The sequence below is a fragment of the Hemicordylus capensis genome, chromosome 2 (genome assembly GCF_027244095.1).
Source record: "Hemicordylus capensis ecotype Gifberg chromosome 2, rHemCap1.1.pri, whole genome shotgun sequence".
Taxonomy (NCBI): Eukaryota; Metazoa; Chordata; class Lepidosauria; order Squamata; family Cordylidae; genus Hemicordylus; species Hemicordylus capensis.
The window spans coordinates 333,138,911-333,210,999 of NC_069658.1; the positions used below are offsets into that span (position 1 = coordinate 333,138,911).

At 45.3% G+C, this 72,089-nt stretch overlaps 1 protein-coding gene across 15 annotated transcripts; it reads left to right on the plus strand.

Moving 5' to 3' along the window:
* The first annotated feature begins 26,735 nt into the window (after nt 1–26,735).
* LOC128344113 (ovomucoid-like) lies at nt 26,736–53,152 on the plus strand. 15 transcript variants are annotated; one of them, XM_053293623.1, is made up of 8 exons: nt 26,736–26,796; nt 29,821–29,950; nt 39,846–40,013; nt 40,666–40,694; nt 41,840–41,921; nt 47,464–47,511; nt 47,923–48,032; nt 52,901–53,152. In XM_053293623.1, the coding sequence occupies exons 4-8, from the start codon at nt 40,666–40,668 to the stop codon at nt 52,947–52,949; spliced, it is 318 nt and encodes a 105-aa protein (XP_053149598.1). In that variant the 5' UTR covers nt 26,736–26,796; nt 29,821–29,950; nt 39,846–40,013; the 3' UTR covers nt 52,950–53,152. The 15 variants fall into 15 exon arrangements, with proteins under 15 accessions (XP_053149598.1, XP_053149602.1, XP_053149606.1 ...); XM_053293627.1 differs by lacking the exons at nt 26,736–26,796; nt 29,821–29,950; nt 41,840–41,921 and adding an exon at nt 34,471–34,549; XM_053293631.1 differs by lacking the exons at nt 26,736–26,796; nt 29,821–29,950; nt 41,840–41,921; nt 47,464–47,511 and adding an exon at nt 34,471–34,549.
* Nucleotides 53,153–72,089: the final 18,937 nt, after the last annotated feature.

Genomic DNA, 72,089 nt, shown 5'->3' on the forward strand with positions numbered 1-72,089 from the left:
GGTAGACTGAGTGAGTACCCATTTTAGACTGAGACTGAGTACCCATTTTATTTATTTACTAATTTAACATATTTTTATACCATGCAAAACTCACGCCTCTGGCAGCTTACAACAAAATAAAAACAGAAAATAAAACACACACACACACGTCTCTGGAATTGTGTGTTCTTGGGGTGTGTTTTTTCCTGTTTGGAGGGAGGTTTCGAGTTTCAATTGAATTAAAAGTTGTGTGTTGTTTAGTTTAGAAGAAGTTTTAAATAGGAGTTCTGTCTGTGGGAGGGATCCCCATTAGCTAGTACTAGTAGGTGGTTAGAAGGGTAGCATAGCCTCATGGTTCGAAAAAACAATTACCCCCGCATTCCAAAGACTTTTTTTTATTAAAAAAAAGAATTTAAAAAAAAAACAGAAGCCTGTATTCCAGCCCTCTGTGCCCAAAGTAAATATTACTATTACTGTTCTCTGCCCAGCAGCCTACAGGCTCTGAATGGGCACACACTCCAGCCTCCTCATTGCACCCATTTACTCTGCCACCCCACCCCCAACTTTGCTTTAAACATGCCCAAGCCTTCAGCCATCACCCTAAGCCAGTAGCCCAGCAGCATCAGCCTATTGTGTCTGTTCCCTCTCTAGTGCCCAGCCCAGCAGCCTACAGGCTCTGAGTAGGCACAGACTCTAGCCTCCTCCCTTACCACCCACCCACCCCCAACTTTGCTTTAAAAAAGCAAAGCTTTCAGCAAGCCATCACCCCAGGTCAGTAGTCCAGCAGCAGCAGCCTATTGTGTCTGTTCCCTCTCTAGTCCCCAGCCTAGCAGCCTACAGGCTCTGAGCGGGAACAGACTCTAGCCTCCTCCCTTACCACCCACCCCCACCCCCAACTGCAGGATGCACACTCTGCTGAAGTCAGCCCAGCCCCTGTTCTTGGCCCTTCTCCCAACTGATTGTCCCCTTCCCTGAGACATTGTCCCCATTTCTGCCCCTTGACCCTCAATTCTTTCAAAAAAGTTTCTTTTTAGTCAGGGTTTTAAAAATGAGCCCCAAATGAGATGGGAGGGCGGTGGAAGAGTGCCAGGTGGGGGGGTCTCTTGCTGATTGGGGGGGCTGCAACAGGGGCTTATTCACTGAGTCACCCCCACCCCTGCTTTGGTGCACAGGCTGGACTTCTCTAGTCTGCCTGCACCCACTGCAAGGCACTTGTTAGGAGAGGCAAGGACCCTAAGCACTTCAGTATGTTGGGTCTGCTCTTGGACCTGCATTGGTGGCACCTGAGGGTCCAAACCTCGCTGGCAGGGGTGCTAGGCCAAGTGCCTCATCTAGCACTACAGCAAGCAGTCAGTGTCTCCTGCTCCTAGACAGGGAAAGCTGACTGAGCGGTGAGTGCAGCCTCTGGGGAAGCGGCCTCATCACCCCAAACCATATCTTATTACCCGGGCCATTGGGGAGATGATGGCTTTGGACGATCAGCCTTTTAATATAGGGGAGTATGTTGACTTCCTCTGTCTGCTCCGGCTGCTTGCCCCAGAGTAGAAAATCCCCTCATGCACCACCTTCAATAGGAGGGTGGTGCCCTCCCTGTACTGTGCATACAGGGAGGCTGTGTTGGCCTGGTGGACCTGTATCCATCTCCTCCCATGCTGGCAAGCCTTGTTGGGCAGTGTTGCATGTGGAGGCGATGGACACAGACCACAGGTGGGATGAGTTGTCAGTGATCATAGACCGACAAGTCAGCTGAAGTCAGCTCAGCCCCTGTTCTTGGCTCTTCTCCCAACTGAGTGTCCACTTCCCTGGGACACTCAGCCCCTTTCTGCCCCTTGCCCCCCAAATCTTTGAAAAACTTTTTTTAAAGTCATGGTTTTAAAAAGAAGCCCCAACAGAGAGGGCTGGGAGGAAGGGATGAGTGCCAGATGGGGGAGGGTTTTTCTTGATGGTCATGCTGGGGGGCAGTGACAGGGGCCTATTCCCTGAGTCACCCCCACCCCTGCTTTGGTGCACAAGCTGGACTTCTCTAGTCTGCTTGGCCATACGCCAGGGCCTGTGGCCAGGCAGAAGTTGGAGGGAGACCCTCCCCTGCCAGGGAAGTAGTTCTTCCCATGGCACATGTGGAGGCAGTCCAGGTGGAGCCGCCTGCCAGTTCAGCCAGATCCACCATGCTGCTCTCACCACCAGTCCTTGTGTGTGTGGGTGGGTGTGTGGCCCCAATGCTGCATCTGAAGAGGCCTAGGAGGCAGCCCCTGTGTTTCCTGTCCCTTGGAATTCCCAGGCCAGCTCTGAGGGCAGTGGTGGCAGTGTGCCCCAAAAGGAACAAGCAGAGGTGCCAAACGCAAGTGGCCCTGTGTCGCAGTAGAGCCCAGCAGTGTGGTGTGGGATCACTTTGAGCTTTGCCCTGGTGATCCCAGCCATGCTGCCTGCACCCACTGCAAGACACTTGTTAGCAGAGGCAAAGACCCTAAGCACTTCAGTAAGTCGGGTCTGCTGTTGGACCTGTGTTGGCAGCACCCGGGGGTCCAAACCTCTTCTGGCAGTGGTTCTAGGCCAAGTGCCTCATCTAGAACTAGCAGCAAGCAGTCAGTGGCTCCTGCTACTAGGAAGGAAAAGCTGACTTAGCAGTGGGTGCAGCCTCTGGAGAAGCTGTCTAATCGCCCCAAACCATATCTTATTACCCAGGCATTGGGGAGATGATGGCTTTGAACAATCAGACTTTTACTGTCATGCAAAATGCCGGCTTCCGCCATCTGCCAGCATTAGCAAAGCAGCCAGCCAGGTTCAGTTTTGTGCACATTGCATGCGTTGCACACACTTTGAACCTGGTGGTGCAGGATGTGCTTAGACTTAAGGAGGAAAAGCAGAGGTTAGGTTTAGTTCCCACCCCAGAACCTGCTGCTTCTGTGGATACTCTTGTAGACTTGTGCCTCAAGATTTCTGGCCACTTCCACCAGAGTGAAAAGACAAGGTGCCTGCTCAAGGTGAGGCAGATTGAGCTGGGCCTGCCTGAACACCTGATCCCTCAGGATGTTCCTACCGGTGGAACTCCACTTTTCTTTTGCTCCAGTGCCTGCAGGAGCAAGAGGGAGCCATCCACAGCCTGGCAAAGCATAGTGGCTTGGATGTGTGCGACCTGTCCACTGTGGACTGGAAGCTCATTTCCAAGCTGGTGTTAGTACTCGAACCATTCTATTCTGCCATGAACTGCTTGTATACTCAGGCAGCTATTCTGAGCCAGGCTTTGCCCACTGGTCATCTTCTCCAGAAGACCATGGGTGATCCCCAGGCCAGTCTGACCACTGGGGACCAAATTGCCCTGGCAGGTCAGCTGAGGCTCACAACACCCTTGGGTGCATCTGCATGGTACGTCCTGGCATGCACCTGCGACCCAAAGATGAAGGGTAGAGCTGTCACCCCTGACTGGCTGTCCAGGTGGATGGACCTCCTGGTTGAGCACATCAAGCATGCAGAGGAGAAGAGGCTAGGTGCAGACAACGACCAGGTGGAGGGGGCTGGTGGACAGCCAGCCCCCTCCATTCCACCTCCAGTGGCACTGCTAGGGGTGCACATTCCACCCCCAGAGGCACTGCCATCACCACTTCTTATTTTTATTATTTTATTTTTTATTTAACATATTTTTATACTGCCCAAAACTCAAGTTCTCTGGGCAGTTTACAAGACCATAAAAACAGCCAATAAAAAGATTAAAACATTTCAACAATTATAATTTTAAAAGTTAAAACTATTAAAACACAATTAAAATAGTATCTAATTAAAAGCCTGGGTGAACAAATGCATCTTGTCTGCCCTTTTAAATATTGTCAGAGATGTGGAGGCTCATTTCAGCAGGAAGTGTGTTCCAAAGCCTCAGGGCAGTAATGGAGAAGGCCCGTGCCTGAGTAGCCACCAGACGAGCCAGTGGCAACTGCAGATGAACCACTCCAGATGATCTCAATGGGCGGTGTGGTTCATAGCAAAGAAGATGTTCTCTTAAATACCCAGGGCCAAGCTGTTTAGGGCTTCATAAGTTATAACCAAAATCTTGTACTGTGCCCGGAAACTTTTCAGCAGTCAGTGTAGATCTTTTAAGATGGGAGTAACATGGTCTCTCCGAGATGACCCAGAGACCAACCTGGCTGCCGCATTCTGGACTAAGTGCAGTTTCTGGACTATGTACTGTACAAAGGCAGCCCCACATAAAGCGCATTGCAGTAGTCAAGTCTAGAGGTGACCAGCAGATGTACTACTGTTCTGAGGTCATTTATCTCAAGAAATTGACATAGCTGGCATATCAGCCGAAGCTGATAAAAGACAACTCTGGCCACTGCCTCAACCTGGGACACCAGGGAGAGTTTTGTGTCCAGAAGCACCCCCAGACTGCATACCTGTTCGTTCTGGAGAAGTGTGACACCATCCAGAACAGACAGATCAAAATCATCTCCCGAGTTCCGACCCCACACAATAAGTACCTCCGTCTTACCTGGATTCAGTCTTAGCTTGTTATCTCTCATCTAGCCCATCACTGCCTCCAGGCAGGCATTTAGGGAGGTTATGCCTTCTCCTGAAAATGTTGACGTGGAGAAATAGATTTGGGTGTCATCAGCATACTGATAACACCCTGCACCAAATCTCCTGATGATCTCTCCCAGCGGTTTCATGTAGGAGTTAAACAACATTGGAGACAATATGGAGCCCTGAGGGACACCATACCACAGTTCAGTTTTTGAAGAACAACAGTCCCCGAGAGACGCCAACTGGAATCTGCCCGAGAGGTAAGAATGGAACCACTGCAAAGCAGTGCCTCCCACCCCCAACCCCCTTGGATGCTCCAGAAGGATACTATGGTCGATTGTATTGAAAGCTGCTTAGAGGTCCAGAAGGGCCAACATAGTCACGCTTCCTCTGTCCATTCCCAATTGGAGATCATCCATCAGGCCGACCAAGGCAGTCTCCACCCCATAGCCAGCCCAAAAGCCGGTCTGAAACAGGTCTAGATAATCAGTTTCATCCAAGACTGCCTGGAGTTGGGAAGCCACCACCCTTTCAATCCCCTTGCCCAGCCATGGAAGTTTGGAGACAGGCCTATAGTTGCTCAACTCTGAGGAATTCAGGCAGGCTTCTTCAGAAATTGTCTAATAATGGCCTCCTTAAGGCAAGGAAGCATCCTGCCCTCCCTCAGAGAAGCATTTATGATCTCTACCAGAATGTTATTGGATCCAATAGGGTTCCAAGAAGCCTTGGAGGGATTTAGTGTTGGCTCTGCCGGTGATCCTGTTGATGCCCTGGTGGAGAACTGGAACAGCAAGCTCACCAGGGCAGTAGATATGATCGCACCTAAGTGTCCTCTTCGACCAGCTTCAAAATTGGCCCCTTGGTATACAGAAGAACTACGGGAGCTGAAGCAGTGAGGTAGATTACTAGAACACAAGTGGAGGAAGACTCGACTTGAATTCGACAGATTACAACATAGAGCACATTTGAAGATCTATGCTCTGGCAATAAGGGCAACAAATAAGCGATTCTTTTCGGCCTGTATTGCAGGTGAAGTTGTCAAGGGTCCTAAGAGGGCTAGTGAGTGCTCTTCCTACCTTGAATCAGAATTTGGAACCATCTATTACCTGCTGTGACATAGTTAATGATTTATTTGTGGATAAAATCTCTCGTATTGGGGCCGACTTGGATTTAGACCCCACAATGACTGCAGTGTCTGAATCAGAGGTGTCCAGCGACTCCTCTTATGTGGTTAGGCTGGAACAGTTTCAGTTTCTGACTTGTGAGGATGTGGACAAGCTGCTTGGAGTGATGCGGCCTACCACCTGTTCTCTTGACCCTTGCCCAATGTGGCTAATACTATCTGGCAGGGAGGTTGTTGTAGAAGGTCTGGAAGAGATTAGTGCCCGAATTGAAATGCACAAGCCTACATAAAAGTCTATTCTCCCTCCCCCCGCCCCGGTCACCCTATTGTTTCCGGCTGTGATTCTTTATTGGAGCTGTTATTGATATTTGTTGATTCCTTCCTCAGACCTTTTGTCCCTAAAATTTCAACATATATAAAGATAGAAAAGATTTTATTAATAAATTAGAAGGAATTAAAGTTCCTGAAGGATGTATATTGGTCACCATGAATGTGTTGACATTGTATTCCAACATCCCTCTGGATGAAGCCAGAATCACAGTACAAAACTTTCTGGACAAACAGGACAATATGGATCCTCCATCTTTCTTCATCATGGAATTGGCTAACATTGTATTGGAGGAGAGTTTTTTTAGACTTAATGAACAATTTTACCTCCAGCAGAAGGGCGTTGCCATGGGCATCACTTTGGCTCCTAGCCTTGCTTGCCTTTTTATGTCTGAATTAGAGGAGGCCACAATTCTGTCTCATAATACTTTTTTGTGAACATATAATATTTTATAAACACAATATTGATGACATCTTTATGATTTTCAAGGATTATAGCAAACTTACTGAGTTTGATAAATGGGTTAATTCAATTCACCCAACCATCAAGTTCAGTTTGACTTCAGATCTCCGGAGAATTGCGTTTTTGGACACTTATGTTTGCATTGGGTACAATAGGTCCATTTTTTTTCAAACCTTTTTGTAAATCAACTGACAGGAATATGTTGTTTCATTTTGACTCTTGGCATCCAGATCATTTGCGTAGAGGGCTCCCATATGGGCAATTTTTATGTCTAAAAAGAAACTCTACCTATAGGTCTGACTTTGAGAAAGAAGCAGAAGTTCTCACCCAACATCTATTAGATAGAGGATATCCAAACCAGGTGATTAATGCAGCCAGAGAGAAAGCACTTTGCCAAAGAAGGGGACAGCTATTAGAAGAAAAACCAAATAAAAATATGAACCGTATAATATGGTCTTCAGATTTTTCACCCCTTAGCTTTCAGATTAAAAAGATCATTCACCAGGAATGGCGTATTGTCAAAGAAATTCCGGGCTCCACACATCCACCCATCTTCACCTTTAGGAGAACAAAAAACATCAAGGATTATCTTGTCAAAGCAGACATTTGTGACACCTCATTGCCCTCAGAGACTCCAGCGGGTTTCCACTGTTGTGGACGGTGCGCTGCTTGCCCTTTGGATACGGAAAGTAAAGAACTATATATTCCCAAAGAGGGTCAAATGGGAAAAGTACAATTTTTTGCCAACTGTAGCAGTAAAAATATCGTTTATTTAATTACTTGCACATGTGTACTCATGTATGTGGGGAAAAGTAATCGGGCAATTAGAACAAGTATCTTGGAGAACCATTCAAGAATAAAACATATGGTCCTGGAGGCACCTCTCTCTGAGCACTTTAGGAATTTTCAACATTCCTTAGAAGATATTAGGTTCAGTGTTATATAGAAATATAGACCCCCAAAAATGGACATTAGAATATTGAACAGGTTTTGTTATGAATGGAATCTACTTTCATTTACAGACTTAACACGATTATACCTCATGGGATTAATTCTCTATGTGATATGTCAGGTTTTTTGTAGGCATTATTTTTGATGGTGAGTGTTTATTCTGTGGCTTGAGTTATTGGAGGCAATGTTCAAATGTGTTGTGGTATAAAATTACTGTGTTAATGTAATTGCTTTGTCATGATTCTTTAGAGCATGTTAAGCTCATACAGCTGATGTAGTAACACTTAAACACGCTCTCTTTAAGACTTGATTGGAAGCAGCTTCACCTGGCCATGCAGCACTTTCATTGGAGCTAGCCAGCATGGTGTAGTGGCTAGAGTGCTGGACTAGGACCGGGAAGATCTGAGTTCAAATCCCTATTCAGCCATGATACTAGCTGGGTGACTCTGGGCCAGTCACTTCTCTCTCAGCCTGGGCGCCTTGGAGGAGGAGCAGGATATAAAATATATAAAATAAAATTAATAAAATTAAAAATCTTTAGGATTGGGGGTTTGGAGATCAGTATGCTTTATTCCAAAGAACCATAGGAGGGAATGCTGCCTCCATGAAGATTTGTTTGTTTAGAGTTTGTTGGGCTCATTCAGAAGGAATAATCAAGTTTGGATTACTTTGAGACTGAGGGGGTAGATTTTGTGAGGCTTAATATGGTTATTCATCTAAGGGATCTGTTTGGAGGAGCAGTAAATGCATACTTTATTCCCACAGAATACTGGAAAGCTATAGGAGGGAATGCAGCCTCCATGAAGATTTGCATGCATAAAACTCCAGTTTATTGGGCTCATTTAGAAGGAATAATCTGGACATTGGATTCCTCTGAAGAAGGAAGGTTTCCAAAATGGGCTTAGTAAAATCCCAGGTCAGCCTATTAGGATCTTGTCTGCAGCTCCAAGACATATGTTCCAGTATATGAATGGTTTTCAATACAACTTGCAATTGGTTTCTGGAACTGTTACTAGTATGCTACTGTGCATCTGAGGACTAGAATTGCTATAAGTTTTGGTCTAAAGGACTAGTTTTCTGCAATTCAAAGGTTTACTTTTGTTAATCCGTGCACATTGAAAGTATTGTTTTAGTATATGACAGTTTGTTTACAGAATTGGTTATTGTTTCTTGGTTTTTTGTTTTTCTATGATGCTATATACAGCTATTCATCATTTTTGTTGATTAAGTTTTGCAAAAAGCTGTTTACTCAGTCTGTTATATATTATTTTGGCTGTCACATTTTATATGGGTTTCAATACAGCAACTCTATTCAGTAGATAGATGGTATGTGTATTTTGTCAATGGGAACAACCTCAATTCTTTTCTATATACTGATACAGGTTTTCAGGTTGCAGTTCTATCTATGGCATTCTAGCTTCACATTAATTTTCTTTCTTTCTTTACCAGTAGTGTGCACGTTATTTCCGGCTTTGTGGTTTGTTATGCGTGCACCCCATTTGTTTTTCTGCGAGGACTATAAATCAGGCAACCTGTGCCTTGAACAACTGCTGGAAACAACACATCAAATCGGCTTGAGCATCCATCAGAGAGATTTGACCTTGGAGTTTGGGATTCTCACTCTTGTATGCCTTGTGAGCCGGTTAAATCTGCCTCTCTAGCAATAAAACAACAGAATCCTGAGCTACTGGCTATTGCAGCATATATCTCTGGCCAGCATCTTTCGTCGAGTGAGCTTGTGACAGCTTGTTTCCAGACCTTTAATTATTGGAGAACCAGGGAAGATGACAGAAACCCTCCAAAACCAGCTTGACCAGTTAACCACTGCAGCTGCAGCTCCTCAAATGCAGTTAGTGGTGTAACGCCTGGCTGTAAATTGTAAGTGCCCTGTGGCAGTTCCAGTTGAGTTTGATGGATCTCCGGCTAAGTTTTATGCTTTCTTAGCACAATGTGAACTCTTCTTGCAATTAAGAGCAGAGGACGTTCCTTATGATAGATTTAAGTGGTGTATGTGATAATCCTCCTGACTGGGTCTGTCGCCAAATAGGCTACTCCTTTCTTGCTTCAAAGGGTACCTCTTCTTGCAAATTATGCAGCTTTTGTGGCTGAGTTGCAGGCTGCTTACAAAGATCCTTCAAAGGCAGAGACTGCCAACAGGCAGATTCAACGTTTGTGTCAAGGAAAAGACTCTGTTGTCGTGTATGCCAGTTCCTTCCATTTGTTGAGCCAAGACTTAGGTTGGAATGACATGTCTCTTATGGACCAATTCCTGGAGAGCTTGTCAGATCAAGTCCTAGATGAGCTTGCAAGGGTGGAGCGACCCCCGCCTCACTCTCAAAGCCTTGATAGAGCGTAGCACAAGGATTGATGGCCAGCTAGAAAGCTGCCAGCTCTCCTGTCAGACATCAGCAGGAAGAAGTGGGGCTATGCCACTTCCTAGAGCCACTCCTTCAGTGAACCTGGCTGCTTTGGATAGGTCAGGGGAGTAACCCATGAAGCTGGGAGGCACACATTCTCAACTCACTGTGGACGAGAAGAATCATTGCAGGCAAACAGGACTGAAGCTGTATTGTGGTCAGGCAGAACACTATGTAAACACTTGCCCTGTAAAGTGGTCTCGCCCTGCTGTTTCGGGAAATGACTCTGCCCGGCCTTTATTGAGTCTGGGTTGTAGGAGTCAAGTAGGGGCTCATATCAGATCCCACCCTGCCCCACTCTGTTTGCAGGTTTGCACTGCTGGCCAATCTCAGCCAAGGCAGAGGTGAAGTCAACATCCTCAGTTTCTACAATGAAGTTACCTGAGAAGCATCCGGACTTTGCTGATGTATTTGATAAGAAGGAAACCAATTTATTACCCCCACTGCCAGTGGGGAGAATTTACTCCCTATCTGAACCAGAGCTGACTGCTCTGTAAGATTTCCTTGAAAAGAATTTTAGGAAGGGTTTTATTCGACCCTTCTCTTCTCCTGTTGCTGCACCAGTGCTATTAGTAAAGAAAAAGTGTGGGGAACTGAGGATTTGTAATGATTAGCAGGCCCTTAATAAAATCACCATTCGAAATCATTATCCGCTGCCTCTCATTGCAGAGCTCTTGGGGAGACTTCGGAGTGCCACCATTTATACCAAATTGGATTTGAGAGGTGCATACAATTTGGTACAATTTGGTGTGCATCAGAAAGGGGGATGAATGGAAAACTGCATTTCGGACCCAGAATGGGCATTATGAATATAGCATAATGCCCTTGGGTCTGTGTAATGCCCCTGCAGTTTTTCAACACCTAATGAATGATATTTCCTGGGATTATCTGGATTTTTTTGGACGATATCTTAATTTACTCTCCAACACCACAAGCCCATTATGATCATGTTTGGGCTGTTTTACAGAGGCTATGGGAATACTATTTTTATGCAAAATTAGGAAAGTGTGCATTGGATCTTCTGGTGGTGGACTTCTTAGGACATTGGATTTCACACAAGGGAATTGAGATGGATCCAGAAAAAAGAGGCAGTGGTATCCTGGCAACCCCCCCAGAAAAGTGAAAGATGCCAAACACTTTCTGGGATTTGCGAACTGCTATCCCAGATTTATTGTCTTTGGGGCAGATCAGGGGCAGAAAGTGGGATCTGGGCCAGAAGAGTGGGGTGGGGTGGTAGTGCCTAATGGATGGAGGCTACCACCCCAATTGCAGAGTGATTGGGCAGAGGGCTGATTTTGGGGGAATTTCTGAAGTTTACGGGTTTTTAAGGTTTTCGCCCATTACGTAGAATAGGGGGTGTATCGCTTCACGTCGGGGGGAAAGGGGTGGCCTAGAGCGGTGTGGGGTTGGTGGTAGTGCCGGGTAGGGGCAAGGAAGCTGCCTGAATTTTTTCAAAGGATTTGGGCAGAGGGCTGATTTTTGGTTAATTGTTGAAGTTCATGTCTTTATACATGAATAATGAGCCCCTGGTGGCACAGTGGTAAAACTGCCGCCCTGTAACCAGAAGGTTACAAGTTCATTCCTGACCAGGGGCTCAAGGTTGACTCAGCCTTCCATCCTTCCGAGGTCGGTAAAATGAGTACCCAGAATGTTGGGGGCAATATGCTAAATCATTGTAAACCACTTAGAGAGCTCCGGCTATAGAGCAGTATATAAATGTAAGTGCTATTGCTATTGCTATTGCTATTTAAGGTTTAGATTCTATGATAGCAAATTAGAGTGGATTCATGGTGTGTCATTGAAAATCTCATTTGCTATCATAGAATCCACACTCAGAATACCTCAGAAACAACAGAACCCTGTACCCCATGGGTTAGAAACCCATGGGGGTGGTTGGCACCCTATGTGCACTACACCACCACTCGCTCTGGGCCACCCCAGCACCCCCCAAGTGCACTTATGCTGCTGCTGAAAGCTCCATTCTATTATAACTTATGAGGAAAAACCTTAAAGACGCATAAACTTCAGAAAATCACCAAAAGCGTAAACTTCAGAAAATCACCAAAATTAACTAATTTGTTAATCATTAATTCTGTTATACACTAGGGATGTGCAAAACGTTTCGGGCACAGAACGATCTGTGCCCAAAACGACCAATTTCGGGTGATTCAGAGCCGAACCGAATCACCCATGATGAGACCCGATAATTTTCGGACCCAAAACGAATCACCCCTGTTTCGGGTCCGAATTTTTGGGGTGTTTCGGATCTCCTTTTTGTGCCCTAGAAAAGTGCCAGCCTTGTCTTCTTCTTCCCCCTCTGTTTTCAGTTTGACGTCTCTTTGAATTTCCCGCCTTTTCGCCTCCATTGATTTCAATGCAGAAATTGCTTTCCTTTCACTTTAATTGAAAAGGTCCTGGGGACAAAAGAGTGGGGTGGGGTGGTAGTGCCTAATGGGTGGAGGCTACCACCCAAATTTCAGGGGGATTGGGCAAAGGGCTGATTTTTGGGGAATTTCTGAAGTTTTCATGTCTTTGGGGCAGATTGGGGAAGAAAGTGGGATCTGAGCCAAAAGAGAGGGGTGGAGTGGTAGTGGATAATGGGTGGAGGCTGCCACCCCAATTTAGCAATAGCAATAGCAATAGCACTTACATTTATATACCGCTCTATAGCCGGAGCTCTCTAAGCGGTTTACAATGATTTTAGCATATTGCCCCCAACATTCTGGGTACTCAATTTCAGGGGGATTGGGCCAAGGGCTGATTTTTTGGGAATTTCTGACGTTTTCATGACTTTGGGGCAGATTGGGGCAGATTGGGGCAGAAAGTGGGATCTGGGCCAAAAAAGAGGGGTGGGGTGGTTTTGCCTAATGGGTGGAGGCTACCACCCCAATTGCAGATTGATTGGGTAGAGGGCTGATTTCTGGGGAATTTCTGGAGTTTACGCATTTTTAAGGTTTTTCCCCATTAGGTAGAGTGTGGGGTGTATCGCTTCATGTCGGGGGGAAAGGGGTGGCCTAGAGCGGTGTGGGGTTGGTGGTAGTGCTGGGTAGGGGCAAGGGAGCTACCTGAATTTTTTCAAATGATTTGGACAGAAGGCTGATTATTGGGGAATTGTTGAATTTCACGCGTCTTTAAGGTTTAGATTCTATGATAGCAGATGAGAGTTGATTCATCGTGTGTCATTAAATCTCATTTGCTATCATAGAATCCACACTCAGAACACCAGTCAGAAGCAACAAAACTCCAACAAATGAAATCACCAAAAATCAGCCTTCTGCCCAAATCATTTGAAAAAATTCAGGTAGCTCCCTTGCCCCTACCCAGCACTACCATCAACCCCACACCACAACTTGAAGAAAGAAACAGAGGGTTTAATACTGGCTGCACAAGAACAGGCACTAAGAACAAATGCAATAAGAGCAAAAGTCAAAAAATCAACCACAAACAGCAAGTGCCGCCTTTGTAAAGAAGCAGATGAAACCGTGGACCACCTAATCAGCTGTTGTAAGAAGATCGCACAGACTGACTACAAACAAAGGCATGACAAGGTAGCAGGGATGATGCACTGGAACATCTGCAAAAAATACAAGCTACCTGTAGCCAAGCATTGGTGGGACCATAAAATTGAAAACATTGAAGAGAATGAAGATGCAAAAATATTATGGGACTTCCGACTACAAACAGACAAACATCTGCCACACAATACACCAGATATAACTGTAGTCAAGAAGAAAGAAAAACAAGTGAAAATAATCGACATAGCAATACCAGGGGATAGCAGAATAGAAGAAAAAGAAATAGAAAAAATCACCAAATACAAAGATCTACAAATTGAAATTGAAAGGCTGTGGCAGAAAAAGACGAAAATAATCCCAGTGGTAATTGGCGCCCTGGGTGCAGTTCCAAAAGACCTTGAAGAGCACCTCAGCACCATAGGGGCCACAGAAATCACCATCAGCCAATTACAAAAAGCAGCTTTACTGGGAACAGCCTATATTCTGTGACGATATCTATAACAACTGACAATAAAATTCAGCCATCACAGGTCCTTGGGAAGGACTCGATGTCTGGATAAAACAAACCAGTCAATAACACCTGTCTGACTGTGTAAAATAATATATAATAATAATAATGATATATGCTGTGCTAGAAACTATATACTGTATGCTTTACTGTATATTCTATGCTTTAGTTATTGATCCTGTTGCTGACCCTTTGCTCTGAACGATACCCATGAGGAGCTATTCCAGCAACTCAAATTCCAGCTGGTGTTCAGTCCTGCTTTGGGTCACCCTGATTATGATAAACCCTTTACTTTCTTTTGCTATGAGTCTAAGGGATTTACATCTGGGGTGCTCACTCAGCCTTTTGGGTCTGATGATAGGGCAGTAGCTTACTACATCACTGAAATAGATCCTGTAACACGTGGTTATCCACCATGTCTTCGTGCTATTGCTGCTGCTGCTGCTTTGTTTTTCAGAAAAAGCCCAAGCTCTGCTGCTAAGCCATCCTCTAACAGTTGCTGTTCCACATGCAGTTTCATCTCTTCTTAATACAAATAAGACCCTACATTTCTCCCCAGGCAGACAAACTAGATATGAACTTACTCTATTGGCAGCTGATAATGTTCATATTATTCACTGCTCTCCTTTAAGTCCAGCTTCCCTCCTTCCTACCCTGACAGATGGAGAGCCTCATTTCCTCCCCCCTGATTGCTTGACTGTAATTGAGGACCTTACCCCTCACTCTGATCTTACTGAGCAACCCTTGATTAATTTAGATCGAGAGGCTATTCACACGATGGGAGAAAATTGGGCTAGCAGAGGCTAGCCCGATTTTCTCCCATCGTGTGAACCACCGGGCTCGGGTGCGAGCCCACTGGTTCTTCAGCACAGGGGCGTAACTACAATTAGGCAGGGGGAGGCCGTTGTCTCGGGACCCCCCGCCTTGGGATCTACCAGAGGATCTCTCAGAGGATCTCCCCCACCCGATCTTCCTTTTGAAGTCATGTAAAAAAAATTTTCTCCTCCTTGTTCTGGCGCCGCCCGCTATTTACTTCTTGTTTGTCTCTACGAGTCCACCCTTGGGGGGGGCCCTCAGAGGCTCTCCCCCACCCAGCACCTACCCGATCTTCCTTTTGAAGTCATTAAAAAAAATTTCTCAGCAGGGGGGGGGATTTAAGAATCTTGTCTCAGGGCCCACTCCAACCTAGTTACACCCCTGCTTCAGCGGGTCACCCGTTAAAGGGACCCTGCCCTTAAACCAGGTTTAAGGAGCGAGTGCTCCACAAACACGGGTTTTTTACTCATGTGTTGCCACGGCGCAGCTCATGAGTAGACCCCCGACTGGGAAGCTGAAAAGCAGCCTCCCAGCTCGAGGGTTTCTCCAGCAGACCCTGCACACTTGTGCAGGGACTGCTGGAGCTTCTGGGGGCCGCACGGCCCCTGAACTCCCCAGCCCCCGCCGGTTCTGTGACGCAAACCCCCTAGAGGCTCTTTTCACGGATCGTGAGAAGAGCCTCCAAGTGATATATGTATATGGGTCCTGCATTCGTGATCAGACAGGTAAATTATATACTGGTTATGCTGAATTTACTGTTCTTGAGGCTTTTGCTCTACCAGCTCTGTCCAGTGCACAACCGGCTGAGCTAGTGGCACTTACTTGTGCCTGCACTTTGGCCTCTGGAATCAGAGCTACGGTGTATACTGATTCAAGGTATGCATTGGGGTTTGTCACTCTTTTGGGATCCTTTGGAAGGAAAGGGGTTTCCTCACTTCCTCAGGTATGCCTATTTCCTATGTTCTAGTAGTTGCTGCCCTTCTTGAAGTTATATTACTTCCCTCTGATCTTGCTATTGTATATTATCGTGCCCATGTTTTTTCTAAAACTCCTGTCCTTCAGGGTCCTCAAGCCCCAGTTGTGTTGGCTGCTCAACTTCATGAGCTACATTCCTCTTCTGAACTTTCCTTCCTGCAGCAGACTGTTTCTCTCTGGGAACATGCTGGCTGCACACCAGCCCATTTTGTTCACGTGTTTCACCAAGGATCACATGTGAAAAAAGGGAGGATTGTTAGATTCGTTGGTTTGTTCTGATCCTGTGCCATTTGTCAAGCGTACAACACTGCAAAATCTACCAAGGCTAAAGTACTATCAAGGCCTTGGTCGTAAGGTTCTCTCCAGAGCCTGAAGATAGACCTTGCTGATTTTGTCTCCCTCAAAGAATTTAAACACCTGCTGAAGCCTACCCTAGCAGGAAGGCTGATGTTGCCACAGTGGCCAAGAAATTGCTCACTGACTTTCTTCCTAGGTTTGGCCTACCTCTGGGAACACATTTTACCAGCGAAGTCACTCAGATGGTTTGAAAATTCTTCAAGTTTATACCCCTTACCATCCTCAAAGCTCAGCTAATGGGAGCGAAGAAAATTGGACTTGAAGGCCACACTGACTAAGACTGTCAAAGATACTGGCTTGTCCTGGCCAGATGCCCTGCCCTATGTACTCCTAGCTATAAAAAGTATTCCAAATCAAATACATGGATTAACACCTCATAAAATTGTGATAGGAAGTTTACTGAGGGTGAGAGTCGAATCCCGGGTGAAACTAGTACAGGACAGCTTGGTACAGATATTATATAGTATTGTGTAAACCTGACTAAGGTGCCTCAGTCTCTCCACTCACAGGTAAAGAGGCTCATATACTTCCAAGCACTGAGGCTTATCATCCTTTAAAGCCTGGTGAGAGAGCTTTAAGCACAAGAACTGTCTGGCACCAAGGGGGACTGATCCTTTCCAAGTGCTGTGGGTCACTCACACTGCTGTTATTTGGAAGGAAAACTACCTGGACTCACATTTCTCACTTTAATAAGGTGCACTCACCAACACATGAAAATCCAAAGCCAGAATAAACATCAAGATGAAAATGACTCTGATAAAATTGGGACTGTTCAGATTTCTGTTCTTTGTCTTTCCAATGTACAGAGAGAACCTAATTCTTACATTGTCTTATCAAGTAGCCCATGCTGTAAATGAGATTGACTGCTGGGTATTTAATCATATGCATGTCCATGCCAAAAGGTGTGTGTGTGTGGGGGGGGTGTTTATGATCCCTATTCCTTTAAATGCTACTGAACTATCTGCCAATGATTATGCTACCTGGAGAACTGGGCCAAGTACAACCTGGGCAGATATGCAAGATGAAACTCGTTCTTACCTATATGTGCAACCTAACGAGAGAGAGTTTTGTTTCCAGTATAATGGTACAGGTTAACCAGTGTGAAAGAGATACTGTAAGGTCACCTTTATAAAGAATGGGGCTAATATAAATGGCTCTTAAAAACCAAATGTAATTCCTTTTGATTGCTCCATTCAAGGCTATAATGAACAGGTAGCCCTCTACATCAGAACATGTAACACAGGATACATGATGTCTCTGACCATGTGCAGAAGGTTCAATAAGTAGCTCAGGTACCCCTAGATCATACTAAAAATATTTTGGCCCTGGTTGAACTGCTGGCTGCCAGATTTGAGAGCCTGGGAAAGAGAAATTTTAGCAGTTTGTTTTATTATCCCCATTTTTATTGTTCTTTTTATATGTTGAGGTCATGTTATTGAAATGCTATGTGCAAACTCTAAACAAATCAGATGCCATATATGCCCGTCTCAATCTGAACTGCGTGAAATTCGTACCAAGCTGCACAAAAAAGAGGCATACCTGCACAGGGGCGTAACGATAGGGGGGCAGGGGGGGCACATGCCCTGGGTGCCACTCCCTGGGGTCATGTGGGGGGCGGCCAAAAGTGCCCCTGCCGATCCCCGAAAATTTACCGAAAATTTTTTCTTGTTGTTTGAATTGCCGCCGCCGCCACACAGACCAACTTAGCGACCGAGCAGCAGGCTGCAACCAACCGCACCACCAGCCACCTCTAGAGAAGCCCGGCGGGCGGCGGCCACAAGCAGCAGGAAGCGGGGGGAAAGGGAGGGCGCCGGGCGGGGCGGCTCTGCGCAGCTGGATTGGGACCAAGTTGTTCGCCAACGCCTTCGCCTCCCTCTGCCTTCCCTCTCGCGGAGTGACCAGAGAGAAAGGGAGCCATTTTGTTCGTGCTCCAGTTGCTCACGCCAGCAGAAACTGCTCAGAAGGCAGGAAGGTCTTAATTTCCTTTTTTTGCTCCATGTTTCGGCCGTTGTAGCTTCCGGGCAGCAAAGTTATGGGGTGAGTGCAACACAGACTGCGAGAAGGGGGTGGGGAGCGGGGGATCGAAAAAGCAGGACTGTGAGCCAAGCCGTGCTCGTGGCCCTTTAAGAGTGCAGGGCGCACGGGCTGGATGTGGACGTATAAGCACCCTCCCTGTGCCTGAGTGGGATAGGTTGTCTGGCAGGGAGGGCGGGCTGGGAGGAGCCGTCTTCGCATCTGCAAACTCTGGACTGGGAAAGAGAGAAGGGGGTAGAAGAACTGCGGTGGGGAGGAAGAGGAAGCCAAAGCTGAGGGAGCTGTGGCTGGTCTTTCCTAGCAGCACAATCTCTGCTCTTCTTTGCAAGCACTGCTTTTTAAGTTATTGTTCTTTAGCAGGAGCTTCGGCTGCACCAGCCTTCAAATGACAGAGGGAAAGGGGAATGTCCAGGAGATTAACAGGGCAACTCCAAGAAGGGCAGAGAGCTTGGGAAGAAGAGAAACGGCTGAGACTTTGTAGTGCTCTCAACTCTCCCCCGCCAACCCGCTCCCTCACACACACTTACATAGTGTTTGTTGGGAATTCACCTCTTCTGCACATCCAGCACCTTCACCTCCAAAATACTCTTCCAGGGCATAGCGCTGGTCGTCTGCAACCCGAACCCCAGAAGCAAAAAGCGGTGTGTGTGTGTGTATTGGGTTGGAAGCAATTAAATAACCCCTTCCCCGTGGGGGCTGGTGCAGCCAAAGCTCCTGCTAAAGAACGAAAACTTAAAAAGCAGTGCTTGCAAAGAAGAGCAGAGATTGTGCTGCTAGGAAAGACCAGCCACAGCTCCCTCAGCTTCGGCTTCCTCTTCCTCCCCCCCGCAGTTCTTCTACCCCCTTCTCTCTTTCCCCAAGGGGTTATTTAATTGCTTCCAACCCAATACACACACACACATACACCGCTTTTTGCTTCTGGGGTTCGGGTTGCAGACGACCAGCGCTATGCCCCGGAAGAGTATCTCGGAGGTGAAGGTGCTGGATGTGCAGAAGAGGCGAATTCCCAACAAACACTATGTAAGTGTGTGTGAGGGAGCGGGTTGGCGGGGGAGAGTTGAGAGCACTACAAAGTCTCAGCCGTTTCTCTTCTTCCCAAGATCTCTGCCCTTCTTGGAGTTGCCCTATTAATCTCCCGGACATTCCCCTTTCCCTCTGGGGTGGCAGGTGATTGGGGAAGCTGGCTGCAGCAGCTACCTGGCAGTCAGAGAGGTGAACGGAATCTCTCTCCCTTCCCCTTTAGTCATTTCTGTGTGGTTTTCTCCCTCCCCGTTGGATGCACTGTGTATGGATGTTGTAAATGGAATATATTGTGCATATATTGAAACATCCTCCTGATAAACCTGTCAGGAAGTTCTTGCCGCTTGTGCCTTCTTTCTTTTCTTTTACTAGTGTTGACTTTACAAAGGCAGGATTGTATGTGTTGACTGGCTCATCAGGCAGCAGAAGCAATGCTCTGGACAGCCCTGTTGTGTGGGATGGGAAGGGTTACATCTTCCATGAGTTTGTTTTAAAAGTTTGTTGCTGGAGGGGATCTGGAGAGCATATGCCCTTCTGGCAGAGAATCTGCTACATGAATCTTTGCTCTCAGAAAGGAAATTAGTGTGTCTTCTGCCAGACTTGTGTTCCCAGCTATGAACTCCACAGCCTGGTTTTATGGGAAAGGCGGTATGCCTTCCTTTTTATATGCCTGGTGTAGTGTGTGAAAATTGCTCAGATTTCAAAATATCGGAGGCAAGAAGACCTTTGCTTATTCCCTGACTTCTTGCCCACTCTGCTATGCAGGCATTGTAAGTCTGTGGGAACCTGGCTGTGATGTGTCAAAAAAACAGGTTGCTCACCTGTAACTGATGATCTGGTAGAGATCCGTTGATATCCATTAGAATGGGTTCTGCGCCTGCGCGGAAGCCTCTCGGTGTCAAGTTTTACAGCTCCTTCCAGGCGCCTGCGCCCCGCCCCACGTGACCACGTGGCTATTTAAGGCGGGAGGAAGCGCAGGCTGCTCGGTTCCTTGGAGACCGCCGAAGCAGTCATAGATTCATGAAGATTCACTGTAACAACCTATGGTGCACTGCAGAGGGGAGGCTCGGGAGGGTCTAATGGATATCAACGGATCTCTACCAGATCATCAGTTACAGGTGAGCAACCTGTTTATCTGGTACGGGATCCGTTGATATGCATTAGAATGGGTGTTTAGTAAGCTCCAGAAGGAGGAGGGAGCAGTGCCTCATTGCAACACCCTTTTGAGAACACCTCTCCCAAAGTTCGCCTCCGCAGCGGACCGTAGGTCAATGGCATAATGTTTTACAAATGGTTCTTCAGAAGACCATGTAGCTGCCTTGCAGATCTCCGTGAAGGGTACTCCAGATAGAAATGCTGCAGAAGTGCCATATGCTCTGGTGGAATGTGCTTTAATAGTCTTTGGAGCCGGCACGCCTTGAATTGAATAGGTGACGCAGATCGCATCCACTAGCCAGTGCGACAATCGCTGCCTAGACAGCACTTGGCCCTTAGAAGAACCTCTATACGATATCAGTAGCTTCTTAGACTTTCTGAACTGTTTAGTTCTTGACAGATAGTAGAGCAGTGCTCTGCGGACATCTAATGAATGTAGAGCCTTTTCTAATGGTGTTGACGGGGCTCTAAAAAAGGTTGGCAGGACTATGTCCTGATTGACATGGAATTCTGAAACTATTTTGGGCTTAAATCTGATGTCCGGGCGTAGAAGAACTTTATCCCGGTAAAACCAGGTATATGGGACATCCATGCGTAGCGCAGTCAGTTCGCTAACCCTCCGGGCCGTTGTGATAGCTACTAAAAAGGATGTCTTCAAGGAGACATGATGGAGAGTAGCCGTGTTCATTGGTTCAAACGGCGGTTCTGTCAGCGCAGAGAGCACTAAAGATATGCTCCAAGGTTCAATAGGTTTGCGTGTAGGAGGGTAAAGATTAGACAGTCCTTTTAGGAAATTTTTACATGCCGGGTGGGAGAAAAGTGTCTTACCATCCCACTCAGGATGTTTTGCTGTAAGGGCAGCCAAGTGTACTCGTATGGACACATTAGAGAGACCTGATTCCTTAAGGTTCGTTAGATACAGTAGAACTTGTCGTATGGACGCCTGCCGTGGCCGAAATCCATGCGTTTCTGCATAAGTCGAAAAACGCCTCCACTTGCTAGCATAGTTTTTTCTAGTGGATGGTTTCCGGACGTTCAGCAAGATTTTCTTCAAAAGTTTATCCGCCATGCTGTCAGTTGAAGCGTTAGTACTTCTGGGTGTAATACCCGACCGCGTTCCTGAATCAGCAGGTCTGGGCGATTTGGTAGCCTTTTGTAAGTATGAGAGCTCAGTCTGAGTAAATGCGGAAACCATGGCTGGCGTGGCCACCATGGGGCAATCAGGATGCACTTCACAGGGGTATGCAGGAGATTGGCTACGATTCTGCTCAATAGTGGCAATGGTGGGAACATGTAGCATCGTTCCATTGACCAGTCTATCTGGAACGCGTCCCCCAGAGAGTCCGGGTCGTGTCCCGCCCTGGAGCAGAAGCGTCTGCACTTCGCATTTTCTGAAGTGGCAAATAGGTCTATTTCCGGTGGACCCCATTGGCTGAAGATCTGTTGAAGATACTGGTCGTTCAGTTCCCACTCGTGACGTCCCCTGGTGAACGAGCGGCTGAGATCGTCTGCTAACACGTTCTCGGAGCCCTTTATGTGAATTGCAACCGGCGTTATGCTGTTCCTGATGCACCAGTGCCAGATCTGGATGCTCAGAGCACAGAGGGATCTGGAGATTGTCCCCCCTTGCCTGTTGAGGTAGGCTATAGCTGTGGTGTTGTCCAATTGCAACTGGACTACCCTGCCCCGTAACATGGGGAGAAAGGCCTTCATGGTTTGGAATACAGCTAGCAGCTCTAAGAAGTTTATGTGCAGGAGACTCTGGCTCCGCGTCCAAAGGCCCTGTGTAGTAGCGGCATTGCAGTGACCCCCCCATCCGCGGAGAGAGGCATCGGTTGTGACCCATACGGATGGGAGTTGGACGTGGAAAGGAATTCCCCTTTGCAGATTCGATCGCTGGGTCCACCAAGAGAGTGACTTCAGGATAGGCAGTGGAATCGTCAGCAGTTTCTCGGGGCTGTCTCTGAGTAGATTGAAGGAGGACAGGAACCACAGTTGCAATTTCCTCATTTTGAGGCGAGTATAACGGACAGTTGTTTTGCATGACGCCATCAGGCCCAACAGACGTTGTACATGCCAAGCGGTTTGTTGTCGCGTGGACTGGAAAGTCCTGACTAGGGACGTTATGCTTTGAAACCGGTCCTCTGGCAGGAACGCCCTTCCCAATGTGGCATTGAGCTGCGCTCCAATGTAAGAAATGGACTTTGCTGGCGTTAGCTTCGACTTTTTCCAGTTGACCTGTATGCCCAAGTCCCGGAGAAGCTTCAGCATGTATGTTATCTGTGATAGTAACTCCTCTCTGCTCCTCGAGGATAGAAGCCAATCGTCCAGATACGGATACAGCTTCAGACCCCTTGTCCGCAGATGGGCGACTACCACTGCCATACACTTTGTAAAGACACGGGGAGCTGTGCAAAGGCCGAATGGCAGCACCCTGTATTGGAACAGTGATGTCCCCACTGTAAACTGTAGATAATTTTGATACGAAGGTCGGATCCCAATGTGAAAATAGGCATCCTTCAAATCCAACGTTACAAACCACCTTTCCAGATGTAGAAGAGGTAGGACGTCCTGCAACGTCGTCATCCGATACTTTTTCACATGAATGAACTTGTTCAGATGTCGCAAGTCCATGATGGGCCGAATACCTCCGTCCTTCTTTGGAATTTGGAAGTACCGAGAGTAGAATCCCTCCCGGCGGTTTGCCCATCGTACCGGTACTACTGCTTTCTTGAGTAGGAGTTCTTCCAACTCCTCTCGAAGAGCTGGTGAAGCGCGTGTGAACCGAATTCTCCTGAATTTCGGTATTGTTTTGAATTCTATTGCATAACCTGATTGAATGATCTTTAGGACCCAACGATCCGATGTTATGTTGCGCCATGCGTTTGCATGACTTGCCAGCCTGATTGTATTGGCGGCTAGTGGGTCCGGTTGAGGGATGTTGTAGACCAGACTCCATTGCTCGTTGGTGTTCTGGGAGCAGGAGAATAGGGAAGTACCATTTGTGGACGATGGGCTGACTTGAACTTCAAAGACGCTGTTTGTTTCCGTCCGATTGTTTGTTACGTTGGCTGGACGCAAATTTCCCTTTTTGTTGGGTTGGTCTCCTAGAAAACTGATGGTAAGTTTTCCGGAAGTCTCTACGGTCCTGCTGTCTATACGATGAACCCCGTCTATACGAGGTAGGTTGTCTATTCCCATAAGACGTGGATTGTGAAACCGTAGAAGTGAAGGTTTTAGCAGTAAATTTTGACTTCTTCATCTTCTCCATGGTGGCATCAGTTTCCTCGGAGAAGAGACCTTTGCCGTCAAAAGGCAGACCCTCAATTTTGTCCTTCATGTCCTGTTGCAGGTTTGCCGATCTCAGCCAGGCGTGTCGACGTAAAGTAACGGCAGTTGTGATGGAGCGGGATTCAGATTCTGCCAGGTGCTTAGCAGTACTCAGCTGTTGGCAGGTAAGGTCCCCTGCCTTTTGTAACGTTTTCCGGAACCTCAGTTTTATTTCATCCAATGTCATGGAATCCAGATCTTTTTCTAGATCTTCCCAAATACAGTAACTGTACTTAGACATACAGGCTAGATAGTTCGCTACTTTGACCGACAAACAGGAAGTAGAATACAATTTTCTTCCCATCACATCTAACTTCCTGCCTTCTTTATCTGCAGGGGTAGTATGACGTCGAGTAGATTTGGAGGACGTGGCACAGTCGATGACCAACGAATTAGGGACTGGGTGTTTAAAGAGGTAGGTGTTATCTCTTTCCTGAACTCGGTAGAGTCCTTCCAGTCTTTTAGACGTTGGGGTGGAGGTGTGAGGGACTTCCCAAGCGCACTGTGCAGCATTTGAAATTATCGGTAGCAGGGGAAGCGCCACGGGTTCAGCCGACTGTGATCTACGCATGAAATTGTAGACAGGATCGTCTATTGTCTTCAATTGCGAACTAAGATCCAACCCCAGTGCATTCGCCATACGTTTAACATGGCAGTGGTAGGCCTTTAATTCCTCCGTTGGCGACACATGGGATGGAGTAGCCACATCAGGAGATGGGTCCGCTTCAATAGTTTCTCCATCGGACTCAAAGTCAGATGATCCATGATGACTTTCACCAGATTCTGCGTCTGAAATAGAATGGCGAGATGGTGATACAGCTTTCCTCGGGTGTGTGGTAGGAGTAGGGTCAGTTTGTGCATCCGCATCAAGGAATTTTTGAACATTTGTTTGGGTTTGCACGGAGGTGGTGTTGACTTTCGTCTGTGTCCCCACGGTAGAAAATGCTCTGTTGAGAGGTAGAGCAGTTGTCATGGAAGACCTCCATGTCCGGTGCTCTTGGAAGTCATAATCTGCTCCAGGAGAAACAGTCCCCGGCAAGGCCAATTCTGTTGAGGGCGATACTTGATGGCTGAATCCACAAGTGTGCCATGGAGTTGGCGAGGCAAGTTGCCCAGCTGTTAGTACCGTGGTCCCAACTTTGAAGGTTGTATTTCCCTGATAGGTAGCGGGAGTGGTAGCAGTAGAGTCCAGCATTTTAATCAGTGGGTCTAATTGTGGAGCATCAACCTCTGCCGTCTCTAACATAGTAAAAGTCATGGGTGCTCGAAACTGTGGAGTCACGGTTGTGACATTCACCGGGGTATTCAGTGCTGAAGTTTGAATTTCTTCTCTCGATATCGACGGCGAGCGAATCGGTGTCGGCGCCGGTTGTAGGTCTCTTGTAGTCGGTATCGAAACACTTGTAGCCTGAGAAGGCGGAGGGAATTCTTCCATCGGCATCGAGATGTTTGGAGTCGATGTCGAAGGACCTTGGGCAATTGGATCTAACGTAACCGGTATGGACGGATGCGTCGACGTCGAGGTAGCAGCAGGTCTCGATGTCGACCGTGGCTCAGTAACTGTCGGCCTGGACGGTGGTGTCGATGTCGAACTAGCAGCCGGTCTCGATGTCGACCGCGGCTCAGCAGTAGTCGGTATGGAAGGCGGTGTCGATGTCGAGCTAGCCGCAGGCTTCGATATCGACAAGGGTTCAGCCGGAGACCTCGATATCGAAGTCGATTCTGTAGGTGGCGAAGGTTGTGGCGTAGATTTTTTCGGCGCCGTACTCGTCAATTCCGAGACGAACACAACCTCTTGCGCTGCAGTCGGCGACGGTGTCGATTCCGACAAAGCTCGGTGCCGTGATTTTTTGGCGGGAGCAGTTGCGGACGCCATCTTTTCTCCCGGCCTTTTCAAGGACTTAGGGGATTTCTTGGGATGAAGCTTCGAAGTTTTAGACTGGGCCAGACCCAGGTCCTTCGAGCTATGCGGCTGAGGAGATTTTGAAGAGGGCCCCGATAGGACATCATCATATAGAGCAGCCCTCAAACGCAACTCGCGATTTCTCCGAGTTTGCTTCGAAAATGATAGGCAGATTTTGCACGCTGTAGTCTTGTGGGCCTCGCCAAGGCACAAGAGACATAAATTGTGACGATCCTGTGAGGGCAATTTAGCTTTGCACTCTGTGCAGCGTTTAAAATTACGTTTTCCTACAGGGGAGTCCATGGTACTCACAAGCCGAAGTCAGAAGCCAGAAATCAGTCCGATCTTTCGCCAAACAGTGGAACAAGAAGGCCAAGGTAAGTTCAGTCCGGGTCAAAACGATAGTAGTAGTAGTAGAATAGTCAAACAGTCCAATATCAAAGCCAGTGAATCAAAACTGAGAATTTTTTCCAAGGATTCAGTCGCGAAGGAGCCGTAGAAACCAAGTGATTTCCACGGCGGTCGCAAAGGAACTGAGCAGCCTGCGCTTCCTCCCGCCTTAAATAGCCACGTGGTCACGTGGGGCGGGGCGCAGGCGCCTGGAAGGAGCTGTAAAACTCGACACCGAGAGGCTTCCGCGCAGGCGCAGAACCCATTCTAATGCATATCAACGGATCCCGTACCAGATCTGCCAGATTCAGTCTGGAGCTTGTGCCCATTGGGGCTGGTGACTGGCAGGCTTGATGCTGCAGCTTATCATTTCAACTAAAGCAGCCTATGCCTGCTGAATGGCAACCACCCCATTTTGTAAAATCTATTTTCCCACTGCTAATATGTTTAGAACTGGACTGCATATTCCATGGAGTTCATTCCTCTGTATGTGTGCTTGTTTGTGAGTCTTATTTCTATTACCCCAACCTTTGGAGAAGTGCATCCTTTTGTGCATTTTGTGTGTGTGCGCGTTTTGGAAAATAACGTAGGGAAAAAGCATGGTTGTTTGTTTTTTTTTTTTTAAGGTGGTCTTGGAAGAGGAATAGGGGGCGAGAGGAGTGATTATCAGATGTTGGGAGGGCGGGGGGGGGGCGCAATTTCAGTGCTTGCCCTGGGCGCCGATTTCCCTAGTTACGCCTCTGTACCTGTAGAAGAGTAAAGTGTAAAGGTGAGGCTTAATGCAGTCACATAAAGCCTCAAAGGGGGGAATGGTGAAGCAAAACTTTAGTTGGGTCTGGTTTGGGCCTAGTCAACTATCTAGGCAAGGTCTGTAAGTTTTGGATCTCAGTACTGCTGTAAAGGTTACCATGGTAACATAATGTATCCATCTACTGCGTGGAGGGAATTGAAGGAGTTGAGACAACATATAGGCTAAAGTGTTAAGAACTAGGGATGTGCCAACCGGCCCGACGTTGAACAGGTTCGACATCGAGCCGGTTCGGTTAGATGGTCCAGGGTTGAACCGAACCACCCCCTGTTTGGTCCGACCCCTGACCGAAGACCCCCCGACTATTTGGGAGGTTCACAAAAGTTGATGCTTTTTAACCTTTACTCCCATTGGGGGAGTTCCTTGGGGCAGCGGGGGGTCCACAAAGGTTCCCTGTCCCTCCACAAGCCTTTGTTATCACCACCAGCAGCTCATTTGGCCTTCAAACTTCAGCGCAATGGCCATTTTGGACACCGTCGCGCCTGCGCAATTGGCTTCTGACAGGCCTAGGTCATGCCAAAAAAACAGTCGAATGGGCCACTGGCAGTGATAACAAAGGCCGGTGGTGGGAGGGGGAACCTCCACTGAACCCCCACTGCTGCCACCGCCCCAAGGAACTCCCCCAAAGAGAGTAAAGGTTATAAAAAATGCACACACACCCCCGGACTCAAACGAACCAGGACAGCCAGTTCCGTGCACATCCCTATTAAAAACTGCTGGCAGATGTTGATTGGTGCATATTCTCAATGTTGCTAGTAATATAGCCTGATGTTTGACCTTTAATGTAATTGGCTAACTGGTTCTGTTATATGCCCCTTAGTAGAGAAACTTGATGATCCTTACTTTGCATAAATGATGCAACTTTGTTGTATTATGATTGATTTAAGGCAATGTGCTGTAAGCCCCTAATGGTGGGCCTATGTTTGCAATGAGATCTGTAAATGTATAAAGCACTTTTGCCCAGTCTACTGGGTGTTCAGGCACCCACTATGTCATAAGAACATAAGAACAGTCTTGCTGGATCAGGCCCAAGGCCCACCTTGTCCAGCATCCTGTTTCGCACAGTGGCCCACCAGATGCCGCTGGAAGCCACAGGCAGGAGTTGAGGGCGTGCCCTCTCTCCTGCCATTACTCACGTGCAACTTGTACTCAGAGGCATCCTGCCTTTGAGGCTGGAGGTGGCCCACAGCCCTCCAACTGGTAGCCATTGATAGACCATGAAGTTATCCAAACCCCTCTTAAAGCCATCCAGGTTGTTCACTTCACCACATCCTATGGCAGAGTTTTCCACAAGTGGATCACGCATTGTGTGAAACAGTACTTCTATTTGTTGGTCCTAGACCTCCTGGTAATCAATTTCATGGAGTTACCCCTGGTTCTAGTGTTGTGTGAGAGGGAAAATAATTTCTCTCTCTCCACTTTCTCCACGCCATGCATGATTTTACAGACCTCTATCATGTCTCCCCTCTGTCATCTTTTTTCTAAACTAAAAAGCCCCAGGTGTTGTAGTCTTGCCTCATAAGAAAGGTGCTCTAGGCCCCTGATCATCTTGGTTGCCCTCTTCTGCACCTTTTCCAGTTCTACAATGTCCTTTTTTAGATGTGGTGACCAGAATGGTACATAGTACTCCAGGTGTGGTCACACCATAGTTTTGTATAAGGGCATTATAATATTAGCAGTTTTATTTTCAATCCCCTTCCTAATGATCCCTAGCATTGAATTGGCCTTTTTCACAGCTGCCGCACATTGAGTTGACACTTTCAATGAGCTGTCCACCACAACCCCAAGATCCCTCTCCTGGTCAGTCACTGACAGCTCAGATCCCATCAGCGTATACTTGAAGTTGGGATTTTTCGTCCCAATGTACATCACTTTACACTTGCCAACATTGAAGCGCATTTGCCACTTTGTTGCCACTCCCCCAGTTTGGACAGATCCTTTTGGAGCTCATCACAATCTCTTTTGGATTTCACTACCCAAAAGAGTTTGGTATCATCTGCAAATTTGGCCACCTCACTGCTTACCCCTGCTTCTAGATCATTTATGAATAAATTAAAAAGCACCGGTCCCAGTACAGATCCCTGGGGGACCCCACTTCTTACTTCCATCCATTGTGAAAACTCTCCATTGATACCTACCCTCTGTTTCCTGTCTTTCAGTCAGCTTGCAATCCACACATGTACTTGTCCCCTTATCCCATGACCGCTATGTTTCCTCAAGAGTCTTTGATGAGGAACTTTGTCAAAAACATTTTGGAAGTCCAGGTAGACTATGTCAACTGGATCACCTTGATCCACACACTTGTTGACACTCTCAAAGAACTCCAAAAGGTTGGTCAGGCAAGATTTACCTTTGCGGAAGCCAATCTCCCAGTGGAGCTTGTTCTTCTATATACTTTACAATTTTATTCTTGAGGATGCTTTCCATCAATTTACCTGGAACAGACGTTAGGCTAACCGGCTTGTAATTTCCCGGATCGCCCCTGGACCCCTTTTTGAAAATCAGTGTTACATTTGCTACTCTCCAGTCCTCTGGTATAGAGCCCGATTTCAGGGATAAGTTATATATTTTAACAAGGAGGTTGGCAATTTCACATTTGAGTTCTTTGAGGACTCTTGGATGGATGCCATCCGGCCCTGGTGATTTGTTAGCTTTCAGTTTTTCCAGACAGTTTAGAACATCATCTCTTGTCACTTCTATCTGACTCAGCTGTCTAGCCCCCATCCCTAAAAAGCCTGGTTCAGGAACAGGTATATACTGAGTATCCTCTGCTGTGAAGACAGATGCAAAGAACTCATTCACCTTCTCTGCAACCTCCATATCCTCCTTAATAATCCCATTCACTCCTTCATTATCTAATGGTCCAACTGCCTCCCTGGCAGGTTTCCTGCTTCTGATGTATTTAAAGAAGTTTTTGTTATTCCCCTTGATACTTTTGGCTAAATGTTTCTCAAACTCTCTTTTTGCCTCCTTTATTGTCACCTTGCATTTCTTTTGCCAGAGTTTCTGTTCCTCTCTGTTCTCTTCATTTGGACAGGTCTTCCAATTTCGGAAGGAAGTCTTCTTCCCTTTTATGGCTTCCTTGACGGTACCCATTAGCCATGCTGGCATCCTCCTGGACTTAGTGGTACCTTTCCTCCTTTTGGGTATACAATTTAACTGGGCTTCTAGTATTGTGGTTTTGAGTAAACTCCATGCACTCTAGAGTGAAGTGACTCTCCTGATTTTCCCTTTCAGCTTTCTTTTCACCATACTTCTGATACATGACACCACATGTCATGATAATAAATCTTGAACCTGATGGATGGTGTGGCCTCCGCTCATTAAATGAACTCCTGGAGATTTCTCCAACAGCACACATGCACAGGTATACTATGTTTCCTCCCTACATTATCTCAAGTCTAGCAGTATATATATTATGCAATTCAAATGCCTTGGTTTGGCTTGTTGTGCCAGTGTTTGGGGCCCCTCATGGATGGGCGGAGGACAGTTTCTCTCTGTGGACTTCTTTGCAATGAAGATTGGGTCAGATTGTGACTTGTAGCATCATCAGCGTTTTTATTCAAACTAGATTGCTTGCATCTACAATAGGTTGTACTGCTGGTGCCACAGGCTCCAATCCCCTGCAGAAATGTCAAAGAAATGCGCCAAAAAATTGTGTGCTGTTGCTGTCATTATCACTCTTGTACTTGTGTAGGTTGGAGGGGGACCAAACCTCGCTGTTCCACTGGCAGAATGTCTTTTTGCATCCTTACTTAACCCGTTTTTATGTCCAGGTGCCTCAGATGTAGTTCGTTTTCTTGGCTAGGTAATTTTGCACTGGACAACAGTATCAGAAGGTTCAAACAAAAGCTTTGCTTTGCTAGCAACAAAGCTCTTGGGTGTGGCCGGGAGTTCTTGCAATTTCTACGTACCTTTTTATATTAAAAAACCAACACATTCCACACTTGCGCATTTCATACAATCCAAGACATCCCCGTTTAACTCCACATGTCCCAAATGCTTACCAGTGTGATTTCTCTCACACACACTTCTCAAGAGATGGGCTTGTGGGCCTCAATTTCTACCCTCCCCACACGGATATTCTTTCAAGTAGTGTAATCAAATGCCTTCAAGGCAAGGTACAGGATGTACTGGACACTGAAAGATGCCATCTATCTTAGCTAGCTTGATACTTTTCAAACTAATCATGTTTTTTTTTTCTTTTTCCCCGCTCAAGCAAATTACAAATATCTTTCAACACTCCCCGCTTCGAGCCCTTCAAACTATATGTTTTAAGGGCTCACCTCCCAGGTATTTGGCATCTAGCTTGCATTTAACATCCTGTATTTCCTGAGTGGGGAGGGAAGCATGACAATGCTAGGAACTAAGTGATTTACCTGTGTGTGTAACATAGCCATCAGATTACAGCAATGCTGAAAACAACAGCATCTACCTAATACAAGGAACACAATAATTATAATACTAACTGCAAGGTTCCTGAGCCAAGTGAGGTTTGGCAACCAGGACCAAAGTAGGTCCCACCAACTCGTCTCATTAGTGGACAACTGCTTGGTAATGTCCTTCAAATTCTGCAATTTTCTACCATGGGGACCATGTTATCTGTGATGTAAAAACAACACAATCCTTGAAAATGTTCACAACCATCGTTGTTCTTTAACAGCAGATTTTTATTTGTTTTTTTGTTTGTTTGTTTGTTAAATTTACAAACTGCCTTTCATTAAAATAACCACAAGGCAGTTCACATAGAAAAAGTTAAAACAAGACTATAAAAATTACACAATTAAAATATGCTAAAATAAAAAAAACAGATCTAATTTTTTAAAATTTTAAATACATACATATAAATATATAATATAATTTATATAATTATTATATAAATATAATCAATGGCCACTCTGTTCTGTAACACACCAGTTCTAACCTGATCCAACTCTTCCAGCAAAAGAGATGTAGCCTCAGAGGTTTCTTTGACAGTCTACTACAAAAGACAGGCTAGTCCATTCACAAGTCGGTGCAAGCAAATGGTGGATCCAGGTATTCCCACAAGGGAGGAAGCTAATGTAATATACTCAGCAGGAGTCAATAACTGGGGCGTATATGTGATAGTATCTTCACATCCGTCAGCCTTCAGATCCCTATGAGCCCTGTGGGGCTGGGTAAGGGTCTGATTCAGGTACTCCCTTGAGGGTAAGGCAGCTAGGGATGTCAAGCGTCCGAGGGCACATAGGCCCCCAAAGCTATTGGCAGGAATATAGGTATAGGCTAGGTTTCCACATTGTAGGAAGAATCCCAGAGGCAAAAACACATCAGTAAGGTAAGAGCAGGCCGTCTGGGTTGAGGAACAATTGAGAGGGAGAGGAAAATATGGGGTTTAATTGGTCCAAAAGAGAACACCTCAGTGTTTGTCCCCTGGCTTAGGTGAATCCCTCCCTCCTGTTGGAGCTCATTTCAGGAGCTTGGCAAACCATACATAGAGGTAGCAAAAGTTTATCCTGCAGAAAGAGTATGTGCTACACAAAATGTGCAGCTGTTTTAGGCAGTGGAGGCCAGTTTAAGAAAGAAATTGTGTCTCAAGAAATATTGGAATTCTTCGAGATCTTCACCTTCAGGATCATTCTCAGTGAGGTTAGTGGTTTCTTGGCTACGATTTCCTTTACCCTCTTCTCCCTCATTTTTGCCACCACCCACTTCCCTATCTCCGAAGTAGGGGAGATACAAACATAGGCCTTCAGGTGGTCCAATTCTACTATGAGTTCTTCCCTTGTACAGGCTCCCTGACTAGGGCGGTGGAGGAACTGGACAGCCCTTCCAAGTTGGACTCAAGTAAGGGTATTTTGGATTTTGGGCACTGGCACTTTACCAGTATCATAGCATAGGGTCTATCTGGAATTGTCTCCCTCACAAGGAAGGCAAGACCCAACCAAAGGCCCAGAAACCCCATTCTGTTCCTCAAATAGGCATGCAGTGGTCCAGTCTTCCAAGTCTCTCAACTTGATGGGTGGCATGACAGGGCTGTGATCCACAACGGCAGGTTTCAGATGAGATTGATGGATCCATGCAGTCTTTTCTGCTACTTCCATGGCCGTATGGGTGACCAGGAGTGTCTGGAAGGGTCCCTCCCACTGTGGCTAGAGTGGTGAGTCCTTACGAAAATTCCAGATCCACACCCACAATCCTGGTTCATAGGGATGCAGGTGACAGTCCAAAGGCACTGTTTGCTGCAATGCTGATGGGCCTGCTTACTGAAAGAAAGAAGATAGGCATGTGAGTCATCATCCCCTCCCCCACATAGGGACAGTGTCCTGGGATCAAGCCCCCTGATAGTACACAGAGGGTGGCCAAGCAGCATTTCATAAGGAGAAAGTCCACAGTTGTTTCTAGGTTTAGTTCTCATGGTAAATAATACAACAAGTAAGACCAGAGGCCACTTCAACTGGGTCTCCTGGCATATTTTCCCCAATAATGTTTTCCTTCCCCTGCTTGCCCTCTCCACTCCCCCTGGAACCCCAAACCCAAAGGTGGAGTACAGGTCAGGGAACAATGTCCTTCATCAGGGCCTGTAACCGCTGTTCTGGCAGGAAAGGCCTCAATCCAATGAGTCAGCTGGTCTTGGATCACAAGGGCAAAGCAATAATCCTGGGCAGGGGCAAAGCAATAAAGTCAAGTTAAGTCAAGTTGCAAACGTTCAAAGGGAAGGAATGCCCATGTTCGCCCCCCTTTGAGAACTTGTGGCTTTGAGGAGGCATTTAAAAGCCTGACAAGTCAGTCATAGTCTTGTCACACGGGGGGGGGGCTCAACATAAACTCCAGGAGTGAACCACTGGGCTTATACAGCATCAACAATAGCCTGAGTTCCGCAATGGCCTTTTGAATGTAACTGCTGACAAAACACTCTGAGCAGGGCTCTCGAAGTGATGGGCAACCATCTGGGACAATCCAGAAATCCTGGTCCTATGTGGCCCCATACAATCTCTTCCAGATAAGTGGTTCACTTGGATGTAGAAAAGTCAGATATGGTTTAGCAAAGGTTGAGATACTGAGTGGCTGTTTAGCTGTCCACTTCGCTGCTGCATCTGCAAAAGAATTTTCCTTGGTAACACATGAGTCATCAGTCTAATGAGCTGGGCAGTGGACCACAGCTATCTCTCTGGGCAGTAAAATGACATCCAGCAGGTTCAGTACTAGTTCTGTATGAGCAATTTTCTGCCCAGAAGAGGTTAACCCTCTGTGTTTCCACAGGGCCCCTGTAGCATGACAGATCCCGAAAGTGTATTTGTCTTACCCGTGGCATACTTACATGCTTCCATCTGGGTGACCAGTTCAGCCACCTATGCTCCCAGTGTGGTGGGGTAGAAACTCCATCCACACGATCTCGTGTAGTGACACTAGTGACTCCGTACCTGACTCCGTCCTCCATGAAGGATGGTCCGTCTGTGAACAACTCCAGTTCAGGACTTTCAGGGGCACATCAGTGAGATCTAGTCCTGGAGTCTCCATTATCTGGACCACGTGTAGACATTTGTGGTGTCCTAGCTCTCTGTCTTCTGGAGCAGACAGCAAAGTAACAGGATTCAATGTTTGGAGTAGCCAAGAGTTCAGCATCATAACTAGTAAGCCACTGATGAGTAAAGGCCTCGGTTTGAAATATCAGTAGAATGGCACAAATCTCATAAGGAACCCATATAAGGAGAGCTGGACAGAGTAGTAGGCACCTGGTCTCTGCCTAACTCCAAAGGTCTGGGCCAAAACCCCTGAGGCCACTCCTCCCTTCTCCTGTACATAGAGGGAGAATGACATTGTAATTAGGTAGGCCCAAGGCAAGAGAGCACCTGAGCCAACTCTTTAGTGAGTAACACTTGATTTGGAATGTCCTTGGTAGCCAGGGTGACACTGGTTTACTGCTCACAGGTTCTGAACAAACCGATAAACAAGAGTTCCATCTGCCTTCTCTTGAGGCTTCCTGGTAGGTAAAGTTAGAGTATTTGTCAGAGATTCACAAGGAACTACAATCCCCTGTGCCAAATAGGCATCAATCAATTTTGAATTGCATCCAAAGATTCCTGGGGGTAATGGGTACTAGGGTGTACAAGTGGGAGGTCCTCCCTTAGTATAAATGACCACAGGAGCGGCAGATTTCAAAAGTCCCAAATCAATGGATGACCATCCCCAGAATGAGTCAGGGATCTCTGGTTGGAAGCTGGAATTCAGAGTTTTCTGTGGAGACAAGCAGGGAGGCCAGCAAATACTGCTGACTGTGAAGTAATGTGGGTTTTAGGCCCTCCGGACTTCAGTGGAGAGTGGCTTCTCAGGAGATCTCGCTCTAAAAAATTCAGTTAACAAAAGAAATATTGCACAGATATAGAACCCACAGTAGTAACAACTCATTTGTCTCTTCAACTTCAAATCCCTTTTCTCCCACCCCCACAATCCACTGACATCCCTTCACATCATAAAGAACTTGAGCAGGCTTAACTGCGAGCAAAGATCTAGAAGCCCCCTGGTCAAGTATGCATACCTTTTCCCTTGTATTTCCACATTTAGTCTAACTCACTGGAAGACAAGCTGCCTGCAGAAAAAATAATCCATCCCTGCACCCCTCCACCTCTCTGCACCCCTCCCCCTCCCATCCTTGGTGTTCGGCAGGGTTATACTCATTCCATCCATTATAAGCCGGAAATTGCCAACAGAAGAGATGGTGGAATGCAAGAATGAAGTTCTGGAATGGCTCTCCTTCTTGTGGTGGGAGGAGAGGTTGGGGGCCCCCTCACGTTGCCAGAATTCACAGTCTTCTCCTGAAATGGTCTTTTTTTTCTTGCAGTGAAACCAAAGGGTTTGGTTTATGCTTTCTGTCTTCTTGGAGATGTCTGCAATGAACTCACCAACACTTTTAAAACCTTCCCTCTAGGCTTTGAACAGTTTTTCCTTGCACCCTTTTCCTTAGCCAATTTTCAGGCTTTATCCTAAGTGCTTTTAGCTCTGTTGCCAACTCTTCCCTGCTTTGTAATAATCCATAAGTATTTCAGACAACATATCCTGCAGGTGACCCTATGAGTCTCTGAGAAAGGAGCCATCCCTATATAGTCCCAAGTCTGGTTTTTGTCAAAGCAAAACAAAACAAAACACACACAGACAAACACACACACTCAAACAAACGACCAGTAAATATGCACATTCTGATCTTAGATCACACAAATCAATCCTCTCTTCTCCCTCAACAGACGCCCTTTTTTATCTCCACATTCCTTCTCATCACTTCCTTTTTCAACTTGCAAGTTTCTTTCTGATTTCATCCACATTCTGTTCTCTCTCTAAACAAAACCAAACTATCCTTCTGCTCTTTTACCTCAAAAAACATTGTAGCATTTCATACTCCTTGCACCAAAATATTTTAAACTTCTCTGTGGCTGGCTCAGCCCCTCCTCTTTCCCCCCTTCTGTTGCTAAAAAAAAGAGAGAGAGAGACTATTGTTCAGGCATTTTTGTTTTGATTTGTTTTGTTTGTTCACCTTTTGCAGAGATCTTCTCTTCTTAGTTTTTAAACTGATCATAATAAAAAATGCCCTGTGCTTGCCAAATTTGTTTTTCCCCCTCGAGTCATAGCCTGACTGAACCGGAGGCTCACCTGCCTCCCACATGCAGGAATTTTCCCACTGGAAATCTACACTGGAATCTGGGTGGTGACAGACACCCATTGGGGCACTACCACCCAACCCACTCTTCTGCCCCTGAAGCCCCCTTTCTACCCTGAATCTGCCCCAAAGTCATGCTAACTTCAACAATTACTAAAAAATCAGCCCTTAGGCCAATTCCTTTGGAATCTGGGTGGTGGCAGGCACCCATTGGGGCACTACCACCCAACCCACTCTTCTGCCCCTGAAGCCCCCTTTCTGCCCCCAGTCTGCCCCAAAGTACATAACAGCACACATCAATAACAACAGCAGAGCTTTGCAAAGAACCGAGTTTCCAAAGCAAGCATGATAGCACACAGATGCAGCAGACTAGGCCCTAGAGGACAGTGCCCTGCCCTCCCTCCCCATGTATTTTCATCCACAAGCAACAGAGACACAGCTACATCTGTGGCACCTAGCCATAAAAGCAGGTTAAGTAAGGAAGGCTGCAAACAACAACATTCTGCTAGTGGAACAGAGAGGTTTACTGCCCCCCCCCCCACCTACCCAAGTAGAAGAGTGATGCTCCTGACAACAATGGAACAAAAATTTTGGTGCATTTTTTGACATTTCTGCAACAGATTGGAGTGTGTGGCACCACACAACCTATTTGATGCAAGCAATCTTGTTCGAATAAAAATGATGATGATGCTAGAATTCACAATATGACCCAATCTTCATGGCAAAGAAGTTCACACACACACACACACACACACACACACACACGCGCGCGCGCGCGATGCCCATCCATGAGGTAAATGGAGGGCTGTGTCCAATGTCTGTGGTCTGGTCTATGAATCTACTCTTTTTCAATCTTCTTCTCAGTCTTCAAGTTTGTGGAGGCTGAGGCAAAAGCCTTGAAAATCTGAGGGGAAGTGGCCACAGAGAATGGTGCTGGTGGCACTGGTGGCTGGCACAGACAGACACAACAGGCACAGGCAGGCAGAAATTCTCTCAAGAGGTGGGAAAAAAACTTCTTCTAGAACAAAAAAGCAATGTAGCAGATAAATCCATTCCCAGGGTGGCATGCAGGGCTCAGGCTCGCAGACTGGGCTCAGGCTGGCAACAAGGCAGGCATAGGCAATGGCATGACATCATGGCAACTTGAGGCATGCAATGTGCAAACAAGTTCATTCTCTCTCTCTCTCTCTCTCTCTCTCTCTCTCTCTCTCTCTCTCTCTCCCTTCAATGAGGCAGAAAGGCAGAATGGTGACTGAGTAACTAACTTGCTATGAATTGAAAACCCCTCCTTGAACTCCCCCCCCCCTTGTCCCTTCATCAACCCTTCCCCTGACCACTGTGGGGTCAGTAAAGAGTGGCAAGAGGCAAAAGAGCCAATGGGGAACAAAGAGGGAATCATCAGCAGGTGGCCACAGTAGTGAATCATGGTGGCCATGAGGGAATCAGCAGCAGCCCATGCATTAGGTCACTGATCGGAAGGCTGGAAAGGCGGGAAATTCAAAGAGATGTCAAACACAAAATGGAGACTTACTCAGAGATTGTCACAAATTGGAGATCTGAAACAACAAAACGTTTTGTAGCCGAAACAGGGACATTTTGTTTTGTATACAAAACTTTAGGGTCTTGAGAAAGGGCGATTCATTTTGGCCACAAAACACCCAAAATGGCCCTTTTTGAGTACAAAACATTTTGTACCCAAAATGTTTTGCACATCCCTATATTTTTGAATTAGCTGTGAGCAAAGCCTCAGTGTGTGCTAACTGCACAGCTGGGTTCAGGGAATGTTCCTAGTAACAGGGTCATAAAGCAGTGATGCTCCCTCTAGAGCTTTCTGGGTGCTTGTGATTTCATTCATATCATACAGCAAATCTCCAATGCAGGAGTAAGACCCCTTTCAAAACTAGAAGGTCCATTTCTTTAACCTCTTGGTCTATTGAAAGGGGGTATCTGCCATGATGTTATCCCAATTGCATGGGTACTATATCTCAGAGACCCCACTTGACACTCCCCAGGATGATCCAGCTGTCTGGCTAATTGGATGGTGAAGGCTGAACTAGTGTTCTGTGGGAAAGCCTATTTGCTAGTATTACTAGGGAGGGTAATGTAAAATCCTCTATCACCCATTGCAGAGGTCTGGAGCAGGTACCCAACAATTGAACATGTCAGGCAAACCTATCTACTTCACTAAAAGTTGTTTTACTTTACCACACCCTTTTGGAGCTAGAATCTTTTCAATCCTCTACACTTTGTCCTCTCCCACTTTAACTTTCTGTAATTCTTCAAGATAGAAGCTGCTGAGAACTGGCTATCCCATGTAGTCTTTTAGCAGATAGATTGGCATATCAGCTTTTCTGATGACTTGATGCACTGTAAACTATTCTGTGGTGTACTGCCAAAAGGAGGAATTGTTTATGATCCCTATTCCTTTCAATGCTACTGAACTATCTGCCTATGGTTATGCTACCTGGGGAAATGGGCCAAGTACAAACTGGGCAGATATGCAAGATGAAACTCGTTCTTACCGATATATGCAACCTAACGAGGGAGAGTTTTGTTTCCAGTGTAATGGTACAGGTTATCCAGTGGGAAAGCTCCTGTAAGGTCACCTTTATAAAGAATGGCGCTAACATAAATGGATCTTACAAACTAAATGTAACTCCTCTTGATTGCTCCATTCAAGGCTATAGTGAACAGGTAGCCCTCTACATCAAGACATGCAACACAGGATACATGATGCCTCTGACCATGTGCAAAGGTCCAATATGTAGCCTAGGTACCCCTAGATCATACTAAGAATATTTTGGCCGTGGTTTGTCTCCTGGCTGCCAGATTTGGGAGCCCGGGAGAGGAAAATTTTAGCCGTTTGTTTTATTATCCCAATTTTCATTGCTCTTTTTATATGTTGGGGCCATGTTATTGAAATACTATGTGCAAACTCTAAACAGATCTGATTCCATATATGCCCATCTCAATCTGAACTGTGTGAAATTGGTGCCAAGCTGTGCAAACAAGAGGCATACCTGCAGAAGAGTAAAGTGTAAAGGTGAGGCTTAATGTAGTAACATAAAGCCTCAAATGGGGGAATGATGAAGAAAAACTTTAGTTGGGCCTAGTCGACTATCTAGGCAAGGCCTACAAATTTTAGATCTCAGTAGTGCTGTAACATAATGTATCCATGGACATTGTGGAGGGTATTGAAGGAGCTGGGACAACATATAGGCTAAAGTGTTAAGAACTGCTGGCAAATAGTGATTGGTGCATACTCTCAGTGGTGCTAGTAATATAGCCTGATTTCTGACCTTTAATGTAATTTATTTTTACATTTATATCACGCTCTTCCTCCCAGGAGCCCAGAGCAGTGTACTACATACTTGAGTTTCTTCTCACAACGGTCCTGTGAAGTAGGTTAGGCTGAGAGAGAAGTGACTGGCCCAGAGTCACCCAGCTAGTATCATGGTTGAATAGGGATTTGAACTCGGGTCTCCCCAGTCCTAGTCCAGCACTCTAACCACTACACCACACTGGCTCAAATTGGCTAACTGGTTATGTTATGTGCCCCGACTGGAGAAACTTTACAATCCTTACTTTGCATAAATTATGTAACATTGTTGTATTATGATTGGTTGCAAAGAACTGCAAAGACATATATATGTTAGACTCATCTCTGCAAGATGAATCTGAGAAACATCTCTTGAGAAAAGTGCAAGCAGAGACTCAGCTGAAACCAAACCCCACAAGACAGTCATGAAGCCAACAGGTCTTCTGCTCTTCAGTCTGCTGATTTTCTTCTTGTACTCAGGTGAGATCATCTTTCATATTCCAAAGGTTCAGTTTCTGGAGAGCTGTGCCCTTTGAGTCTCATATCCCCTAATACACTCCATCCCAGAAAGAGGCACAATAACCCATGGGTACTGTAGATTAGAATCCATAAGCTAAAGGCTGTTTCATATGATATGCTTCCATGTGCCAGGGGTACCAAACAAGAACCACCAGCAACACAAATGGCTTTCCATGTGGAGCTGACTCATATGGGGAGATTCCACATGAGGGCCACTCCAGAGGGGCTGACAAGGTAGGCAAGTGTCCCCTTAGAAGAGTAGTTGCACCCACCTTCCCCTACATCTGTTTCAGAAATCTAACATGTGAGACACTTGCCCCTCTTGGGCCTCCCTCAATTTTTTTTTTCTTGTACCACACTGATTCTGCAACAGAGAACACTCAGGGAGTGCCAGGCACTGATATTCACTGATCTTTCCACAAAATGGGCCTCAAATGATGCCTGAATCATCCAAATCAATTTGGGTTTCAAATGGGGTGATTTGTCGAAGCAGCTCGCCAAGCCAGCTGTGTTCCATGAAGCAATTAAATGGGTCTGTGATTCGATTCAACCTCTAATCGAATTGCAAATATTGATTCGTGTCCTTCATTTTTGTTGTCTGCATTCGTTCTAGATGTTGTCTTTGGAGCAGAGCCGACACAGGTAAGTGCCAGTGATTTCATCTTGTGATATAATTCATTCCCTGTTGCTATCATGAGAAGTTAAATGTCTGGGACAAAATCAATGTTTTTAGGGCAATTTTGGATTTGGAAGCTCTAATTGTGTAAAGTGTGGGTATGTTTTTGTTTTATTAAAATGTCTGAACAGGGCTTGTATGTATGTATTTGTTTATACCACCCTCCCTTCATTCCCACCTCTCCTGGCAGTGAACAACATATCAATTAACAAACAAATTAAAAAGAGTAATTAAACATGCATTTTTAAAAGGGGTGGGGCTAACTAAAAACCAATAAATACTGCTCAAAAGCCAAACCAGATAAAAAAAATGTCCTCCCATGTACTGTAATCAGGGTTAGCCTTGGGGTGAGCAAGCTGGGCGGTTGCCCAGGGCACCGCCCTAAAGGGGCTGCTGTGCTTAGTTTGGTGGGTCACTGTTTGCTGAGTGCACTGCCTCCAATGAGCTAAGGAGAAAAAGGGAAGAAAACAGAAGCTGCAGAGATTCAGTGCAGGCTCCTAGATCTGGATCAGGAGAGCTCTGGCAGCAAAGCAGCAAATTATTGAAAGGACTCTAATTCTCAGGTTCAGGACGAGATGAGCAACTTCCTGCTCACTTAGCCCTGAAGCCCAGCAGTCTGTGCTTGTTCTTGACATAGGCATTAAAAAAAAAAGATGTGAGGACTCCGTTGAAACAGGAACAGCTTCTTTATTGTCTTAGCTTTGCTTGAGGTTTGAAAGGTCTTTAGAACAAAGAGCAAAAACAGAACAAAGACACACTCACAGCTTGTTTAATACTCACACTTTTTATAAGGCCTTTGGCTCCTCCCCTTGGTAGGATCAGATTTCACCACAGTGCTCTACCTTAGACTGCTGAGAGTCAAATCCTTGGCCAGATTCAGACATAATGGAGAACTGGAGTCAATGCAGCAAGAGGTTCCCACTCACCAAACCTAACTCAACCTGACCAAACTCCTATCTGAACCCTCAGATTAAAGTGAGGTTGCTGCTTAGGCCTCCAGTTTGCAACTGCCTCCATTATATCTGAATTCAGTAATGAAGGCAGCCTCCTCTGGGACCAGAGTTGAAGGAAGGAAGCTCCTCCTTATCTGTGTCCTGATTGGCTTCTGCAGCTGTCCATCAATCAAAGGAGGAAGCCTGGAAGCCTTGCAGACTGCAGAGAGGATGTCAACGCTTATGTCTGAATTCGGACAGGTAAGCACGTACAGGAGGGGAGGAACCAAGGGTCTGAATTCAGCCCTTGTCACTATAAAAGTAGCAACTAAGTTACAAGCACAAAAGCCACAACCTAAGCTGATTTGTGTGAAGGCCAATGTCACATGTTGATCTTTGCATGGGTCACTTTTTGCATGTTCTTTGAGTGACAGACCAGCTACCCCTTTCTTAGTTGTAGTACTGAGACTGTAGAATTCCTTTGCACCACTCCCTCTTTATTAGGATTCAGAGAGCCAATCAAAACACTGCTGCTTCAGAGAAAATTTATGATTAGTCATTGCCCTGGATGCTCCTGGTATTTGCTCTGCTCCTGTCATGGTTCTGATGTTATATTGTTTTTGTGATGTTATTCTTATTGCTTCATATAACTGTGGTGGAGAGTATCTTGCGCGGCTGCTGCTGGGGGAGGCTTCTGCTGTTGCTGCTTCCCGACATGTAAAGTATTTTGTTATCAACAACCAACAATGGTGTTTAGATAATAGCAGTAAAGTTGGATATAGTGCCACAACATATTTTTAGAATAATGGGAAGGACAAAACGATTGTGTCAAAGTCCAAATGTTGACTCGACTGACTCTTCAGAATGGGAGAGACACTCCAAGCAATCTCGTTTGGATCAGTTTTTAACTGCTACTGTAAGTCCGTCTCCTATAATTATACCTAATAATAGATTTGAACCATTGAGACTCTCTAGTGATTTTATAAACACGCCAGACAAGGGTGTAGTTCCTGATAACACCCGAGAAACCTCGACTGAACAGTGTGGCTATTTGCCACAGCTCTGTAATTTAATGGCTGATACTTTAAAGCTTACTCTTCAAAGTTTGCATACTATGGAAGATAAACTACAGGAGATAATTCAAATGTTGAAACAAACACAGGCTATGCCGGTCAATGGAACACAGCTGACTAATCATTGCAACTGCTTAAGACCAGAGAAGCTTGAGATAAATCAGAGCCAAGGTCGTTTGGTGAATGGCAGTAAAGTAAATCGTATTCTTCAAAGAAATTCTGTGGTACTCATTACTGAGCATATTCCAGTTAATCAGGCCAAATGGAACTTTAAATCTGCCATCCTCAGGTCACTAAGGATGTTGACAAGGTCTGATATTGCGAACAGAGACCTTGTTAAATACGAATATCTGCCTGATATAAATTACCATCAAATAATTTTACTTACCTTTAAAGATGAGAAAATCCCAAGGACTTTATTTGACATGGGAACATATCTGGCATGTTTTGGAATTAGAGCTAGGAGATACTTAATTAACACTGTTAGGTCACCATTGGTGAGGAGAGGGTCAAGCATGCAACCACCTGAAGTTCATTTGTCGTCATGTGTTGCTGGCAAAGCTCAGAAACTCTCTAAGGAAATTTCAACACAAACTAGTTTTCAAGATCCTGATAAGGGAAGTAATGCTCTGAAAGTAGTGTCTAATTATGAGAGTGGGAAGAATCAAGCCAGGCAGCATGATGAGAAACAGGTAGATATTGATCCGGATGAATGCTTTCAAGTTCGTAACAATCCTCCCAATAATCCTTCCAATGATATTGAACTGGACCTGGAGGGATCACAGGAAACTACAATGAATTTCATAAATATTACAGAAGATCGGGTGAGCCCTCATAAACTCTCTGAAGAACTTTTCTTCCTAATGAGTGCTCTACCAGAGCAATTAACTACTTCTTGAGCCCTCTATGAAATACGAGTCTCTGGAGGAACATCAAAATCAAGGTTCCCTATATAACAACAAACCTCTGCTTGACCACTTGTGGTTAGTTCAGCAAGAGGATGCTCATTCTTTTAAGTCTTTTCTTCTGAAGTATGGGATCTTAATATTTCAAGAGACTTGGTTGACTGATGATTTTTTCCTGCCTGGTTTTACATCAATTTCCCTTAAAGCTGTTAAAACTGCGAGTAGAGGAAGGCCTAGCGGGGGTTTAATAACTTTTGTCTCTACTGCTTTGACTTCTCAACTGTCTCTTATCAGAAAGCTGGACCCATATGCACTTGCTACTCAATTTAATATTGGAACTTTTAATTTGATTGTGATTAATATCTATTTACCGCCAATAACTACAAATGCTTTGATGTCTGAAGTGGGGGCTAAAGTAGAAACATTTATTGCTGATATCAAAATGACATATTATGATTTCTATCTATTGCTGGTGACTTTAACAGATGGATGGGAGAGTCAGATGAGTTAGCCTTCGCAAAATACCATATGTTCCCTCCGTCTGTACCTATTCCTTCTCCAATTAATAAGACAATCAAAGGATGTAATAGCTAATCTTTGGGGCCTAAATTTGCTCCTAACACTTCGTAAACTGGACCTTCATTTACTTAATGGTGCGATGTTACCAGATTATCCGGCAGATTATTCCCATTGGGTAGGATTAAATCCTTCATTGATTGATTATGTCTCAGTTACGAGAAATTTAGTCCCGTGGGTGGGGAGTTTTCATGTGATTCCTCGTCCGGAAAGTGATCACTTCCCTCTATTTATGAATTTAATGATAAGAGTGAATACCTTATCTAAGGGGTGTCTGGAATTGGATATGGCTAAAGGAAATGTTATGCACAGAGCGAAAAGAACGGCACAGCAATCTGCCCGTCTTACTGATTTACTCAGCTCTTCAAAAGCCCAATACTTGCGGGAACTTATTATCTCTGGGTCAACATTGCCTGACAGAAATTGTCTAATAGAGCATTATGATATTCTAGCACTAATACAGCCAATGCTTACTAGTATAACTTCAAACAAGGAGCGAAAAGTACCTTCACGCCCCTGGTTTGATAGAGCCTGTAAGGAGGCAAAATGTATGCTAATGAAGGCATTTGCTAGGTATAACGATGATGCAATTAAGGCTAATGTTCATGAATTATTATTAATGAGAAGGCAATATAAGAGTTTATTAAAGCAAAAGAAAATACTTTGGGAGAAACAGAAAGGGAAGGAGATTATTGAAGCAGCCAATATGAAAAATCAGGCAACTTTTTGGCGATTGATAGCTGTACCACTGAGAAGGGCTCCATCTGCACCTGACAATATAATATCTGCAGAAATTTGGGTGCACCATTTTAATATGTTAAATAGGCAAAATAAAACCCCTGTGAGGTCCATAGAGGACTACACAGTTGATTCGCCAAGGTGGAACCCGGTCTCTTGTTCAGAAGTGGCAGATCTAGTGAGACAATTTAAAAAGGGCAAAGCCCCTGGAATTGATAAAATCACTATTGAAAATATTTTATCTAATATGGATTGGTGGATACCGGTATTAGCCTCCTTATTTACTTACATTGATAGCACTGCAACCATCCCATCTGACTGGGGGGTTGCAATAATAGTACCAATTTATTTAAAAAGGTAGCCGAAGTGATCCTGCCAACTATCAACCAATAAGTCTCTTGAGTGTGGTTAGCAAAACATATGTCAAGCATTTAGCAATCAAATTGGAGGATTGGCTGGTTTCCAAGCTGGCCGCTCTACGATGGAACATGCTTTGACTCTCCACTATCTAGTTGAAAAATATACTGCTAAGCCGGGAGCGGCCCTTTACACTGCATTTATAGATTTGAAATCGGCATTCGACTCCATCTTGAGAGATAGGCTTTGGCAGAAATTAATAGAACTGGCTATTGATAAACATTTACTATTATTGATATATAAGTTATATGAAAAGACCCGGCTGCGGGTGCGTTATACCCAGGATGACCAACTATCAGCAGAGGTATCAGTAAATAGAGGGGTAAGGCAGGGATGTATACTGGCGCCTACTTTATTTAATATCTACATTAATTCAGTAGTGAGCTGCCTTGATTATTCATCCTTACATCCACCTAGCCTGGCACAGAAACATATAGCAATTTTGTTATATGCTGATGACATGATCCTTCTCTCTCTGACCCCCATTGGATTACGTAGAGCTCTGGCGCAATTAACTTTATACTGCAACAGAGAGCTGGTTGAGGTAAACTGCCAGAAGACTAAGGTATTAGTCTTCGCCAAGAGGCCTAAGACCCATACTTGGCATATGAATGGAAACAAAATAGAACAAGTAAAATCCTATAAATAACTGGAAGTTGTTTTCCATGCAGCTGGCACTCGGAATGTACACCAAAAACATATTATCCAGAGTGCTCAAACCTCAGTTAACTTAATTAAGTCATTTCACTTTTCACGTGGAGCTAGGTATATACCAGTTGCATTAAAACTATTTGCTGCCAAAGTACTTCCGCAAATAATGTATGGTGCACAGTTAGGCACATTTACTAATTTTGCCTTGATCAAATCTTTGCAAACTAGATTTATAAGAAGTATACTCCAACTTCCAAGGTGTGTCTCAAATTCTGTCATTAGAAGAGAGGTGGGACTGACCTCAATAGAATCCAGCTACTGGAAAGCCATTATACTTTTCTGGCTAAAGCTTGTGTTTACAAAGGTTGGGTTGGCATATCTTATCCTGGAGGATCCTTTTAAATCTAATTGGAAATTAAGAATCATGGAAAAATTATCAGCATATGGATTCTCCCTAGTGGAGATAACCAGACTAGGATTTGATCGAGCTAAGCGCTTGATTATACAGCGCATACAGGATGTAGAATTGCAAATGGAACAGGCAAATTTACCAAGTGGTATATATCTTGGAAGTCAGAACATTAAGATTAAGCCAGCTCCATATTTAAGTAGTATCTTGATATCAAAGTTCAGGCGAGCTCTTACTCTCGCCCGGCTAAATGCTCTACCTACAGCGGTCTTATTTGGAAGATTCGCAGGCACGTCAAGTGTATCTAGAGTGTGCCCATGTGGATCTGGCCATATCGAAACAACCGCCCATGTCCTGTTGTACTCTGATCACTATATGTAAATTAATAGTCCCGCTCTTGAATAATTTTCCTGGTCATCAAGATGAATTTTATTTAAATTACTTGCTTACCAACCTAAATTCTGATGTTGTATATACAGTGGCTAAATTTTGTTATATAATATGTCAAATGTGGACTAACATGGTGTAATGAATTTTCTATTATTGTTTTTCTATTTTTGTTTTTATCTGTTTTTATTTTATTGTATTGTATTTTACTGGTCTATGACCGAAATAAATAAATTATAATACTTTACTGTTATTTTATTCTGTTTTAGTTGCCTGTTTTATGGTGCTCTTAGCCACCTTGTGGGTCCTGTTAGGACTGGAAAGCAGGATATAAATGTTTTAAATGAGCAAATAAAATAAAAATGATACACCTAAATCAGAAGACATGAATATTTTGGATAAAAGTTAGTTATCTGATTGGATGACTTCAAACTAGCAAGTAGAGATTTGTTTAGTTCCTTTGGAGATGGATAAGGATTTCTATCTAATTAGAATTAATTTTAAAGCATTCAGAAGAAGTCATGCCTGAGAGTATCCCCCTTTTGGGGAGAAGTGTTAAATCTGGATGGGGCAGAGGAACATTTTACCACATAGTTATTATGCATCTGCACCTGACATGTTTTAGCATTCTCCTTCTCATAACATAGGGTGACAGAGAAAAGCGATTTACATCGTGGGCGGATACATACTATAAGGTAAACACATCACTTGAGCAGCAATATCCACTCACTGTATTCCACCCCCACCCTCCCTACCCCCCACTATTTATATCCTTCCTTTCTTGCTGGCAGAAGCCCATGGCAGCTAATGACAAGAACAAGAACAAAAAACAAGGACAAAATAATAAAATTTTAAAAGGAAGGCAGTGATCCCAGAAACACAGAATCCCAGCACCATAACACTCTCAGTCTCAGCCCCTCTAAATACTGTATTTCTGTTGCTGTATTTCTGTTGCTGTATTGCTGTTTCATTATAATTGAAATAATTGCTGTATTTCTGTCTCATTATAATTGAAATAATCTGTTGCTGTATTTCTGTTTCATTATAATTGAAATAATCAGTCTAAAAGCTGAACAGAGGGAAATGTGGTATTGCTCTCTCTGCAGATTGATTGCAGTATCTTTAACAGTAATAACTGTCCCCGTCTGTACCAGCCAGTTTGTGGTTCTGATGGCAAAACATATGACAACCTATGCGTGTTCTGTAACACCATCCTGTGAGTATATGTTTCACTTCTCTTTAGAGACTGAAAAGGTCTAACAGAGCTACTCTGCAGGCTGTCCTCCAGAGAAGTGGCCTATTTAAGAGAAATGCTACAATTGATACATGTTCTGTTTAGGTTCAGAAGATCTACTTTCAAATAACTTTGGGACACAGGTGACCAATGAACTTTGGAAAATGGGGTCATGCTATCTACATAGCCGGCAGGAAATATAGCACTGGTTTCCAGTTTCAATGAATCTCTCATTTCTTTCCATTTTTTCCTTCTAAAGACACAAAAGAGATATACTTCCAAAATTAATTTATTTACATCCACATCCACCATACTTATTTCATTATATCCAACACAGAGCCAGTTCAGACTAACATATGGCAGCTCACGTGTTGGGGGGTGGGGGACATGGCGAGAATGCACCCACCCAGTCACTAAGTATGTCTCAACTAGGGATGTGTGAAACTATTCAGGTACAAAACAATTTGTACCCAAATCTGGCCATTTTGGGCGATTTGTGTACAAAACATATTGCCCGTTTCCACCTTCCGAAAGTTTTGTTGACAAAACAAATTGCCCATGTTTAGGTTCCAAAGGATTTGTTGTTTCGGACCTCCATTTTGTGGCGATCTCATTGTAGTCTCAGTTTTGTGTTTGATGTCTATTTGAATTTCTCGCCTTCAGAGAAGTGAAGGAAAGCATGGGCCTACTCTGCTGACAATTGTCTCCTTGTTCCTGATTGGCTCCCTTGGCTCTTGCCACTCCTGACTGACCCCACATTGGCCAGGGGAAGGGCCGAAGAAGGGGCAAGTGTGGGAGGGAGGGAGTTTAAGGAGGGATTCATTCATTCAGATTTAAAGAGGCAGCAAGCCACCATTCTGCCTTGTTCTGCCTCCTAGAGGAGAGAGAGAGAGAGAGCTTTGCTTGCCACCATGCCATGCCATGCCATTTCCCCTATGCCTATTGCCTTTTGCCTTGCCAGCCTGAGCCCAGCCTGCCCACCCAGCCTGCCTGCCTGCCCCGGCTGGCTTGTGGCTGGTGTGGCTACTGCATGCCAGCCTGGGAATGGATTATCTCTGCTGCATTGCTTTCTTATTTTTTTGTTCCCGAGAAGAATTCTTTTTTCACCCTCTTAAGACTGAGAATCACTGCCTGTCTGTGCCAGCAGCCACTCGCCCTAGCCCCTGTGGCCACTGGCCACCTGGCCAGCCACTCCCTTTCCCCCCAGATTTTCCAGGCTTTTGCCCCAGCCCATCTCAAATCTGAAGACTGTATCTGTTATTATTTGTATCTGTTCCCTACTTATTGCTCCCGATTGTACTATGTGTTCTCTATTGTATCTTTTCCCTAGTCTCTCTCTCTCTCTCTCTCTCTCTCTCTCTCTCTCTCTCTCTCTCTCTCTATATATATATATATATATATATATATATATAAACGCCTTGGTTTGGTTTGTTGTTATGCCTGTGTATTTTGGCGACCTCATCATAGATAGGCAAAGGACACGCTCTCTCTCTCTCTCTCTCTCTCTCTCTCTCTCTCTCTCTCTCTCTCTGGATTTCTTTGCAATGAAGATTGGATCATATTGTGACTTCTAGCATCATCAGCGTTTTTATTCAAACTAGATTGCTTGCATTTACAATAGGTTGTGCTGGTGCCACAGGCTCTGTTTCAGTTGCAAAGAATGCACCAAAAATTGAGTGCCACTGTAATCATCATCACTCTTCTACTTGTGTAGGTGGGAGGGGGGCCAAACCTCGCTGTTCCTCTGGCAGAATGTTGTTTTGCATCCTTACTTAACACGCTTTTATGGCCAGGTGCCACATATGCTGCTGTATCTGTTGCTTGTAGGTGAAATATGCTTGGCGGGGGGGAGGGCACATTTGATGCTTTTGTTGGCCCTAATCTGCTGCCCTAGTCTTCTGCATTTGTGATATCTTGCTTGCTTGCTTGCTTGCTTGCTTGCTTGCTTGCTTGCTTGCTTGCTTGCTTGCTTGTTGCTGGCTGCTGCTGTTACCCTGCATTGGGAGGGGGCAAGTGGGGCAGTGCATTTCGTTGTTGTTTCACACTGTTGTGTGCAGATCAGTTTAATTTCTGGGTGGTGAGATGGTGGGACACAGGGGATGTGGTGAGTGTGTGACACAGTGGGTTTGTGTGACCTTTGGAAACCTTGTTCTTTGCAAAGCTCTGCTATTGATGTGTGCTGCTGCTTCATCCACCATACAGGACAATGGGAACGGACAGTGCTCATTTCTGCCTGTGGGTGACTCCTAGGAGTGCCACAGTGGGTCAGGCTAGCACCCAAATTTGAAAGGAATTGGGCAAAGGGCTGCTATTTAAAGAATTTGTGAAGTTTGAATATCTTTGGGGCAGAAAGGGGGCATCTGGGGCAGAAGAGTGGGGGGTTGTTAGTGCCCCAATGGGTGCCTGCCAACACCCAAATTTCAAAGAAATTGGGCAAAGGGGTGATTTTTTAAAGAATTTCTGAAGTTTGCGTGTCTTTAAGATTTTTCCCCATAGGGGATAATTAAGGTTTCAGCAGCCTCATAACTCCACTTGGGGAGCACCAGGGTGGCCCAGAGCAAGTGGTGGTGTAGTGCACATAGGGTGTCAACCACCCTCATACCCACAAGCCTATGGGGTACTGGGTTTGTTGTTTCTGAGGTAATCTGAGTGTAGATTCTCTGGTAGCAGATGAGAGGGGATTCATTTTCAATGACAAACAAGAATCCAATTTGCCCAGTTTCTTTGAAATCTGGATGGTAGCTTCTTTGCACCCATTGGGCACTTTTACCCACCACAACCCACCCTGGGCCACCCTCGTGCCACCCAACCCCAAGAGTTCTAATTAAGGCTGCTGAAATCCCCATTATTCCCTACGAGAAAAATCTTAGATGTGAAAACTTGAAAAATCATTTAAAAATCAGCCCTTTCCCCAATTCCTTTGAAATCTGGGTGGTAGCTTCCTTGCACCCACTGGACACTACCACCTGGCACACCCCACTCTGGGCCACCCAGTGCCCCAACACAAAGCTATAAGTTTGTTGGAATCCTTGTTATTCCCTATGGGGAAAATCGTAAAGACGCGTAAACTTCAAAAATTCATTTTTAAAAAGCAGCCCTTTGCCCAATTTCATGACATCTGGGTGGTAACGTCCACTACCCCCCCCCCCCACACTTCTTGCCCCAGGACTCTTTTTTTTAAAAATCCAAATCAATTCAGATTCTGGTACAAATTGAATCAGGGGTGATTCAGGAGGTCAGATTCAGACCCCACAAAAATCAGGGGTGTTTTGATTCGGGTACAAATGTAAGAGATTCGAGATGCCCAAAATCCCTTTGTAGTTTAGGAATAGATGGGGATCCCAGAATCCTCACATTAACAAGAACTGTGGGTTCTCTTCAATCATCTCGGCTGTCAAGACTTTCAATATCCAAGAAAACACAAGGAGAATGAAGAGGTAAAAATTAATCAAAAGGCTTTATTTCTCACCAAATTTCAGGTGAATCACACAGCAAAACATTTCTCTCTCTTACAAAAGTAATCAAGCAGTTTAAGCTAACAACTTTAAAAGATTGTCAAAAGCCTCTCCCTTTTTGCGGTCACAGTTCCCCTGGGCCTCACCAAAACCCTTGTGCTTCCTCTTTTCTTCCTTTCCTCCTCCTCCTGTGTGATGTGTCCCAGCTCCCTTCTTTAGTTCTAATCTGGCGTTTTTGTATCTTTCTATAGATCACCGACCCATCAATTTTTCCATATTTCCTTGATAATAATTGGCCAAAAGGGGTCTTGACCAATCAACCTATAATTCAATTTGCTGTACCTTTGACATTTAATGTCATTGGCCAGAAAATATGAAAGACGCAGGTGAAAGTAGAATAGGGGCATAAACATGGGAGAGCAACCCCTCAAGCGGAACTTTGTGGTCATCATACTCTCACTTTTAGACTCTGCTTTTCAGTGAAAATGAGGAAGTTCACCTGAGTTGACAGGCTGTTTCTCTAAAATTGAACAAAAGGGGAGGTGGGGGCTGTCTTGAACAGTGAGCGGAAAATTACTCACTAGTGGGATGAGGTATTGTGTATTCAACCAGGAAAGGGATATCTAATTAATACATAATGTGGGAGATTGGGACTCACCCAAGATAGGAGTATGTGTATTCAACCGGGAAAAGGATATCTAATTTGGACATAACGTGGGAGATTGGGAATTCACCTATATGACCAGCTTTCGCCCATGAGCTCATGTTAAGGCCTGAGCTAATGCCAGACACATGGGCTTATGTCAAGCACCTATATAACATAATATGGCTAACTTACCTAAGCACTTATCTAATACAAAAATGACCACTACTAAGTCTTACATAAATCGAAACAAAAAATAGATTCATGTACACCCCTAGTCTTGACACATGAGAGGGGTGATCATCCAAATCGCCCCTATAAACACAATCCAAACCCCTATTTAAACATGCTTTTGTAGCACATCTACAGAGGCAATTTGGATGACGAATGCCCCTCTCACACGATTAATGGGCATTCTGACAACACATCAGGACACCCTTTAGTGACATCAGGGAGTCACATCCCTGCTGTACTAACCAGCTCATACATAGATAACTACACTGAGTCCCATCTCTGTCATTGGTAAAATCCATATATTATCACATCTACCACAAATTAACAATGAAATTAGGAGAAAGAGGAAATTTAATCAGGTTTCATGGCCATACAGTTAGCAATGTCTGCCAAATGCTACTGAACTCATATTGTAAGTTACTCTATACTCCGAATGTTTATGTCTTCCCAGGGAATTTTTAAGATTTCATTATCTGGATTCTCATACTAAGTTTTTAACTTTGTCTTTTTCTCATCAGCAGAAGCAATGGATCACTAGTGCTGCGTTACCTAGGGGAGTGTTACTAGTGCTGCGTTACCGAGGGGAGTGTTAGAAATCAGCTGAACTTCAACAAGACCAAGGAACATCCACTAAAGAATATCCATGTCTCTTCATGCTTCAGCATACATTGAAAATTGTGTTGCTACAGAGAAATCATTTTTTCCCTTGTGGCTAATGAAAATCCTGCAATATTTGAACATATTTTATCAATAAAGTAAATTATCCATCATGTCGGATTCTTATTTTGGGACAAACATCTCTCCCTCATGCATTAACTTGTTATCTTTTTAAAAGTTTATTCATTCTCCTTCTGTTTGACACTCAGCAAAAACCAAGCATTTGTAGGATTTGTGCAAGAGAAAACTATTGGGAGGTTTATTACTAGTACACATGCATAGCAGAGCTAGAGAACGAGGAAGAGTTCATGTTGAACTCAACAATCATGTTGAACTTTGACACTTGACTCTGCAGGCAGTGGGCTACATGCGAAAACTAGCAAACCAGTGAGTTGCCTAGGCTTGAACCGTTCCCTCGACATACTTGATTTCCAGTTTTCCCAAGGGAAAATTCTTAACTATGCGATTCACCCACCAACAGCCTAAAGTGCTACAGCCCAGCAAGAGCCATGCTGTATTTTGCTGAAGTTGTAGCTTGTTTCTTAGCATCTTTGTTGACTTGGATATTTTTAGAAGGAAGTCACAGTTTTGCAACTGAGCAACACATCTCATTAAATGCGGGTTTTCCCTGATCACATTTTAGGGGAAGACTGGTGGGTGGGAGGAGGGGTTCATCTTAAGAGCACAAGTAGGCACTTAGTCAGGGAACTGGCTTACTTCCATGCAACTTCTTCCCAGGTGTCACTCTGACATTACATTGTACCCTAGCCGGGAGAAAACTGCCTAGGTGAAAGAGGGAGGTAAACTGTAGGGTGGTAAACCATGTGAGAAGAAGGCTTGGCACTCTGAGATTACGTGTCCTTTAGCTCTTAAAATCAGACCAACTAGATTTCCCTTCCATCCACAGAAGCCCTGGCCTGGTTTGGGCTGTGCATGATAACATTGGTCTCAGAGATTATTCTTTTTGCATCACAGTCCTTTGGTGTGCCTTACAGAGTTTTAAATATCAGGGCCTTCCCCACACAGGTTTATTCCATCATGAATGTTCATGGTTATGGGTGACTTCATGGATTATCCAGATGGACTTCTCCACATCCCACTGAAAAAATGTCCTTCTCCATGCCCATTTCTTTTGAGATCTCGTGTATTCTGACTTGAAAACACTAGCAGGACAGCTTGCACAATGAAGAAAGGTGTTGGTAGAGGTTAGATCTCCTGGCTGTATTGCTACTGCCCCCTGGTGACTTCAGTGTATAGAGCAGAAAGCAGTGAGGTTTCTCTGCACCTAGTTTCCCCCTACCCCCTCTCCCTTTTAACTTGTTCTGCAGCTATCTGGCTGCACTCCAAGGACCATTCCCCCCACCCGACTGTACCTCTCTGGATATCTTACATGCTGAACACATAATTGGCCAGATGCACCTTAAATAGGGCCCATATTTCATATGTCACAATCCCCTTGAAAGGAATAACACCCAATTCGCACAAGTTCCTTCTATCCTAAGCCTTCTGGTACTGGTTTGTCCCATGTATGCAGTCCATTGCTTTAGCAACTGGGAGCTACTCCCTGCTGTCTTCTGCTGGGATACTGCCCTGTGACATGCCCAGCCCTGACTCTGCAAGTAAGGGGTGGAACGTCCAGGGGTGAGGTATCACATGCCATGCAGGCATCCCAAGTCCGCCTGACACTGACAATAGACCATAGCACAACTTGCCAGGTCTGAGGAGGAGTGGTTTTGTATAGGTGGTGATGCTTTGGCTGGTGGGCTCGCAAGGGCATGCCCTCTGTTTCTGCACCTGAGTGAACCTTTGCCACTACTTTCTTCTTTTTAAAAAATGAGGCCAGTATTATCGCTAAAACAATCTTCTGCCCCTAATATTATTTCTAAGAAATAAAACATGCTGTCAGGCTCTCAGTATAGCTATCCACCTTCCACTGCCAAAGCAGGCTGAGGAGGCTTCAGAGTTTTCATCCTGGGGGCACTTTAAGGCTTGCAGACAGGGCTTGTTCCATTTACCAGCCCCTCCCTAGTATCAGTCAGAGTCCCAGGACTCCTTCCAAGCCAAGCCCTCCTCCTGGACTGGCCCCTCATCCCTGGTCAGTCCTCCCTTATAGACTTCCTGACAGCTGGGGCATGTCTCGCGAGATCTCACCTTGAAATCTTGTGAGAACTGCTCCTGATCTTGCAAAGCTACACCATCTGTTGATGGTGAGGCAACATCTCCCTGCCGGGACCAACATGAATGTCTCCAGGTGGGCATATTGGTGTCTACTTCTTATCCTGCCCTATATGGACCTCCCTGCAAGACCCAGGAGGCTTACACAGAGGGCTCCTGATTGGAGTGTGCCCGTCCACATATTAGCTGCATTTACCGCAAAGTCCCTGCGGGCTATCAGGGACAGACAGGACTTTGTTTTTCCCTGAATGGAGGTGGCAAATTCTGGCTTAGCCCGAAGTATGTCCAGCTTTTAATTATCCTCCAGTTTCAGAGGCTTTAGATTAGAAGGAGGAATGGGGCTTTTGTTATGCTCCATTTTTTATGTTATGTGTGGGGTGGTCGTGTCAGAAAATCGAGGGTTTTCAAAACGCAATGAAGTGGAATTTGACAGCTGTTTGGGGGTCTGGTCTGCTCTAAGTGATTTGGAATTGCAAGTGTGGGGGGTGCTGTTGCTGATTGGTGATACTCTGTTGAGGGAGGGGCAGGGAGAAATTGCTGGGGGAGGGGAGGGAGAAATTCCTAAGTTAAACACAAGCACAAACCGCAAAATGTGTCTTCCTATGTTTTACATAGGTTTTAGATATGCAGAATGGATGTAACCTGTGCCTTTTTTTGTCTAAGCTGATTCCATTAGGGGTGGGGGGGGGACAGAGGTGATGAAGGCAGTCACTCGCAAAGGCAAGGGTTAAGCATCCTGTTGTTTGATCCAGTTGTTGGGTGACTCATCATGCTGGTCTTCTGCTCTTAGGTGTCAACCTATTTTTAAAAAGCTCTCTTGCCTCTTCCTCTGTGGTTTGATTTCTGAGTGGTTGGATGGGAAACCCGGAACAAATAGGAGGGAACGCACAGCAAAAGATCTGCAAGGAAGTGTGGGGAGGAGCCGACAGCTATGTGAACTGTCAATTTAATCCCCTGAATGAAACATCTTTTGAATCTGCTGCGAAGCAGATTAGCTCTTCAGATACTTTGGTTCCTCAATCCCAAGGTCCAATGATAATTGGTGTATCCACACCACTTCTTGGCATGCATCAGCTGCAGAAACATATTCCACTTCTATGGATGAGAACACAACAGATGCTTGCACTTGCTTACAGCTAGCCCAGCTTATTGCTCCACCTCCATACAATAATAGGGATCTACTTGTGGACTTAAGATCTTTTCGGTCCTCGCCCTAATCTGCATCCCTGTACCCCACAAGCCATTTGCTGTTACATTTGCTGTTATCTCTAATGCACAGTCCAGTTGCCCTTCAGATATCTTCCCAGTCTGTAATCCAGTCATTGTGGTTTGGTGTATTCACTTTTCTGCTCAGGATTCCTGCTGCTGAAGCAATATCTGGCCTCATAACTGTGGCGCTATACAGGAGCTTTCACATTGCATTTCTGTATAGATTCTTGCCTGGTAAAAGCTTGTTGTCTCCAAGGATCTTCACAGGAGCAGTGTAGAGAACCGGAAGGGGTTTGGCAGGAAGAGCAGGCTTGACTGGCTCTCTCCACACACAAGCATTCAGCCCTCCCTGGGCAGCTGGATTGGCTGCCCACACGATTACCGGCTCAGTCATGGAGCAGATTGGGGTGGCGGGGATAGGGCTGCACAGCCCCAGAACTCCCAGAATGCCTCCCGTGAGTGTGTGTGGCATTCTGGGGACACCCCCCCCCCGATGCCAGGAGGCTTGTTGTAGTCTCCCAGTCAGGGTCGGCTCATGAATCACTGCGGCATGGAGCCATGCCGTGGCAACTCACAATCACAGAAATGGGGTTAGCAGATCACTAACCTTGTTATGGAAGGAATTTTAGAGGGCTAGCAGTTGGGAGCTGTGCAAAAGCTGGCTGGGCTCCCTTAGCCCAGTTTTGCCCGGTAGTGAGAATAGCCTCTACATCTTGTTACCAGAAATTTGTATCACTAGTATAAGTACTCACCAGCTGTCAAGCTTCATGTGCTTCTGTTTACAAACAGAAGGAGATGGCTGGGGAATGATGTCATGGCACCCACATGGGGTGCTGACCTCTTGGGATCTGTCAAAATGCGCTTGCATTACCGGAAATGGTCGAAGGAGAGGCTTACGTCACAGGAAATGGGCAGAGGTAGGGTTGCACCCTCACTTCTAGAAGTTTGGCCCCCGCCCTCCACTCATACTCAGAATATGTCTAAGCATGTCCCAAAGGTGAGCATGTGAGCCCTCTATGAACATGCCTAGCCATGCTGGACCAATAGGAACAGGTTTCAGATTCCATAAAGGGACAAGTGCACAGGTGTGATAATGATCGGGCAGCTATTTTGTGGAACTTTATTAGCTGACATGGGGTCAAGCGACCCCTCTACAAACATGACTAGGGGGTTGCGTGTTTAGGAGGGACCATTTTACTGTTGTAAAGAGACGATGGCTGATGCTAGGACTCTGCAGCATACCACGGACCTATCATTGCCACAGACACCCTTAAAGATTATTCCAATCAAACCACTGAGTCTGTCCTACCCTCCTACTGGCCTGAAAACACACCAGATCGCTGACCTTATTGCTGGTGAGGTTCTGGTTCCAGAAACTAACTTTGAAACAGACCCAGTGGATGAAGATGATAAACAAGAATGTGATTGTGGCTGCTGTAACACCAACCCTGCACCCCCCATTGAAACTGAAGATGGAGAGCCTCCAGTTACTGCCTCCCAAGAGGGAAATGTGCGTTCATCAGACTCTGAAACAGACTCCTGTGAAACAAAAGCTGCGTAAGAAGAAAAAATGGTGAAGAAGAGACCTCAGTATTTTTGGTGCAACAACAGCTGTTGTAAACTGCCCAAAGAACTTGTAAACCGCTCAGAGAACTTGTGTTTTGGATGGGATAAAAATATGCTAGATAGATAGATAGATAGATAGACTGTTGTCACGTTTCAGAGGGGAACTTTTCTGAAGATAAGGAGTGTGGCTGCGGTTCATGGTTGTCAAGCAGGTCCTGGAGGTCACATTGTAGGAAACCATGCTGTGTGTCTAGTGAAAATGGGTCATCTTGTGACTGCCTGACACCGATTTCAGGCAGTCCAAGATCCACTTATTGTAGGGCGGTGTTAAATACCTGTGTGAAGTAGAATCATGGCAAGGCACAAGGAAATCCTAAAGAAAATATATTATACCCCTGGGAGAGTGGGGAGTTTTGGGGTTGTGAATCCTCTGTTTCAAGAGGCCAGGCAGCACAGTAAAATGCTGAGTAAAAGGCAAGTTGATGCCCGGCTTTCATAGCAGAATGCTTACACTCTACACGGACCTGCAAGGATTCATTTTTATTTATTTATTTATTTACTTACTTACTTATTTATTTCGTGCATTTTTATACTGCCCCCAACCCAAGGTCTCAGGGCGGTTCACAACAAACAAAAACAAAACATTAAAATCAATTAAATACTAAAAACAGTTTAATAATAAACAATCCAAAGTTAAAAAGTTAAAAAGCTAAAAGGCCTGGGTAGAAAGATGAGTCTTTAGACACTTTTTAAAAGCCGCTAGAGATGGAGAGACTCTTATTCCCACGGGAAGCGCATTCCAAAGTCTCGGGGCAACAACAGAGAAGGCCCGTCCCTGGGTGGCCACCAGACAACATGAAGGTAGCCACAGACGAGCCTCCCCTGATTTATGCAGTGGATAATGGGGATCATGCAGAAGAAGATGCTTTCTTAAGTACTGTGGGCCTAAGCTGTTTAGGGCTTTATAGGTTATAACCAGCACTTCGTAGCCAGTGCAACTCCTGTAATATAGAAGTAATATGGTCTCTTTGAGATGACCCAGAGACCAATCTGGCTGCCGCATTCTGTACTAATTGTAGTTTCCGGACTACATACAAAGGCAGCCCTACACAGTGCGCATTGCATTAATCAAGTCTGAAGGTTACCAGCAAGTGTACTACTGTTTTGAGATCATGAACCTCAACAAACGGACGCAGCTGGTGTATCAACCGAAGTTGATAGAAAGTGCTTCTGGCCACTGCCTCAAGCTGGGGAACCAGGGAAAGGTGTGGATCCAGAAGTACTCCCAGACTTCGTACCTGTTCCTTCTGAGGAAGTGTGATCCCATCTAGAACAGGTAGATCAATATCGCTTCCCGAGTGACGACCCCGCACAATTAGTACCTCCATCTTGTCTGGATTCAGTCTCAGTTTGTCATCCCTCATCCAGCCCGTTACTGCTTCCAAGCAGGCATTCAGGGAGGATATGCCTTCTCCTGATGAAGTTGACATAAAGAAATAGATTTGGGTGTCATCAGCATACTGATAACATCCAGCACCAAATCTCCAGATTATCTCTCCCAACGGTTTCATGTAGATATTAAAAAGCATTAGAGACAGTATGGAGCCCTGAGGGACCCTATATAAAAGCTCAGATTTTGAAGAGCAACAGTCTCCAAGTGACACCATCAGGGATCTGCCAGAAAGGTAGGAGCGGAACCACTGCGAAGCAGTGACTCCCACCCCCAACACTCTCAGGCGTTCCAGAAGGATACTATGGTCGATAGTATCGAAAGCCGCCGAGTGATCCAAAAGGACCAACAGAGTCACACTTCCTCTGTCAATTCCCAATTGGAGATCATCCATCAGGCTGACCAAGGCAGTCTCCACCCCATAGACCATCCGAAAACCAGTTTGAAATGGGTCTAGATAGTCAGTTTCCTTCAAGACCACCTGGAGCTGGGAGGCCACCACCCTCTCAATCACCTTGCCCAACCATGGGAGGTTGTAGACAGGCCTGTAGCTACTAATCTCCAAGGGGTCCAAGGCAGGATTCTTAAGAATAGGTCTAATAATTGCCTCCTTTAAAAAAGGAGGCATCCTGCCCTCCCTCAGCGAGGTATTTATAATTGCCTGCAGGCTCTCCACAACAACCCCCTTGCCAGATAGTATAAGCCACGTTGGGCAAGGATCAAGCAGACAGGTGGTAGGACGCACCATTCCAAGCAGCTTGTCCACATCCTCACTAGTCACAAACTGAAATTGACCCAGTCTGACCACACAAGAGGAGTTGCTGCATCTGACACTGTGGTAACTGTGGGGTTTAAATCTAGATCTACATCTAGATTGACTTGAATACAAGAGACTTTGTCCACAAAAAACTCATTAAAAGCGTCACAGCGGGCAACTGATGGCTCCAAATTTAGATTCAGGGGAGTAGGGGGCCCTACTAGCCCCCTCACAACCCTGAATAGCTCTGCTGGACGAGAGCCTGCGGAAGCAATACTAGCAGAAAAGAAACACTTCTTTGCTGCACATATAGCCAGAGCATAGATCTTTAAGTGTGCTCTCTGTTGCGATCTGTCGGATTTGAGTCGAGTCTTCCTCCACTTGCATTCCAGTCATCTACCTTGCCGCTTCAGCTCCCGCAGATCTTCCGTATACCAAGGGGCCAATTTTGAACCGGGTCGGAGAGGATGCTTAGGAGCAATCATGCCTACTGCCCTGGTGAGCTGATTATTCCAATTTTCCACCAGCGCATCAACCAGATCATTGGCAGGGCCAACATTAAATCCTTCCAAGGCTTCTTGGAATCCTATTGGATCCAATAACCTTTTTGGATGGACCATTCTAATAAGCCCCTCACCCCTGCAGAGGTGGGATGCAACTATGAATCCGACCTTAACCAGATGGTGGTCCGTCCATGACAATGGGGAAATCACAGGAGTCCCCACTCATGGAACACTACCCTGATCAGAATGAAAGATCAGATCAAAAGTATGACCAGCAACATGTGTCGGTCCAGAGAACACTTGGGATAGGCCCATAGTTGTCATGGCCGCTATGAACTCCTGAGCTGCACCAGACAACACGGTCCCAAAGTGGATATTGAAGTCCCACAGCACCACAAGCCTGGGGGACTCCAACACCAAACCCGAGACCAAGTCCACGAGCTCAGTTAGGGACTCTGTTGGGCAGCGGGGTGATTGGTAGACCAACAGAAGTCCCAATCTATCCCTGGTCCCCAAACGTACGTACACACATTCAGTATGATCAGGCACTCTGATAGGGATCCTGGTAAGGGAGATATTATCCTTAAAGAGCACAGCTACTCCACCTCCCCGCCCACACTCCCTTACGTGCTCCTCTACAGAGTACCCTGGAGGGAGAAGCTGGGCCCAAACTGGGCCCCCAGCCTCCCCCAACCAAGTCTCTGTGATACACACCAGGTCAGCCCCTTCGACCCTGATCAAGTCATGGATTACTTCAGATTTGTTTTGGACTGACCTGGCATTACAAAGTAGCAAGGCAAGATTCTGTGGGTTGTTGGGACTGCTCCCCAAGGTCAAAGAGCTGGCAAGGCAGCCGGAAGGGGAAACAGCTATTAAGTTTCCCCTGCAACAGCCTGCTGACCTGCCAACATAACTTCTTCTATTCCCCACCTCCACTGGAATAGCCACACCGAGACCAATGGACATGCCCTCCGATCTCCCCATCTCCAGACAGACTCCAAAACATTCAAAACAAATCTTACCCAAGCCTTATCTCAGCCACCCCCCCCATCCCTAAAAATGCTGAAGCGGGGTGGGGGTAGCCCTCACCCTCGTTGCTCCCTGAGGTGGCTCCCCAAAGGGGTGACCCCATTTGATGTTGGCCCTTTGGTGGTGGCCCGGCCACCACTGGCAGTCTCCTATGTAGCCCGGGGATGGGCAGATGGAAAACCAGGACCCCAGTCCTGCCAACACTCAAGTGCAACAAAGCTGGCAGGCAGAAGTCCCATAGGCAGGCAGCAGCAGATGACAAACAGTAGAGGAGCCAAACTCAGCACCCAGCACAGGCTCTCACCCTGTGCCTCTTGCTGGTGGATGGTCTCCCTCCTCTGCTGGACATGGGGAGCAGGCAGTTTTAAAAGAAACAAGACTGTTGTTTTAGGGGTAGATGCACAATGCAAGGCAGATTTTGTGGACATGCAACAGTATTGTAAATACAACAAAGGATACAAGTATATTTTGACAGTGGCGGATATTCTATCTAAGTATGCATGGGCAGTACCTCTACAAGACAAAACAGGGAGGGAAGTGGCCGCTGCTTTTAAAGTTATTTTCAGAGAAGGCTGAGAGCCTGGCAAGCTCCAGACCAATAGAAGGAGGGAGTTTTTAAATAAACCTGTAGGTGCACTGTTAAAGGAACAAGGGATTCACCACTTTGTCACCAACAATGATGTCAAAGCAGCCCTTGTTGAGAGACTGAACCAAACATTAAAAACCCGTATGTGGAGGTATTTTACTGCTAACAACACCTTCAGGTATATTGCTGTCCTGCCTCAGCTCCTAAAGAGCTATAACCACAGCTTTCACAGAACCATACAGTGCAAGTCAGTAGATGTCACCACCAGCAATGACCTGTCTGTTTGGAAAAGAGTCTAAGGCAGCACTAGCCATAAAAGTCAGTTCTCCTGTGTTAAGGGAAGGAGATTGCGTCAGGATTTCAAAAATTAAAGGAGTTTTTGAGAAAGTTTATGAACACAACTACACCACAGAATTATTTATAGTGGACCAAGTCATCAGAAGAGCTGAAAGGCCGGTCTATCTGCTAAAAGACTACATGGGAGAGCCAGTTCTCAGCAGCTTCTATCTTGAAGAATTGTAGAAAGTTAAAGTGGGAGAGGACAAAGTGTACAGGATTGAAAAGATTCTAGCTACAGAAGGGTGTGGTAAAACACAACAACATTTATTGAAGTGGGTAGGTTGGCCTGACACGTTCAATAGTTGGGTGCCTACTTCAGACCTCTGCAATGGGTGATAGAGGATTTTACATTACCCTTCCTAGTAATGCTAGCAAGAAGGCTTTCCCACAGAACACTAGTTCAGCCTTCACCATCCAGTTAGCCAGACAGCTGGATCTTCCCGGGGCATGGGGGGGTATCTGAGATACAGTACCCATGCACTTGGGACACCATCATGGCAGATACCCCCTTTCAATAAGCCAAGGGGTTAAAGAAATGGACCTTCTACTTACAAAGGGGGGTATTACTCCTGCATTCGAGATTTGCTGCATGATATGTATGAAATCACCAGTACCCAGATCTCTCTAGAGGGAGCATCCCTGCTTTATGACCCTGTTACTAGAAAAAATCAGTTTATGAGTCCTAACAATGCATTCACCTTTTCTGCAGGGGCTGAATTAGCCTACATATTAGGACTCCTTCCTGACACACACCCAAAAGTGTTGTCTTACTCTTCAAACATAGCTGGTGGGTTCAAAACTCTGTTTGTTCATGATACACCCAGCAATGACTTCCCTTTCCTTGCAGACATAACCAGTGGGTTCAACACTCTATTTGTTTATACAGACATTGTAGAGTATCAGATAGTGGGAGATCATCATGTCCTCCTTTTGCAAAGTATTACCATGAAGGGGCAGAACAGTGAGTGTGTTAACATTGTTTATGACAAGCCACACTACATCTCTGTGAGCAAGCACCACATTGACATAATCACTATTCAGATAAAGTCGGACCAGGATAAAAACCAGCCATTGCGTTTTAGCAAGGTGATTGTGTAGCTGAACCTTCGCCCCATGAGAGGCCTACAACTTTAAGGGGGTGGGGAGAAAAATGCTAATTCTGAAAAAATATGATGACCCACCCTTTCCAAGAACTATTGCAGGTCCCAGGCTGGAAGTGCCCTTCCTGGCTACATGGGTGCCTTAGTCAAGATTGCAGCTGGAATTGGTGGTATATTCCAGAGACTTTTCTGGAAAGCTATCCTTCCTTTGAGATCGGGGTTAGAAATCATTAAGCCACACACTAAAACAGCAGCATGGGGCATGGCTAATGATGTGGTGGGGCACGCCAGTTCCCTACCTTAAAGCTTTCAGTACTGATATCTGAAACTTTAATCTGTCTCTTCCAATGACTATCGTCCATCACAGCCAGATTAGATGATGTCAAGGCTTTACTGAATAACTTATGTAAAATGCCAACAAAGACAGAGTCTGTAATTGCGCCTCGGCTGACTGTACCAAAAACTGATATGGCTGATACGGCTCCTCTCCATATCTCTACCAAGCCAAGGGAGGAGTCTTTTCCTCATATTTGCTCTAACAGAGTTTTTTAACCAAATCAAGTTTTGCTTACAATTTTTTTTAACTGCATGAACTCACTCCGTTGTGTTAACAGATATACTGTCAAACTTTCTCTTGCTCAGATTTTTAGTTTTCATTTTAATTCAGTTGATTTACAGTCATATACTAAGCAGACAATAAGAAGATCATATGTACTTAACCTTCTTCTTTCTTTTGAGCAATCCTTAATTCCACCTTGACTTATTCGTATGCATGACCACCTAAGTCAGGCCTAAAACCCACCTTGCCTCACAGAACCTTCCGTACTACAGTGGATATTTACTCTCAGTTAACAAAAGGAAATATTACAAATATATATTACCCACAGCAGTAACAACTCATACGTCTCTTCAACTTCAAATCTCTTTTCTCCCACACCCACAGTCCACTTACATCCCTTCACATCATAAAGAACTTGAGCAGGTTTAACTGCGAGCAAAGATCTAGAAGCCCCATGTCAAAGAGGCATGCATACTTTTTCAATTGTATTTCAACATTTACATAAGGTTCTCCATGGTTAGACTAATTCACTAGAAGACAAGCTGCCTCCAAAAAAAAGTAAAAATCCCTCCTTGCACCACCTCCCCCTCCCATCTTTGGTGTTGGGCAGGGATATACTCCTTCCATCTGTTGTGAGCCAGAAACTGCTCTCAGTGGAGACAGTGGAGTGCAGGAATGAAGTTTTGAGATGGCTCTCCATAATCTGATCTGTCTTGTGGTGGGAGGAGAGTTTGCGGTGAAGGGGGGCACAGACTCTCCTGAAATGGTCTGTTTTATTGCAAACAAAGGGTTTCATTTATGTTTTCTGCTCTCATCTGTCCTGAGCTGGGCTTGTTCCGTCCTTCATCTTCTTTGAGCTCTCTGCCAGAATTCACCTATACTTTAAAAACCTTTATTTATTTATTTATTTATTTATTTAAAAGCTCTCCCAAACATATGTCTCTGGGCGGCTAACAATTAAAACATATATAAAAATTAAAACAATACAATATTTTAAAAACCATAAAATTAAGAAACAGTATTTTTAATTAAAAACCTCAGAAGGCTTGGGTAAAAACAAAAGGTTTTCAAATGTTTTTTTTAAATAGTCAGAGATGGGGGACGATCGTAACTCAACAGGGAGCGCATTCCACAATCTTGGGGCAGCAGCTGAGAAGGCCAGTCTCTGTGTGACCACCAAACGAGTTGGCGGTAACTGGAGACGGACCTCCTCAGATGACCTCAATGGGCGGTGGGGTTTGTAGCGAAGAAGACGCCCTCTTAAATACCCAGGAAATACCCTTTTCCTGCAATTTGGGCTGTTTCTTCCAGGGCCATAAACAGGGTATCCCTTTTGCACCCTCACTCCTTTCCTTAGTCAATTTGCAGACTTTTTCTAACTGCTTTTAGCTCTGTTAGCTCTGGAGGGAGAGAAAGGGGAATAGACGCTTTCAGGCAACAAACTCTGCCTGAAATAACCAGCAAGTGCTCGCTGGGGGGGCACTCTCCCTGGACTGCAGTTGGGGTGGGGGGCGGGGCATGGCAGGCACTTAGCACCCACCTGCAATTGCATCCAGGGCACATGACCTGCCTGCCCCACCCTCATTAAGCCCCTGCCTGAATCATAGCCTGACTCATGACATCTGAACCGGAGGCTTATCTGCCTCCCATGCCTGCAGGAATTTTCCCAATGGGGTCTCCAGGGGAGTTTTTTTTACTTCTCCCCAGTTCGTATTGTCCTAACCGGTTTTTTGTGCCAGCACCCCTTGATTTCCCACCTTTTTGTGGAGGACTCCCTAACGGAGGTTCAAGACCTGTTCACCTGCAGTTTGTGGAACTACGATCTTGTTCCCTCTTTCCTCTTTTGTTTTGAATATGGGCCAAAAAAGGATTTTGAAAGGCTGATACTGATGGGTATCAAATTCCACCTCTTTACAGCTCAGTTATGCACTTGGACTCACCGATCAAGCCTCTTTAGGTCTAGCTCAATAGGTCCAGATGCCGATTGGCTTCAGTCACGGAGTCCCTGTGCAGTTGTGGGCAGCCAAGCAGGTCCCGCCAAATTGTTATAGCCAGGGATTCCCCTGCAGATCATTATCTTGGCTAGGTAATTTCTACATACCTTTTTATATTTAAACAACACATTCGACACTTGTGCATTTCATACAAGCCAAGACATCCCTTTTTAACTCCAAAGGTCCCAGATGCTTCCAAGTGTGAATTCTCTCACCCACACTCCTCAAGAGATGGCCTTGTGGGCCCCAATTTCTACCCTCCCCACATGGACAAGGCAAGGCATGGGAGGTACCAGACATGAAAGATGCCATCTATCTTAGCTAGCTGGATACTATTCAAAGTAATAATGCTTTTTCTTTTTCGTTGCTCAAGCAAATTGCAAATATCTTTCAACACCATCAAGATGAAAATGACTCTAATAAAATGGGGACTGTTCAATTTTCTGTTCTTTGTCTTTCCAATGTACAGAGAGAACTTAATTGTTAAATTGTTTTATTTATTTTATTTATTTATTTTTGCATTTTTATACCGTCTTTCGTTAAAAGATAGCCCCAAGGCGGTTTACAAAATTTAAAAACATACAATAAAAACACAATAAAAACATCATGCTAAAGGTATAAAAACATATAAAAACAGGCATAAAACAATACAACAAATAAAAACACCAAGAAGCAGCAGTAAAAACGATTATGTAAAAGCCTGGGTAAAAAGCCAAGTCTTTACAAGCTTTCTAAAAGCCGTGATGGAGTCCGAGGAACGAATGGCCACTGGGAGAGCATTCCAGAGACTGGGGGCAGCAACAGAGAAGGCCCTGTCCCGAGTGCATGACAGCCGGGCCTCTCTCATTGTCGGCACCTGGAGCAGGGCCCCCTCATATGTCCTCGTCAAGCGGGCAGCAACCCTTGGGAGCAGGCGGTCCCTCAAATAGCCTTATCATGTAGTGCATGCTGTAAATGAGACTGATTGCTGGGTATGTCATCATATGCCTGTCAGTAGTATAGGGACACACTACCTGCCAAACTCCACATGTTTTTGTTTCCAAACAGAAGCACGTGGCTGTGGAATGATGTCATAGTTGGTTCATGGGAGCTATCAAAATGCGCTTACGTCACTTGAAATGGTCAAAGGAGTGGCTTACATCACAGGAAATTGTCAGAGGAGACCCCCACATGACCAGAAAGGGTCAGAAGTAGGGGTACACCCTCCCCTCTAGAAGCTTGGCCCCCACCCTCTACTCCTACCCCAGAATATGTCCAGGCATGTCCCAAAGGTGGGCATGTGATGCCTTGCTATCCTGGACCAATAGTTGCAGGTTTCAGGTCCCAGAAAGCTTCATGTACGCAGGTGTGATAATGGTTGGTTGGCCATTTTGTGTAACTTTATTGGCTGAAACAAGGTCAAGCAACCCCTCTATGAACCTGCCTTGCCACCCTGGGTCTGTAGGAATAGCTCGTGTCTCTCTGAGCCATCTTGTTTTTGCAGACTCACTATTTGTGTGATCATCAGAGAGATCTTTGGAGACTATTGTACCACAAACAGTTGTAAAACCTAGCCCGATGAAGTGCTATATGAGCACAAGTTCTGATGAAGAGACATTCTTGCCGGCCAAGTGTCCGGAAGAAGAAGACCAAGAAGTAGACCAAGAAGTTTATGAAATCTGAAGGGAATCTTGGAAGCTATAGCGGCAGAACCTTTTGGAGCACAGGTAAATGGGGGGGGGGAGTGTTAATGGACTGGGGAATGTTATAGGTGGGAGAGAGAGAAAGAGAGAGGGAGAGGGAGAGAGAGTGCATTCATCATGGTTGCAACTTAAAACTAGGCTTGTGCATTTCCATTCGGGCACAAATCAATTTGTGCCTGAAAATGGCAATTTTGGATGATTTGTCTACAAATTGAAACCAGAATTAGACCTCCAATAATTTTCATTCACAAACCGAAATGACCTCCTCTCTGATCCGAATTTTGTTTACTTCGGAAAATGCTTTGGAGCTCCATTTCAGCATTGCAATTACAAAGCAATTTGTCCTTTTTGTCTCTCCAGCAGCAACTGACTGAGTGTTTGTCAGAAGGATTAGCATAGCAGAAGATAAGATATGCAAAAAGGGACAAATGAAGACAATGACATTCCCTTGGGTGATTTAGTTAAGAGAAATGCACTGTATTGCAATTGTGTGCTGAGAATGAAATGATTAAGTTGAGTTAAGAGCAGCCAATCCATTGTCAACTCTGTCTGGGCTGCTGAGATTGCAAGACTTCCTTTCCTCCTGCCCCCACCCATTGTATCCCTCTTTATTATTTTGTGTGTAATAGCAATAGCAATAGCACTTACATTTATATACCGCTCTATAGCTAGAAGCTCTCTAAGCAGTTTACAATGATTTAGCATATTGCCCCCCAACATTCTGGGTAATCATTTTACCGACCTCGGAAGGATGGAAGGCTGAGTCAACCTTGAGCCCTTGGTCAGGATCGAACTTGCAACCTTCTGGTTACAGGGCGGCAGTTTTACCACTGCGCCACCAGGGGCTCTTTTGATTAAGATTCCACATGCCCTGTCCTGTTTGCATTTAAAATATCTAAGCCCTTGCAGAAAACAAAACAAATTAACAAAATGCCAGCAAGGACACCGCTCTTCAAGTCTCTTTCAAGGTATATGGGAGGCACAAGCTATTATGCTTGCTTAAAGCAAAAAGCATACACTTGCTGCTGGGTTATTATTAACACACTGGGAAGTAGCTCTTCTTTTACAATTGGACCAGCTCAAAGTGCATGCAGTAATATTTTAATTTCTGAGCTCTGATAAGCTTAATTTCAAGCAGGTATTCAGTTTCTACACTTACAAGTGGGGCTACGAGATGTTTGAGGCCAATGGACTCAAAGGGGTAGTCCTACAAATATAATATTTAATAAGAAATGTCAGTTTGGGTGTTCCACTCAATTTCCTGGAGAGATCTTGAAAAACCTTCTTATTTAGGTTGAAGACCCAATCAGTTCCATACTTTGGTTCCTGCCCAGTTGCTATGACATTCCACATAACTAAGTTCTCTAATTGCCTGCCACCACCCAGACTCCCATGGAATTGGCCTAAGGGATGCTTTCTTAGGAATTGTGAAAGTTGGAGTGTCTTTGGGGCAGATTTGGGGCAGAAAGGGGTCTGCTGGGGCAGAACAGTGGCTTGGGTGGAAGTGCCCCAAGGGGTGCCTGCCACCACCCAGACTCCCATGGAATTGGTTGCTTTCTTAGGATTTTTTTTAAAAAAACATTTCATATCCCGCTCTTCCTCCAAGGAGCCCAGAGCAGTGTACTACATTCTTAAGTTTGTCCCCAGAACAACCCTGTGAAGTAGGCTAGGCCGAGAGAGAAGTGACTGGCCCAGAGTCACCCAGCTAGTATCATGGCTGAATGGGGATTTGAACTTGGGTCTCCCTGGTCCTAGTCCTATGTTGTTCACAATGGGCCTGACATATAATGAGGACAGGGTGAGCAATCTAACCAAAGAGTACTCTAAAGGATAAAATATATATTTATTTAAATATTTATTTTAAAAAACTAACCTGTTAAATGAATACACCTTGAGGAAACTCTGAGTAATTCTACCTATTTTCCCTACCTACTATAGGGCACTCTGAAGCAACCCCTAAACAAACCAAAAGGCAGAAGAGAAAGGCAAAGAGGGAGGGTAGGAGAAATTGGTTTTAACTCTTTTATTTATATATGTATATATCTTATTCACCCCACATGCTATTATTAATAATGCCATGTGGGTCCCTTGTTTGCAGATGATTAGTCACAAGGAGCTCACCGGTCCTACAAGAAGTCCAGAGGGACCAATCAGGGATCTGGTAAGTCATTTCTGTAGTTCTTGGGTAGGGGGACTAGCACATGGCACAAACAAACAGATACCTCATGTCATGTTTGGGAGTTGAAATCATCCCCAGTTGTAGAGGTGTTGGCTACAAGTAGGGATGCGCAGACCGGTCTGGCGGTCCAGCAGTCCAGCGGTTTGGTCCAGGGGTTCAGGTGTTCTGGGGTTCAGGGTCAAACCGAACTAACCTCCATTCCCATCAGACCAGAACCGGACCGCCGGGTCCGGTCTGGCCGGTTGGCGAATTTTTTGTTTTTTAAATTTTGTTTTTCAAAAGTTAATAAATTACCTTTAGCCCTTTCGGGGGGCTTGCTGAGGCCGCGGGAGGTGGGGGGTCCACACGGGTTCCCTCTCCCCCCCACCGGCCTTCTTCAGTACTGCCGCAGCCATGTAAGTAAATCCTTTTCGGACCACTCGGGCAGCCGTAAGAGCAAATGGCCGCCATTTTGGTGGCCACCACACATGCACATATGCGCAAATGCCCTCAGAGGCATTTCAGGGGTTAGCACATGGCACAAACAAACAGATACCTCATGTCATGTTTGGGAGTTCAAATCCTCCCCAGTTGTAGAGGACTTGGCTACAAGCATGTCTGGTGATCTCTGGCTCTAATGTATGTGTTTCAGAACACAGTCTCGGGGCCTGGGATAATCAGCCGCTGAAACCCAGTGCTGACAAGTGGTTGAGCTGTATGGAGCAAGCAATAGGGTACATGTAATCTTTATGGCAGGATGAAGCAGAATCCAGAGAGTGCATTGCACAAGGCAGGAGGTGCACTGCAAAAGAAGAACAACAGCATAGAAAAATTAGGTTACATCAAGAATCCTTAATAAGATGTGGACTCTATATGTGTAATTTTTTAGACAGAAATAAAAATGATCAGCCTTACCCTGATTGCACACAGTGGTTGGGGGGAACACCTCTACCAACTAGCAAGGAGAGCACAGGAATCCTTCTGATTCTGTCAGGGAGTCTGTACCATCAGCAGAGGCACATAATGTTGCCGGTCCTCAGAATGCTGACACCGAAGAGTTGGTTACCTGTCATGGACCTTCTCAAGTAGTTACGGCATCTGATATTGGTCCTGTGGGGGAGTGGGGTCCAAACCAAACACACATGAAGAATCAGATGGCAGCCCTGAAGAGCCCCTGCTGTGGACCTACAATTTATTCATCCATATGAAAGACACTATCCATGCCATAATGGCATCAAAATTTATCATGAATTTAGGTTTGTGATTCTAGATAGAACACACTCCTTTCATGATGCATTAGTAGGGATGTATTCAGCCATTCAGCAGCTTCTGGATTACATAAACCAGAGGATAGGGCCAGGGGACTTTGTACAGCTCAGATTGTGGGGCTCAGAGATTGTGAACCCCCTTTCACAGTCAAGAGGCATGTGGATCATCTGGATGCTGAAGGTTTTTTAACAGCCATGAATAACCAGCTCTAAATGCTGAAATCATGCCGAACCGGGTCTTAACATTGACTGTTATTATTGTCAGCCCTCTGTGGGATGGTGCTCACAGTCATATCAAATCCATACCCTATAGCAGCATCATAGAGAAAAAGAAACAGCACCTGATCAGTGTCAGTATTCCTGACACAACCCTCAGTTTTGCTGGTAGGCTTATGGCTATTCTAACTGAGAGCCCCACCGCTTCACAGACAACAGATGGGGCTAAGAAACTGCACAGCGATCTTGGATGGCACGAACAAAAAGAGGTTTCTTTTTCAGATGTAGAAACTATTGAAGATCACTTACAGATCAATATAGCCATAGTGCATTGGGGTGACGCAGGCTGTGAGATTTTTAAAACTCCAGAACAGAAGCACTGCAAAACATGTTTTCTACTACTTCATAATGCATACTATTATGGGATTAGGAATATCGGGGGGTGGGAGAGGTTGGTTC

Excerpts from the sequence above, each read along its gene's own strand:
- LOC128344113 (XM_053293616.1), top strand. The coding sequence starts at position 43,159 with ATGGGAACATATCTGGCATGTTTTGGAATTAGAGCTAGGAGATACTTA. Across the intron at positions 43,426-47,463 it reads GGCAGCATGATGAGAAACAG|GGTGACAGAGAAAAGCGATT; the intron begins GTAGATATTGAT and ends CTCATAACATAG. Across the intron at positions 47,512-47,922 it reads GGGCGGATACATACTATAAG|ATTGATTGCAGTATCTTTAA; the intron begins GTAAACACATCA and ends CTCTCTCTGCAG.